General features: G+C 38.0%; 1 protein-coding gene across 1 annotated transcript; it reads left to right on the top strand.

Moving 5' to 3' along the window:
* Positions 1–969: 969 nt before the first annotated feature.
* DICER1 (dicer 1, ribonuclease III) lies at positions 970–42,126 on the top strand. The gene is made up of 27 exons (XM_054161887.1): positions 970–1,070; positions 7,582–7,774; positions 8,713–8,875; positions 9,299–9,429; positions 10,186–10,320; positions 11,383–11,543; positions 12,172–12,340; positions 14,219–14,691; positions 17,935–18,067; positions 18,851–19,093; positions 19,191–19,345; positions 20,635–20,767; positions 21,240–21,315; positions 23,062–23,201; positions 25,520–25,699; positions 26,542–26,755; positions 27,121–27,274; positions 28,742–28,924; positions 29,230–29,335; positions 29,431–29,606; positions 29,886–30,669; positions 32,120–32,275; positions 35,166–36,048; positions 37,634–37,902; positions 40,800–40,962; positions 41,076–41,151; positions 41,456–42,126. The coding sequence occupies exons 2-27, from the start codon at positions 7,631–7,633 to the stop codon at positions 41,619–41,621; spliced, it is 5,766 nt and encodes a 1,921-aa protein (XP_054017862.1). The 5' UTR covers positions 970–1,070; positions 7,582–7,630; the 3' UTR covers positions 41,622–42,126.
* The last annotated feature ends 29,963 nt before the right edge of the window (positions 42,127–72,089 follow it).

Consider the following 72,089-nt stretch of genomic DNA (forward strand, 5'->3'; position numbering starts at 1 on the left):
TACATGTTAAAATGCTCTCTTTTTATATTGCCTTTTAGGTTACCTAGGGTGAAACAAAATTACAGTCTTGGAGACTCTGGAAAAGCTCAGCATCAGCATTTGAGGTAAAAATGAACATACTGAAGTAATCTTGAGAGTGTCCATCTCGTTAACTTTATGGAACTCATTGGAGTAGAAATTTTCATCGAGATCCATTTTGCATTTAAGTTTTCAGTATTGATTTAAGAAAATTTACTTTAGAATCACTCTTTGGGTCTGGGAAAACTCATACTTTAGGTCGATATCGCATGTATTTTATTTTAGGGTTTTGAGAACATGGTAGATCTGCTTAGATACGGTGTTTTTAAGTTGTAGTTTTATAGAATGGTTAATAGGGAGTTCTTTTGTCTTTCCTAATTTTACTTGTATAGCTCAATATATTTCTATGCAAATCATCTTAAGTGCACAATATTGTTACATCTATTAACAAATGTGTTGATATACTTAGGAAGTAATGGTTGCTGCTTTTTCATGAGTTTACTGTATTAATTGCAGCTGCAAGTGGAAATACTTTGAAGGAGTTTTCAACTCCTATTTTAGGTGTTTTAATGTGAAATGAAAATCCCATATTCATGATAAAAGCAGTACAATTATACGGAACATAGTAAAATTATGTGGAATGTATTAGTACTGTATTTCTCACATAAACCAATCATTAATCATAGTTACCTGTAAATAGGATTAAGGAAAAATGCTTTACTTGCACCCTTAAACTACCAAAAATTAGCCTCTAAATCACTTCTAAATTTTCATTCTTAATTCTAAACTAAAATAATTCTTGTTCAGGATGGGCTATAGTTTTCTGTCAGCAAGTTAGTGTAAGGTTGACACAAATGTTTAAAAGCAACTGAAATGTCACATTTAACTCTGTCATTGTAGTTCCCTTTTCAAACAATCTTTTAGTTCATAGGTTTTGTTGTTGTTTTTAAGAGCCGAAGCTTGCAAATTATGTGATTAATCTACAAGCTGATATCATGATGTCAAAATGCAGTTCGGGAAGCATAAACACAGAGACTGCAAAAATTAAAACGGTAAGACTATGCTTTGTAGTATGGGCAAAGCAGATTTTAATGTATGACTTCACTGTATTCTTCTATTTTGTTTAAAACTTTTTCAAGACCTTAAACTAGAGTATCTTCAGATGTGTGAGGTTATAGAAACTTGCTATGAATTCTTTTGGAAGAATAATGGAAGTAGCTATTTTATCTATAAATGGTTAAATACAGCAGTAGCATAGATAAAAAATGACGTTTGTCATGAAACATATGCCTTTATTTCTTATGAATTGATATTAGAAATGTATTCTGTTTTTAAAAAGGCTGTGTGTGTATTCTTATATTCAGATGTGGTTGTGTTGGTGGAATACAATCAATTAAAAAAAAAAAAAAAGGGAAAAACAAAAACAAGAAACAAACCGAACAAAAATCCCATAACAAACCAGTGGGGAGAGGGGAGATACAAAGGGCTGGAATTAGAGTTGAGTTTATATGTTGATCCAGATAGGACATACAAAGTAAATACTGAGGAAAGTAAATTGCAGATAATGAAGTTCTTAGTTTCAATAGTACATTTCAATTTGAATGAGCTCAGTCAAAACAGGGAAAGACACTATCTGATTAAAGCTGTGTAAAAGAAAAATTGGTATGTGATTTTATAATATAGGGAGGACACAAATGTTTCTTGTTTCATTGGTCCTCGCCTTGCCTTCCATCTTAGGTACTATACACTTCAGGGTTTGTCTGTTGTACTCTTTTAAGTAGGTAAAAGGAGAGGAATCTGCATAGCACTGGTTCTGCACCGCTGATTAAGCAACTGTATAGTTAGGATGCCTTGTATGTTACATGGTTTGTTCCAGAATCTGGCTTCATGTCTGTATGTGTGAAAGGAAAAACGTAGCTTTTCTAGATTTTATTCTGAATGTCTCTTATACTGGTGTCACTATAGATATGCTGAAAATTTGATGTTTATTTTCACATTTTATTTTTGCACTGGTAAATGCCCTACAACCCATATATATTACTCTGACATATAGGGCTGTAGAGACTGTACAGCACCATAATTTTGTTTGCTCTGTTGATAGAGCTAGACTAATTGCAACAGAAAGTGTTTATTAGGCTTTTGTCTCAAATTCAGGTTTAGTCATACTCGTAACTGAACACTAGATGAAGGACTTAAGAGTTGTGCATTTTTCTGAGTCTGCTAAGTGTCATGTTGTACTCCATTTCTCTCCAATAATACAGGCAATTAGGAGTAGTCTGCCAGGAATTCCAGCTGTTAACTATACTGTATTGCTTGTAGAAAAGCTTCAGAAAGCAGCTCATTCAAATATAGAACCTCACTGTAATCTAATTTTAATATAATGAAGCTTTTCTGAACAACAGAAAGTGACTTTTGCTGCTGACCAACATCCTACTTGTGCTTTTAGACTGGTTCTGTATTGGAAAAGTAGAACAAATACAATTCTCCTAGTTAAGCTGAATTCACATTGAATATTGATGATTGTGCTAGGGGAACTATAGAAGCTGGTTCCTATAGGAATACTTGAGCTTTGTAAACATTTATGAATTCTGTTTGCCCTTTGTGAAATGGAACAGATCTGAAATACTGGGGTTTGGTGGTTGTTTTAGTTTGGGGTGGTTGTGGGTTGTTTTTTTGTGGGTTTTGGGGGTTTTCTTGAGGGTGTCTTGAGTTTGGTGGTTTGGGGTTTTGTGGTGGTGGTTTGTTGTTTTGGTTTTGTGTGTGTGTTTTTTTTTCTCCCTTTATGAATATTGTGAGACCAATTATAAAAACTGCTGTTAGGCAGTGCATATTTGGAAGATACTTGAAGGATAGCAGTAAGGAGTGCCTCATGCAGATGTGTTGCATGTTAAAGACAGAATAGTATAGAAGAGATTTCTTATTTGTATTATTGAGTAATAGTTTGACAGCATTTCCTTGTGTTGCAAATTCTGGGTGGAATGATGCTCTTTAGAAACATTGAATTTTGAATTGGGAGCAGAAATGGAAATGCTTTATTTTCAAATTATGCTGCAGATGAAAGTCTAAAAAGCTTTTTCCATGAAAATGAAACTCTTTGTTTGAATTTGGGATGCTTCCCCCTCCCTTCCCAAAAATGAAGAATGCATGTGTTGGTTCTGTGTTTTTTAAAAAATTTTCTTAAGAGAACTGAAGCTAGAGGAGCAATATTCACAAAGCATGCTTTTCCAGTGATTTCAGGAAAGTAAAATCCTTTTAAGAAGTATATTTTTAAAAGTAACTTTAGAAGCCAGATGGTATAGGAATCTTGTAGTTTGATCTTCACTTGAGCAAACTCAATTCTTGTCACCGAATGCTTATGATGTGAGTTGAAATTACTTTACTGAAAACTTCTGCAGTAGTTGATATGGAGCATCCTGAGTGAATGTTTTTTATATTTTGTAATTTAAAGTTTATTTTCCGCACTATAATTTACATTTGCAATATTTTACAGTATTCTTTTTATTTGTACCTCCTCCGTTACCCAAATACTCCGTTATTTGTACCTACTCCGTTATCCGTTCTGTGTTAGATCTTTCAGCAAGTTGATGTTTCATGTAGCTTTTGGACATAAAGCTTCCTACCAAGAATGTGATATCCCAACCCTTTCATGCTTTGTGTGAGAGAATGTTCAGGCAGTCTATTTGTATACGTTGTGGTTTATTTACCTTACAGTAAGTGGACTTCCACACACCCCCCTGGCCCTTGACACTAACTGTAGAATTTTTTTGGCCAATGCAGTTTGTTTTTAGAGAGTAAATTAGGCATTCCTGGGCAAAGATGAAAACCTACAGCATTAGAAAGAATGTTTGTATTGCAAGGATTAAATGGGCTACAAATTTACAGATCAGCATTATTAAAGAAAGCAAATTTCAGCATGTGGCAAAAATAAATTTTTATTATTACATGAGATATTGCATGTTAATGCAAAACTAGAACTGAGTATAACAAATACTGTGTGCACAACTGGTGGTTATAACTCAAAAGATGTCTCCCTAGGGCTCTAGCCTTTTCTCTGTTTACTTCAGAGTTTCATTCCACAAATGTTTTAAACAGTCCTTGGAGCAGGACTAGATCCAGGATGTCTTATTCCAGCTGAGTGCCCTGCTTGGTTTGGCTTACATTCCTTTGTTTCCTTGAAAAATTTTGTGCTGCAAGGGACTGCTTCAACTTGAACATAGTCCTGTGACTAAAAACCCTATACCACTGTTGCGGAATCACTGTAGACTGGAGTAACAGCTATTAGATGTCACTGGTTGTTCATTAGCAACCTTGTGCCCTTCCAAAATAGTTAATTCAATGGTAAAACAAGGGATTAGTTTTAGTCCTACACTTCAGTGTTCACCTAAGCGTGGATCAAAGTAAGGATATCAGGTTGTGGATTTTACTCTTAAAAGTATCAAGATTGGTGGCAATAAAACTGGACCTTTCAGGAGTAATTTAGTTGAACAGATAAGTTCAGCAAGTTCTTACAGTTTTCTTCTTGTGTCCATTTTCAAAATAGTGCAGTGGATAAGGATGGAACACTTCAGCAGGTATCTTCGTTACTCACAATGGCTGAACAGACTAGTTTAAGTTTTTTTCCTTCTTCCTTATTTAGTTAGGTTCAGTTAGCTAGGTTCAGTTGACTTCTGTCCATGAATTCTGAACTCATGTACTTGCATCTCAAATGTTTTCAATTTAAAAGTGTTCTTCAGATAGATGTATTTTTTCCCTTTCTTATTTCTAGTTGGTACTGCTTTTCCTTTATCAAAGAACTGGATTTTTTTTTTCCTTGCTATTGAAATAGAGACTTGGAATTATATAATTACTTAATTATTCTAGTTTACTCCTGTAATAACATTGACCTTGATCTTGTCAGATCTTCCTCATGTGAGCTGAGGTTTGATATTTTCTTGATTAATTGTGTGGTTTATCATAGCTACATTCTCTGTTTTTTCTTTTTATGTGTGTCAGACTTCAGGGTAATAATGGTCGTGTTTTGCTTGTGCTTATTCTTCCAAGTTGCAAGTGCACAGGTATTTTTCCTTTGCACTTCAAATGTAGAGTTTTTTGAGAATGTTTTTATCTCAGTGCCATTATTGTGTTTTAGGTAAGTCTTTCACAAAGATACACAGAAACCAAAATTGTTACTTAGATACACGTTGTTTCACTGCTTTTCCAGATGAAGCGGGAACATACATAAGTATACATTCCCCTTGCTTCTTGCAATGGGGTATCAAACCTAGCATCACTGTCAAGTGTGTATAAAAGGAGATAGGCTTATTTGTGACTATTAGATTGTATGCCTTTGTTTTTATTAGCAGCCTTCTCAAAGTTGGTTTTCTTCCTTTAATTCCCTCAGGGTGATGTGATAAAGCTATTTAATATGTTGTATTTATGATTTGTAAAAGAAACACAGAGTAGGTAGAATAATGAAAAAAGGAGAGGAACTGCTAATCTGAAGTGATTGTAAAACTGAAGTTGTTTGGCTTAAATACAAGAATGATTGGGGAATTTGCATTAGCTTTTATGGGGAAGGTTTGTGGTTTCTTTCCTGGTCTCTTCCAGCCATCAGCAATTATGATGGCTGTGACAAGGTCTCATTTTAAACAAAGCAAACGCTAATTGTGTTTCCGCATGACATGCTATACGTAAGTGGAGAAACATGCCTGACTATTTCAACAGAATATTTTAGTCATCATAAAGACATGTTCTTCAGAGGATTTTTTTGGCATGTTACCAATGAGCATGATACTGTTTGGAACAGAAAGAGAAGCTGGATGTATTAAAGAGGCGTGTCATTTGTTAGCTTGGAGGGGTGGATGACATGCCTTTCACTACATTTGCTCCCTTCTCTTTCACTAAGTGGCATTTACTACTGAGTATTTGTCATCAAAGGAGAAATAATTCTTTATAATAGAACAGAACAATGTTACTTGAACCTAACCATACGCTCCCTTAAGACTTCCCTTATCCCTTTGGAAAAATTGAGACACAGCTTTATCTCTGATTACTTTATAGAAAGTGACATTATTCCTGCATGGGCCAGCAAGAAGAGTGATCACATAATTCAATGTATTGCCCTCTCTTTATTTCACAAAATATACCTGAGATGGAACACTAGAGAGATTCAGTTTGATTTTTGTCTGAGCATCTTACAGTTATTTAATATTAGTTAAGCTACAATACAGTTTGAGCCATGTATTTATATTCATGTTAAAAATGTGAATATATGTCAAAGTGCTACAGTGTTTTATTAGTCAAATTATGTTAAATAGTCTATATTAAATAAAACAGTAAAATTTTCACTTTGGTACAAAAATAAATGTATTTTCTATTAAGTACTGTAACTTTTATCCCCCCCCCCCATCTCCAGCTTCATATTTGCAAAACTTAATCAACTTTCCTATTACTTGGTAAAGCAAGGACACTTCCATGCCTTAGGATGATAATTAGCTTTTTCTCATATATTTCTAATGAATATTAAATTTTAAAACAGTGTCAATTTTACACATTTCTCATGGTGAGATTGATGCAAAAATGCATAGCAGAGCATCTAGGAATTCTGAGGACAACTGTGAAAGTACTGTTTTGTTGAATAGGATGTGTCTGATCTGAACAGGATGGGAAATGCTCAGAATCTTCTAGCTTTCATGCTTTGTCTTACACTTCAGCAGTATTTTTCTTTTTCACCAGGCCTTAATCAGGTTCCTTAGGCAAGGTACAATGGATTTATTTTTTTTTTTTTTTTTAGGCAATCTTTTTTATCTTGCTTATTCTTGACCACAAACTTTTTTTTTTTTAATACCCAGTGATGAGGACCTCATAACCCTAGTAGGAGAGTGCTTTCCAGTGTGTCGTTGTCATCAAGATGTAAATTTTATTTATCAATTAGAATATCTTTATGGAAATTTGTGGCTAACCTGATAATGGGACCTTTCTCCATTAGTCCATGTCAGTCATCAACATTTATTGATAATACTTCTGCTAGTTCCTTAAACAGACAACTTTATCAGAAACTGATGATTTGTGGCTGTTATGTAGTTCCTGTTCATTTCCCACAGACTAGAATAAAATTCCTGTTTCATGTGTGTAGTTAAAGCTCCAGCTACTCAGAGAGACTTTCTGGTTGGAAAATAAAATTGAGAATGTGGTACTTACTTACACCTGTGCTCTAGAAAAGTACTTATTTTTCTATCTTGAAGTTAAGCTGAAACAGTGTTATTTTTAAAAGAATTGTTCTTAAAATTAATTTAAATGAGATGCAAAATATAAGTGGATGTTCTGATCATAAATAGAACTTTATTCAGAAATGTATGCATGTGATTCCAAATGTCCAGTTTACTACAGCTCTTCTGAATGTCTGTGATACTTTGATAAACAAACATCTTTAAGTGGAAAAGTGCATGTAAATTTAAAATTAATGTTTTCTGCTGAAAATAGAATGAGATTTTGGCACTTGGTGGAAATAATGTCTTTTTCATAGAATAAATTTTCTCGCTTTATGTTGTGACTATCTAATACTATTTCTTTTTCTTCTCATAGTAGGCTGTGCTGGAACAAAAATGCAATGAAAGAAACACTGGATGAATGAATGAAAAGCCCTGCTTTGCAATCCCTCAGCATGGCGGGACTGCAGCTCATGACCCCTGCTTCCTCCCCAATGGGTCCATTTTTTGGACTACCATGGCAACAAGAAGCAATTCATGATAACATTTATACGCCGAGAAAATATCAGGTACTAGCAATAATATTAATACAGTACTGTCAGATTAAAAAAAAAAAGTACAATTAAATCTATGAATCTACTTGAGAAAAAAAATAGAGTAGCTGAAAGATGTGCAGTGTTGCACAGATTAGGCACGTTTCTCTCACAGCTTCTCCTGTTGGGAGTTAATTGTGTCGTTTAGCATGGCTGTGTTTTACATTCATAATGTCCCATTCTCTCTCTTCAGTTTGGTTTAACGAGCAGGACTACTTCTAAGCTGAATATTCTCTTGCTGGTCTCTGCAAAATTATGTTAGAGACATAGAATAATCATTACACTGTGCATCATGATTGTATGCATACAATAGTGTCTCCTTTACCCTCTGACCTTCTGACTTCTCTATGCTAAATATCAATGATTTCTTTTTGATTTCCATGCTGGTCAGAGCAGCTCAGTAATGTCAAAAACCCCCATCAAGGCACTGTGATTTTCATTTTGTAAGGAAAACCTGTTTTTGAGTTTTAGAATTGCAGTTCTCTTTGGACTGCAGAGGTGTCTGAAAGCTGACATTTGGTTAGCATTACTGGAAAGCTTAGGTAACCTTGAGCTAACATACTTGCTTACTTGGCTGACTTGATGTATACAGTTAGACTTATAAGCTCTAACTTCATTCTTAACACAGTGTATCTAGCAACAGCAGCATCCATTAAAAAAAAAGTTAGAAAGCTACTTAAAATAGCATAAATTGTGACACTAGAAGATTTTAGATTTTGAAGATAGACTGTATGGTGTGCATCAACATTTTTTTGAAAGACTGTGACTACAAATTGGTGTGAAAGGGATGTTTTATGGCACTAAAATAGCTCTAGAGGTACTACTGACTTGTCCTTATCTTACATTTGGGGTTTTTTTTGGTCATTTTTTTCCACTGCATTGCTGCAAATCCATATGCTATTCTTTAAACCTAGGTTGAACTGCTTGAAGCAGCTTTGGATCATAATACAATAGTCTGCTTAAACACTGGCTCAGGGAAGACTTTTATTGCAGTACTACTCACTAAAGAGCTGTCCTATCAGATCAGGGGAGATTTCAACAAAAATGGGAAAAGAACTGTATTCTTGGTCAACTCAGGTAAGAGAAATATACTGAGTTCCTTAACATGCTCTGAATGTGTTCATGGAATATTCCTTAATAAAAGCTGCATAAAAGCAGGGTTGGGAGAAACTTGCATAAAACCTTTAACAGAAAGGATGCTAAACTAATGTTACTTATCAAACCAGATTGTATTAAATGGATTATAATTTTAAACTAGAAATCAGGAGACAAGAGGTTGAATCTAAAGTGCAATTTAGTTACCAGTCTGTTTCCTTGCTGTTGTTTTATATGAAGGTAGTTGCTGTGTACACCTGATTCAACATTGGTCTGAGCTAAAGATCATGTTATGAAGTACAGTACTACATAATATGCCGTACACCTAGAAAATTAATGAATGAAAACAGTTTTATGTGACTGAGATTTCTGTGTTTCTTGTTTGTTTGGGGTTTTTTTCTTAAGCAAATCAAGTTGCTCAGCAAGTGTCAGCTGTCAGGACACATTCAGATCTTAAAGTTGGAGAGTATTCAAGTTTAGAGATGACTGAATCATGGACAAAAGAGAAGTGGAGTCAGGAATTCTCTAAGCATCAGGTAATGTATTAAGAATAAAGTCTCTAAATATTAAGGAGAATCTACAGTGAGTTAGCCTTGATCAGAAGTTATGCTTTCTTTTAGTTATACACTAACTGATTTTCTAACAAATTCAGACTGTTTTTATTATTTATAGATGTATTTTGAGGAAAAACATGTACAGGGCTTCTCAGGTTGTTTTTAAAAAAGCTGTCCCGTTAATCCTTTGTTTTCAGTCTCTTTGTCTTATGGTTCATGATGATGATGGCAGAAGACATTTTGTGTGCATAGTGTTCTTTAAATACCATTAAAAGATGTTTAAACATTAGATAGTAAAACAAGCTGGTAAAATGGAATGTTCTCCAGGGATGCAGCACGTTCTCTTCAGCATGCATTGTATTTCTGGCTTTTTGGAAACATTTTTTCTGTATGGTTCTCTTTTTAGATGGAAAATAATTAGCTTCAATGGTAACATTTTCCTTGGTGTTTCTTGGACCACTTCTGTTATAATCTTCTTTCCATGCTGAGCTAAGTATCTTGCAGTAATGCAAATATTTGTGTATTCCAGGTTTTTCTCTCTAGCATGCAGTTTATGAAATACATCTGAGGAATTCCCATAGGTGAAAGTGTTACTATACTTAATGTAGTTCAGAGTGAAAAATAATTCATAATTACCTGTCAAGTAAGACTTGCAGAAGGATTTTCTACTTCACCTTGACCTAAGGCAGCTTGTACTGTTCTTACACTGACACTTCTATTTTTTTCTCTTAATTCTAGGTTCTGGTTATGACATGTCATGTTGCTTTGACTGTTTTGAGAAATGAGTATTTATCCCTGTCAAATATTAATCTTCTGGTATTTGATGAGTGCCATCTTGCAATCCAGGATCACCCATACCGTGAAATTATGAAGGTGGGTTCCGTTGCATGAATGTTCTAATACTTGGTTGAAGAGGAGGAATTGGGTGGGAGTTGTTGAAGAAAGCTTTTGAAACAGTGAAAAATACAGCAGTGGAACTGTATTTTTAGCATGTCCTAGGACTCTGAAATTAGTGTAGTGAATGAAGACATTGGTGATATATTGAAGTAGAAAAATAGTGTGTATGGTATGCGCTGTGGGGATTAAAGTCTGGCATTAACAGAGAAAAGAAGCTAAGTTTATTGAATTAGCGAGATTTTTTTTTTCACAATCATTAATAAAATATGTGAGTTTGGGAATGGGAAGCATCTGTCAGTTTTTGTTACTTTGAAAATACTGATTTCTAAAGATGTTTGTAGGGCTCTTTTGGGATGTTCTTGGCTCCATGTGATATTTGGCATATACCATACAAGAAACCCATATAATAGATACCTGTCCAAATCTCTCTTCAAGTTTTACCAGAGCATGCATATTTTATGTTTTTAGGTGTTGTGTTAGTTTTTACACATTGTTGAAGTAGTATGATACAACAAGTAACAAGCAACAGGATGAGGAAATGACCTCAGGTTGTGCCAGGGGAGGTTTAGTTTGGCTATTAGGTAAAAATTTCTTCAGCTAAAGAGTTGTAAAGCATTGGAACAGGCTGCCCAGGGAAGTGGTGAACACACCATCCTTGGAGGTATCTAAAAGATGTAACTATTGGTGTTGAGGGATCATGGTTTAGTGGTGACCTGGCAGTGCTGGGTTAACAGTTGGACTTGATCTTAAAAGTCTCAACCAAAATGATTCAGTGATTCTATGTGTTGTAAACATGGCAAGGTTATTCTGTGTATTTCTTTGTATTTTTCTCTGTATTTGCTGTTAAAAGATAAGTATTAATCATCTTTATTCAGCTTCTAGTTTAACTTCCAAGTCGGTAGAATAGAAAATACTCATTTAATACCTGATTCTTTTTCCAACACCTCTAGTTTTCAACTAAGCATTGAAATTAGCAGTTTGGTAGCTTGATGGTAGATTTGCAGAAAGTAAGGTATTTCATTCTCTTGTCCTTCACAGATATGTGAGGATTATCCATCATGTCCTCGAATCTTGGGATTAACAGCTTCCATTTTAAATGGGAAATGCGATCCTGCTGAGTTAGAGGAGAAGATCCAGAAACTGGAGAAAATGTTGAAGAGCAATGCTGAAACTGCAACTGATTTGGTGGTCTTAGACAGGTATATTGTAGAGCTACAACTGTCAAATTGATGCTTGTGTTTTCATTTTGGATAGAAGAATAAGCCAGTAGCAATACATTCTCTTTTAAACTTCAGAAAAGTTTGGGGGTGTGTGATGCTATTACTTAACTCTATTTGGGATGGAGAGGGAACATTAAATTGCCTTTTGAACAACTGGTGTTGAAGTACATCTTTCCTTGAAGTTAGGTCAAAGGCTGATTTGCCTTGATCTTCAGAGATTTATCTGTAGTTGAGAGGAAAAAAAAAACAAAAACAAACAAATGAACAAAACAAACCAAAACCCAAATAAACCCAGAGCAAAAATGTCTTGGTAAAACAACTGAAAATAACTAAACAACACTAAAACACAATCAATCAAAATTATATTAACCTCCTTTTTTAGGCAAAGTATTAGAACTGTTTTTTCGAATGGAGTGTTTGGGGTGGTGGAGGCTTTTTCACTTTAAAGTCTTTAACTGGATAATTATTCATTATTAATAATTCATTATGGGGGGAAAGTGTGCTCGAATACACTTAATGTTGCTGTTACTTGCTATATAAACTGACCAGGCTGAAATAGCCTGACATTCAAAAGCTGTGTTTAACTTGATTTTTACCCTCTATTAAGATATACTTCTCAGCCATGTGAGATTGTTGTAGACTGTGGACCATATACTGATAAAAGTGGCTTGTATGGAAGATTATTGAAGGAATTGGATGAAGCGCTTACCTTCCTGAATGACTGCAACATATCTGTACAATCGAAAGAAAGAGATTCTACCTTAATTTCTAAGCAGGTAAGGACATTAAGGTTTGAAAAACCTGGGAAATAGAAATCTTTCTGGTGTGGTTTGTTTGTTGTTTTTTTTTTTGGCTATGTATGTTGCATTACTTAAATGTTCTAAGCTAACTGTTCTAGACTATCTGAGCAAAAAGACTTCTGTTTTTTCTAATAATGCATGTCTTTTCATAAATGAGTGGAGCTTGAATGTCAACCATTGGTTAGAACTTCATCTAGTTTGTGATTCAGATTTGCCTAAGGCAGTAAAATAGTTCTGCACCCTGATGTTCTGGGTCCTTATTTCTGAAGTTAAGAATTTGATGTCTTTGCGATCTCCCATCACATTTGAATAATTCAGTACAGCAGAGGAAGTAATGCCTCAAGAAATACTTGGAAAAACTGTCCTCGGATGTGTTAAAAGATGATAAAGAAGAATTCAGACAAAAACTGCAGCCATAGATCTGCGTTTTCTACAACTTATCTTAGAACAATTTTGGACTAGTGGCATACCTTGTTGGAATGGAGTTTGAACTGCAAGCCTGTCCCTTACTTTGTGTTTGCCCCTGTGTTGCCATGTTAGATGGCGGAGTTCAGACGGCCTGATGCAGGGACCTGTCACACATGGGGGCCAGGCAGGTGTGGTTTTTTGGTTCTTTCTCCCTCTAGAGCTTTGTGGTTTGGAATTGCATCCTGAGGTACGTTCTGCCTTTTGTTTAAGTAGTCAGTTACATTTCTACAATAGTCCATGAGGAAGTTGGGGAACATCTTCAGCCCAAAGTGTTCCAGTTTCCTTTAACATTCTTGGAAGCCTAGCATTCTGACACTGTCTAGAAAACAATTATTTGGGCCAGAGTGAAAGATGATACATAAGGCAGCCTATCACAGCTGTGTAGGAGAAGGAACGAACTCCTGTATACTTCTGTGATTACCTTAATGTAGTAGACTAAAATATACCAGGAACACTGGCAGCTGGGGGCAGTCCCAAGGATTTGTATAGTATGAAAGAGTGGATTAACTGCTATGCTTCTAATGCATGTAGCACACTGCTTGTGTTCTCATCCACTACCTCTTTAAGAAGATGGAGGCACCAATATTAAGAAAAAGTCAGTTTTCAGCCTGAGATGCCTTCTTTCTTGGTAGTGGAAAGCATCAAGCCTCCATGTACAGTTACAATTAGTATAGATAAATTTTGCCTATAATTAAGTCTTAGCGCTTATAGGCTTAATGGAGGATAGTGTAAAGAGAATTATAACCCTCTCTTCCTCACAGAGGGAAGAGGAGAAATTAAAGCAGCAACTGGAAACTGTATCAGCCTGACTTGCTATAGTTCTGCTGTTGTACTAGTACATCCAAATCCTGATTCTTCCTAAGAATATTTGGTGTACCCCACTTCTGGGTAGTTTGTTTCACCAGGAGGCAACCACTTGTCATCAGACAACAGTACTCAAGTGCCTATACTGTGCAATCCAAGCAGGGCATAATTCTCTCCTGGTTTGGTCTTTGTTAAATATAAAAAAGTAATAACTTCTGCTTTGTCTATCTACCTGCCTTAAGAAGTATTCTCCTTTTTAGCATAATTATCTTCAGGTAAATTTCAGTTTCCAGTTCCACAAAATTGTGAAAATATTCTTTGAATTTGTTTCTGAGGTTTTTACTGAGATTTGGAAATGTACAAATTTCAAAGTTTCATTGTAGTAATTTAAGGGAGGTGGGTGCAACTTGCTCCATTAGAAAACAACGAAGTTCCCAAGGTCACCTAAATAACAAAAGCAAACTTCTAAACATTTTTATAAGGGAGTAGTTGTAATCCTTATAAGAGAAACAAGATCCCAGTGTTAAATGAATAGTTCATGACTATACTCTTTGAACTGATATTTGAATTCATGTGTTGTAGATACTGTCAGACTGTCGAGCTGTGTTGGTTGTTCTGGGACCCTGGTGTGCAGATAAGGTAGCTGGGATGATGGTGAGAGAGCTACAGAAGTATATCAAACATGAACAAGAGGAGCTGCACAGGAAATTTTTATTGTTTACAGACACTTTCCTAAGGAAAATACATGCACTCTGTGAAGAGCACTTCTCGCCTGCCTCACTTGACCTGAAATTTGTGACCCCAAAAGTGATAAAGCTGCTTGAAATCTTGCGCAAATATAAACCGTATGAGCGGCAGCAGTTTGAAAGTGTGGAATGGTATAACAATAGGAATCAGGATAATTATGTGTCTTGGAGTGATTCTGAAGATGATGATGAGGATGAAGAAATTGAGGAGAAAGAGAAGCCAGAGACTAATTTTCCATCGCCCTTTACTAATATTTTATGCGGAATTATTTTTGTGGAAAGAAGATACACAGCAGTTGTTCTAAATAGGTAAAGCTTTTTTTTAAAATCTTTTGTTTGTTTCTTTGGGGTTTTTGTTTGTTTTTTCAAAGGCAGTCTTAGCTGCTGGTACATGGATGTTAATATCATGATGTCTTGTATTTTCAGAATGCTATTTGAAAGTTAGTGTACTGGATCTGCATAAAGAATGACAAAAAAAAAATTAGTTCAGGCTATATTTACATGAGGTGTATGGGAAGAGTGTGTCTTTGAAAGTTGTACTGTGGGCTTATTTTGAACCCGAGTTTGTAATTTGATTACTTCAAGTAAAATGTTAAATATTGTACTTAGGAGCCATAGACTGATTCGTCTTAATTGGTCTTTATATTTGCAATGGATGCTGGAAACCTCTCCAACCTAGTGTGTGCAATATCTCTGGAAATTTTACCATTACCTTACTAAATCATACTATCACATGATCCAAGTCTACAGAAAATCAAATTTGTCCTCTCACAAATATCTCTTAAGATTTGGTGTTTATAAAATGCTTATTCCAACACAGCATTTTCTTAGTTCCTACCAAGAAAAATAGGACCCCTGTAATATTTGTCAAGATACACTATGCCATACTTGAGTTCCTTATCAGCTCTTACTCCTGAATGTGATCTGTTATACATCAAGCTTAATTGTTAAATGCTATTTGCCACAAATTTATGAACAGCACCTGATTTATTCACTGATCTTGATTTGGGGTTCTGATATTGGGGCTGCCATTCTTAAGCTTTAGGTGCATTTGGTGCATGTTACTGGCAGAAAAAAATAAAGCTCTGTGTAACTTGACACATTTCTGAAAATGCTCCTTTATCTCATGTGTGACAGCTTAGGTCTGTCTGACCAGGTGTCTTAATTAAGCCTTCAGTGGAGAACTTCACTATAGGCTCACTTCAGTTGAGTGCATTTAGTTCAAGGGCCTCTGCTGATTTGTAGATATATGTAATGTCATGTGTACAAGTGGAAAGACTGTCTCCTGAATAAGGAAGTCCTGAGTCTTTTAATTAGTATGTGAAAGCCTCTGGAGGTATGGATCATTACACAGAGTTAAGTTAAAGCAGAATTACATTTTTTCCTAGAATGTACTTTTTATGGCAGTATTTGGAGCTGAGTCATATTTTACGAAGTCCAGCATGGCTAAGGCAGGCATATGTTATACTTTCTACTAGAATAGGCTGCCCAGAGAGCTTGTGGAGTCCCCTACTCTGGAGACTTTCAAAACCTGCCTGGGTGCATTCCCGTGCAGCTTGCCCTAAGCTGATCCTGCTTTGGCAGGGTGGTTGCATTTGATTTCTGGAGGTCCTTTCCAACCCCTAACATTCTGTGATACTGCTTTTTAGCCATTGCATATATTGTAAATACTACAAAATAAACAAACAAAACCAACCAACAACAACCTCCCCTCCAAACAAAAACAAACTGCGGATGATGACAACAACAACAAAAATGAACAAAACAAAGCAAATCACACCACAAAACCCACTGAACAACCCTGGACCAAAAAAACACAAAATGCAACCTGTTCCTTGATCATTACTACACACAACTGATGATGTAGCTTGCTTACTGATTTATTTGGTGTATACAGTTGAGTTCTGATGCCTAGAAGCTTTTTGAAGGGAAAATATTTTCCAAAACCCAGTTACCTTCCATTTTCATTGCAGTGCCTCTCAGCTCCCTCAGAGAGGTGTCTGAAAGCAGAAGTTTTTGTATCTACTTGAAAAACACTTGTTACCTACCACTAAGGCATTTTTAACCATAAGGCTGAAATCTTAAATGTTTCTCAGGAACTCCCTAAAGATGTGCACAGTGAAATGTTTTTAGTTGCCTATTTCTGTAATTGAGATACAGTAAGAATGTTTGAGATGCTCAGTAGATACTCAGACTGCAGCCAAACGGCTGAATAGAAATGATGTAAAAATAAATTACAAGTTTTGTCCAGTTAAGGCATACTTTGCATTTTAGTACAGGAGCATCATAAGGATCACAAACTTTGTTGTCTGTATGCCTTGTTTGTTCTGGTTTTGAGTGTGAAGGAAGTCTTTGAAGTATTTTCTATTCATACAAATCTTGTTTAAACCAGCAACCAGGTAAAGGGGAGAGATTTCAGTAGTTTTACAAGTGTAGAAAGGGCAGAGAGAACTGCCATCTTCTATCTTGTTTGGCAGTAGTGGTAGGTGTGTAGCTGGAAATCTGCACAACACTCGTTATATGTGGGGCACAACTGCTAGAGATTTAAGTTTGAAGTACTTACGGAGGTATACAGATGCACACTATGCTTTGCATCTGAGGAGCGTCTGGTAATGGACGTAATGCATGTGCTATGAGTAAAGTGGTACTGGGATGGCTATAGTGAGACATGCAAAGGTGGTAATTTTTCACCTACAACAGCTTGGGTTTTTTAATTTTATTGGTTCTGCTGCTCAGGTACTTTTTACAATTGACAAATCCCAGGTTCTGTCCATGCTGAAAACAGATTAACTAAGGATGCTACAGTGTAACTACTAATTCTAGATTCAATGCATTGTTTATATGAGCAACCTTCTGCCTTGTCAGTGAAATCAAAACACTGCATAATAAGATAGCCTTTTCTGCTTCTGTAACCTACAGAAGGATGTAGGGCAATAAACTGAGAGTATGGATGATTCTCACTGCTCTGTTCAGTGTTTCCTTTAAAGAATTTGATTAATGCCTCTAATTGCAGATACAGTTTGGGCTAATTTCAGAAGTAATGCACATCTCACTGGGTAAGCACTGCTCTTTAGGAAAACAAGTCAACACTGTGTCATTAGTATACCTGAACAGAATACATATTTTAACGCAAAGGAGAACTATCTATGTTTTAACAAAAAAATTACCACCTCATATTGAGAAAACATAATTTGTTGAGAAAGCAGTTATGTCTTTTTGCTAAGATCAGTCATAATTTACAGAAAGTGAGAATAACTAAAGTGGTTATGAGTAGAGTGCCTTAGAGTAATAGGCTGGTTTAAAAATACCTGGGTTTACCATGATAGGTCTAAAATGTGTGTGATGTTGTGTATGGATGCACTGTATTATCCTTAGAGGTTTTTACTAGAACTAGAGCTTTTAGTGAAGACTAAGGTTGGCTGGTTTGTTGCCATAGCTTAATTAGCATGCTTCCACTTTTTTTTTTTCCTTCTAATGTAGGTATTGCAAACAAAAAATCATCTTCTGTTTCCTGGGTTGTGTGACTTCTAAAAATGCGTGTAATATTTTTAGGTTGATTAAAGAAGCTGGCAAGCAAGATCCAGAACTGTCTTACATCAGTAGCAATTTTATAACTGGACATGGCATTGGCAAGAACCAACCTCGGAACAAGCAGATGGAAGTAGAGTTCAGAAAACAGGAAGAGGTAACTTGAAAAAAGTAATTTAAACTAGTAGTACCTTAACCTTTGTGTCTGTGTGTGTCTTATAAAACAAAAAACCAATGGAGTCGCTGGAAGCTCAGGGAATATCCTGAGCCACCTATTGTTTTCTGCACTGGGTTGGTAGTAATACTGTAAAAATTTCTGATCTTTTCCACAGGTAAGCTTGTTTTAATATTTATCTTTGGTGAAAGTGAATTTGGTAAATAATTAAATTATATAAATCCTCATGATTTTGACTTACAGCATGTCAAGTATTTTGAAAGCAAATGTATTCATCTCTGGTGGGTTGCCTTCCTGGCTTTCTCTCTTGCCCCAGTCTTAGTGGTAGTATAAATATCAGAAGTACCAGCTCTCGACTGTGCTCCACCTCTTGAGGAGCTTTCAAGTTCAGACACTGTTGGAAAATACGCTGTCCTGAAAGCAACCTTTTGTTGTTTTTTTTTTTAAATATACTACAGCTGGAAGACTGTAAATAAATAGGTGGGATCCTCTCCATTGCTTCTGACTGTGCTGACCTTCTGGATTCTTCTAATACCATGTACTATATCAGATATATAATCTGATTCTTAATAGTCTACCTTTTCTCATGAAATAGTTTTGCTGTGGTTTTGAAAAGGGTTTTTTTGTAATAGATTTATCTGCATATTTAGACAAACTTTTTGGAATGTCTGATCCACTTCCCTTTTTTACTGGCTTTTGGTGAATCTGATAATGGATTGTAATCTCAAAATAATCTGTTATATTTTTCTTCATTACTTTTGGCAGGTTCTTAGAAAATTTCGAGCACATGAGACCAACCTACTTATTGCTACTAGTATTGTAGAAGAGGGTGTTGACATCCCAAAATGCAACTTGGTGGTGCGTTTTGATTTGCCCACAGAATACCGTTCCTATGTGCAGTCGAAAGGAAGAGCTAGAGCACCAATCTCCAATTACATTATGTTAGCAGATACAGACAAAATCAAAACTTTTGAAGAAGATCTTAAGACGTACAAAGCAATTGAGAAGGTATGCGGTCAAAGCAAAGTACCTGGTTTTGTTAAATGTATCATAATATTTTTTAAGGGAAAAATCTCTCATCACATTCTGTTCTTGAAATGTTAAGATCCTCAGAAACAAATGCTCAAAATCTGTTGACACCAATGAAACCGAAACTGAACCCATTGTTGATGATGATGATGTGTTTCCACCCTATGTGTTGAGGCCAGACGAGAACAGTCCAAGAGTCACAATTAACACTGCTATTGGACACATAAATAGGTAAGAGGCATGTTCATGTCAAAAAGTAAATCTCTTTGAATAAAAAGTTTTATAGTATGTCTTACAACATGGATGCATAGGCTGAGGTATTGTACACTTTCTCTCTTGGGAATCCTGACAGGATCTTATCTCCTAAAGTGATCATAGTAATTTGAAGGGGTAATTTACTTTTTTGTCTCTTTATCCTACAGAGGTTCTAGCTTTGATAATGAACGTAGTGATACTGATCCCTCTTTAATTAAAAGCTGACTAGCTCTTGACAGGCTAGTTTTAAAAATAAGCAACAGTGGCTGTCGCGACATCTTCCAGTCCTAGTATTCTCATTTGTAGTTGCAATCTGTTGTCATGTTTAAAAATATAGTAAGCAAGCTGAATATAATGCAAATCCACAAGACAGGATAGTGTGTCTCCTAGGGAGCTAGCCAAATATCATCTTTGTAAGGTCATGGCAATTAGCAGGTTTTCCCCTGACAGGAAAAGGTAGATGTTACAACACTGAAAATGGCAAGGAGGAAGATCCAGGGAGCTAAGAGACTGGTCAATTTTACCTTAGTCATGTGGAGTATTACAGACCAAGTTCTTACAGAAGCAGTTTGCAGGTACAAAAAGGAAAAAGGGATTGGCAGTAGCCACTGGTTTTATTGATGTCACCTGTGTGATGAAGTAATTGACTGTGAACAGGGGAAAAGCAGTGAATGTCATTACTTAAGTAAAGCATTAGATGAAACTGCTATAGTACCCAAGTAGCCAGATTCTTCAGTTGCAGACCATTTCAGTGGACTGTCTGGTGAATAAACCCTGGCAAAGCAGTCAGATTGGAAGGATGTAATGGTAGATGGTTCAAAAGGTTTATTCATGGGTCATTAGGAGGTCCACTATGGTTTAACATCAGCATATTTGTAAATGTCACTTAAGTTTCTGGAGAAGGGAAGTGGGTGCAGTGGAAGAAAGTCTACTATTCAGTTGAGTAGCCATGACACATAGAACGAATGGGACAGTAGTAAGCTCAGGAAGATAAACAAAGACATGCAAACACTGGGACCTGAAATTGAATGGTTTTGTGGATCATTGCAAACTTGGAAAAAGCTTGCTGGAGAAAAGTTTTATAATAGAGGACTTGCAGGTCTTCTTGCTAGTTGAATGAAAGTCAGCAATGTAACCTTGCAGTGCTCAATATGGTCTCTCTCATCTGCTGTGGTGTTGATACCAGTAAGGCAAGATTCCACTGAAATGTATTTAAGTTTCAGTTTTCAGGTTTTGATAATTTGTAAAATGTTTTGTCAACTTAGGTACTGCGCTAGATTACCAAGTGATCCATTCACACACCTAGCTCCCAAGTGTAAAACCCGAGAACTACCTGATCATACGTTTTACTCTACTCTCTACCTGCCAATCAACTCACCTCTCCGAGCTTCAATTGTTGTAGGTATTTGGGGGAGGAAAAGCATGGAAATTGTTTGTATAGATGTCTGTGCTGTTTCTAGAATTAGTTTCATTGTTCTTAATGAAAGTCACTTCTTCTTTTCCTGTACTGTGCTCTGTAACTGTATTTAGGTCACTGTTCACAGAATAGTTTATGTTGGTTTCTGTTATAATCTATTTTCCAGCAATTACTGTTTATTCCAAAGGTAAAAATACTGAAATTTTTTCCCCACAGCCTTTTTCCCCCCCACCCCCCCCCCCCTTTATGTTTTAGGAAAACATCCTTTATTGCTTTTGATCCATAGTATGTTGAGTTCCTGTAATTTTGGCTTCTGTGGAAAAAACATTATCAGCCTGAACATATTCACAAGTTTTGTTTGCCTCATATGTTTGTGTTAAATTAATTAAACATGTATAAGTAATAATGTACTCATCAACAAGAGTTTCTAAAGAAATATTTAAATGTTTGTAGGGTCCTCCAATGAGTTGTGCAAGACTGGCTGAGAGAGTTGTAGCTCTTATTTGCTGTGAAAAACTACACAAAATTGGTAAGAACCAGAAAAGCAACATCTCTTTGTTGAAGGTTATTCTGTAATTGCGAAATTGATTGTGGTATACAGATGTCACGCATAGCCATGCATTTCTACTGTAACCATCTATTATAACATCCTTTCTTCTGCCCTGTTTTCTGATATAATCATGTGCTTACTAATTTAGCTTAAACTTTGGAAGCTAAAGTTAGGTTTTCCAAGAGAATCGTGTTATTCAACATTTTTTTTTTTTCTTAAACAGTAAATTAGCATTAATACAAGACACAGATTTTAACATCAAATATACTTAATAAAGGGGAAAAGAGTCTTGTGTTCTAGAAAATGTTGATTATAGGTCAAGGATAACATCCTGAAGCCAAAAGATAACTCCTTTTTAAGTGATTTGTAATAAATTACAATATAAAATACACAGCCCTAATTCATTGTTCTCTAATGTGTCATAAGCTATTTTCCAGTAATAAAACATTGCAGAATTTCTTCTGCTCTCTTGTTTCTAGTAAGTGTAATGGAGCATATTCTTCACTGCAAAAAGTTTTAAAGAGAATTCCATGTTATGTGCTTTGAAATACATTCATTTCTGTATCTTTTAAGGAAAAAAAATAATGTAGGTCTGGGTTTTGTTTTGCATTGGTGTTTTTTCTTCTGAGTTAAACCTTTTGGTCATTGAATTCATACAAAGAAATGTATCAAACAATAACATGTTGATAGCTCAATTCAATATTGAGAGTACACATTCAGCAGCAGTAATTCCATTTTTAGAATGATACAGGAATAGAACTGTTTCTTCTTCCTTAGCATAACTCAATGTGAGTGATACTTAAATGAGTATTTCACAGAACCACACAATCACAGAATGGTAGGGTGTGGAAGGGGCATCTGAAGACTGTCTAGTCTAGCTCCCCAGCTAGAGCAGGATCACATAGAGTAAATCACACAGAAACATGTCCGGGGGGTTTTGAATGCCTCCAGGGACAGAGATGACTCCATCTCTCTGGGCAGCCTGTTCCAGTGCTGTTCCAAAGTGAAAACTGGTTTCTTCATGGTTATATGGAACTTCCTGTGTTCCAGTTTTTGTCCATTGCCCCTTGTCCTGTGGCTGGACTGAGAAGAGTCTAAACAGACCTGGCTCTTCAGCTTTTCATAAGGCACGTGTTCAGTGCCTTTAATCATCTTAGTGGCTCTCTGCTGGACTCTTTCCCAGTAGTTCCTTTTCCCTCTTGAATTGAGGAGCCAAGAACTGGATGCAGTATTCTACATCTCCAGGGCAATGTAGAGGGGAAGAACCTCCCTCAACCTTGCTGGACACTCCTCTTAGTGCATCCCTGGATACCGCTGGCCACCTTGGCTGCAAGGGCACGTTGTTGGCTCGTGGTCAGCCTGTGACCCGGAGTCGCAGGTCCTGTTTTCCCAGGGCTGCTTTCCAGCAGGTCAGCCCTCAACCTATATTTCAGTCACAGGTCATGTTTTACGGGCAAAAGAGTTTTCCTTTAATATTCTCATTATAGATTTTTTTTTTTCCCAGAGGCTTTTAATGTAAGTTTGATTGTTTTTTTTTTTGCCAAAAAATTAGCTTTTATCAATCCTTCCTCAAAGTTGCATTTTTAGAACCTTGCAGTAGTAAGTATATTTTTAAAATGTAGGTGATGTGTTTTCATGAGCAGTCACATCTGCTGTGTTAGTATCTGAAGGAACCAAGATTTGATTTTTGATAATGTTTTGTTTGCACCCTTTCATAATATTCAGGTGAACTGGATGATCATTTGATGCCAGTTGGTAAAGAAACGGTTAAATATGAGGAAGAGCTTGATTTACATGATGAAGAAGAAACCAGTGTTCCAGGAAGGCCAGGCTCTACAAAACGAAGACAGTGCTATCCTAAAGCTGTTAGTATCATTCACTGCCATCCACATATTTGTTCAAATGTTTTATGTACTGATAAAACAAAACTGCCAATGTGTAATTTTCTCAGGTAAAGAGTTTTTTACATGTCTGGCATTTGTAGTGGGAATATTTTGCACTTTTAACTGTATGAAAACTTGCACTATCACCTGAATGAGCTTTAAGGGACTGCATTCTGTGGAAGTGTGCCTGTAGTTCACAGACCATAACTTTCTGTAAAGCTTAATGATTTTTATTTGCCTAGTATAGGAAAAGTATGGGAGGAAAAAGTTGTCCTGCATTAGTTATCTGTAAAATCTTTAAGCTGTTTTATATACTTTGGCAAAGGAAGAATTACTGACTTTCTAGACAAATAATTTAAGATTGAAGGGGATACTCAGGGAATCAACTTATTAGTTTCAGGTTAAATCTTAGAATATCAAATAAGTGTATTTTTAATTACATATATTTTTTTTTTCTTTTAACTTTAAAAGTAACTCTAAGTATTAATATGCTAAAAAGATCATAGAAGATACCCTACTATAGCTTGGCAATATTGCATAACTTATCTGTAGATCTGTTAAAATAGATTTCAGCCTCATTAGTTTGTAGAATTGGACTTCTTAGGCAGTATTTGTGGGGGAATGTCAAATGTTTTAAGAGAAAGGGGAGGAAAAAAGCTCTAGCAGAATATTTTGCTACTCTGCAACCTCCCTTCTTCCCCAGCAGTTGTTACAGGTTCTGTGTATAATCCATTCAATAGGACAGGTAATGTGTTCAGAATGGATTGCATAGCAGCTTTTGGTAGTCTTTGCATTTCATGGGGAAACTAGTAGCATTTGGTAACGTAGGAGTATCAGCATGTATGCACACAGTAGTAGGTTATGGAGCTGTGTTGTGCATTCATATGCAGCCTCATCTGTGGTGATAGTCCTTAAGTAATTACAGTCTTGGCATCCTCCACATGTCTCAGTTTTATGAGTGCTTTAAATAGGTGGTTATTATGAAAGTTTAGGAAAGGATACTGTGGCATCACAGCGTACATTAGAGGGAATGACAGATGAGGAAAGTTGTTTTGTTGTTTGTTGGTGTGTGTGTGTTGTGTTGTCTTTTTTTTTTCTTGCAAGTCTTGACAGTGAATCTTTCACATTGTTTTCTGGTTCTTTTTGTTAAGAGTGTCTTTCTCAGCCCTCTTACCTCACTCTAGGGACTGTTGGAATAGAAGTGACTTGTAAAACGCAATTATGACATCTCATTCAAAGGAGTTGATTTGTCAAGTGATACATCGTTCTTTCTCAATTATTTTTTAATACAAAATGCAAGAATAGTTTTCCTTGCTTTCATACTAACTTTTCACATCTGGAAAGAAGCTTTGGCAAATGTTGAAGGTCTAAAAGATCCTCTTGGGCTTAATATAGTTATTGAATAGATGAGTAATTTTCCATTAAGCCAAGGCCATAGTTTTGCTACAGTGTAACTTTAAAATCCAGGACTACATGTATTGAAGTTTAATTTTAGATAAGCAGGAGGATCATTTTTGAGACCTGCAAAGTAATGAACTCCTAGCAAACACAAAGCATGGTTCCTTAAAGTCTGTGACAAATGCAACAGAGCTAAAAGTGCTTGTGACTGTTGCAAGTATTCACATCTGAAGCTAGAATTGCTGTTAGAAAGCAGCAGCAGTTAGAAGACTTTTGGTAGTGTCTGGGCAATGGGGCACAACTTTTGGTTGTCCATCCTGAGTGTCTAGAAAAAAAAACCAAAACATTTTTGACAATCTAATGCAATTCTCTTGGGGTAGAGAATCCCTATTAATGAAGCTGTAAGTTCAGCCAAGCTTATATAAAAACTGAATTACTGGGATGTAGGTTTTTTTCCTGTGCAGATACACTTTTGTTTTGCTTTGCAAAGACCTGGGACATAAAATATTCTCCAGTGTTGCTGGCTAAACGTGGAAATAGGTATCAAAATTTCAGTTGTGGTTATGGTCAAGTGCTGTCTGTGTTTTACAGTTAGACTTGCATTTCTAACATAGGGTAGATACGTAGGACATTTACAGATGTAATGGAGGTTGCCTCTTGGCAGTTCAGAAAATCTGCTCCCTTGATGAAACTGTTTGGCCAGATTTCATAGCTGCCAGGCCAGGCTGCTGACAAAATGTTTCTGCAAAAAGACCTGATTGATTTCCCACCCTGCCCCTTCTTTTTAGCAGTATCTTTCCAAATAAACAAGTGAAGCTTTGTTCAAAGGATAGTCTCTATGTGAATTTTGCTGATTTTAATGGTATTGATGTTATGGATTTTATTTTTTTATTTATTTTTAGATTCCAGAATGTTTGAGGGATAGCTATCCCAAACCTGATCAGCCCTGTTACCTGTATGTAATAGGAATGGTGTTAACAACTCCTCTACCTGATGAGCTCAACTTCAGGAGAAGAAAGTTATATCCTCCTGAGGATACAACAAGGTGTTTTGGCATATTGACGGCCAAACCTATACCTCAGGTAATTAATCTAGCTCATTTCCTTATTCTCCATACCTTAAAACCTGCCTTTTTCCACTTACTTCCCACCCCAGACTGAAAGAGTTGGAAATTGCCCTAAGTGCTGATTCCATCAAGTAATCTCCAGAAAATCAGCAATAATATCCACCCGCTCTGGTCACTCCTTCTTTTTCTGTCTTCAGTGATGGAACAATCTGTTTTCTTTTCTTAAGCTGTTGGCTTAAAATGTCATTTTTTGGATTTTGCAGTGTCAAATTCAAAGTTTGCCCTTTTTTTTAAGGTATGATAGGAGTGGCATATTAGCTACAGAGATGACCTTCACTGGTGCCTTATCTGTATGAAAGCTATGGTCACAAGTCCTCTCAGCATTCCTAGTCTGAAGCAGCAGAAAAAGTATGCCATGTTAATTGAAATCAGCACTTCTTGCTTTGGAAAAAAAATTAATAGACATTTACTATGGATGAGACCCTGTTGAGGAAGACTTCTAAAAATTGTTTTGTTGTCCACAGAAGAAAATATTTCAGGAATATTCCTGACTTACACATTTCTTCCTGCATGAAGGAAGATATGTACCCTTGTTTTTGTATGAAGAGAAGAGATGTAAAATACAGGGAGATCTGTTTAAGAAAAGAAGAATAATCAGTCATTTAAGCTTTCAAAATATTTTGTCTATAAAATATAATTAATTAAAAGTTATAAGTGGTCAGAATTTTAATCTAGTTTGGTGTGGGGTCAAGCTAGCGCTACTTCAGCATCTGTACTAATCAGCTGATACTCTGTAAAGTACTCCCGCTCTAGATTTTCTCTGGATTTCTTTTATTGTTTTATTTTTCTCTTAATTAGATTCCTCACTTTCCTGTGTATACTCGCTCTGGAGAGGTAACGATATCTATTGAGCTTAAGAAATCTGGTTTCACTCTGTCTCTGCAAATGCTTGAGCTGATAACGCGACTGCATCAGTACATTTTTTCGCATATTCTTCGTCTTGAGAAACCTGCACTAGAGTTCAAACCTACAGAAGCTGACTCAGCCTATTGTGTTCTACCTCTTAATGTTGGTAAGAGCAGAGCTCTTGTTTTTTGAATAATCTCTTTGAATTCTTTTAGCAGCATATTTGTTAATTTTATGTTACATTTCAAGCATTAGCTGTGGAAACAATGCCATCTATGGTAGCATGAAAAGTCATTATTTCTATTGCTACTTCACAATTCAAGTTAGTTTTAAGTTGATGTGAGTTGTATAGTAGGTTTCAGCTGACTCCTTATGTCATCTTTGAATTTTTTTTTTAATTTTTAAATTTTTAATAATCAAATGTGTGATAGAATAAGGAAAACAATGTTGTTATTTCCAACTTCCCAGAGGAGTTCAGCCTGGAAAACTCTCCCCTAAATAACTGAGTTGAGCATTTTCTTTTTTTTTCAGTTGATGACTCCAGCACTTTGGACATTGACTTTAAGTTTATGGAAGACATTGAGAAATCTGAGGCACGTACAGGCATTCCCAGTACCCAATATACGAAAGAAATGCCTTTTATTTTCAAGTTAGAAGATTACCAGGATGCAGTTATCATTCCACGGTGAGTGCCTTCTGCATACTTTAAGTATGTACTTACCACTATATTTATATGAGCATTTGTAAAAAGTGTTTGAACATGGCTTGTCAGAACAATGCTATTAATCTAAATGTGTCTCATGCTGTATCAAATAGTTTAAAGATATTCTTCAGTCCGTAGTTAATCTTGTATAGTAGGGTTTAAAGTGTTTTGGTCTCCAAAAATTCATTACCTTCTAATTAGGAATGGTAGTTCCTGACAAAATTATGTAGTACTAAGAATAAAGCATTGTGATTACATCAAGAACTGGCCTACTGAAAGCAACTTTACTTTGGTAGATTGAGTGGAAGTTCTATTTTCTGTTTACTACTTACTCACAGGAAAGGCCTGCTAAAGGAAGGTATGTTGGTAGATGGCAAAAATGAACAAGTGAAAAAGATCAGTTTCTATTTAGTGGCATTTAGAGGAGAAATTTACATAATTTTATGTACTGGATATGCAAAGATTCTCCTGAAGTGGTAGGTTTTGTGAAGACTTAATTATTTTCTATGTCATGTTTGGCATGATGTGAAAAAAGGAAATGGACTGACTGGCTTGTGCTTGTACCTAGTAAATTGTAAACTGCTAGTGGGAAAACATGTACAGAAGTTAAATAGGTCTTCCTTCCATTGATGATAGTACTCTGGTAAAAATGCTACTGGTGTACTGTGGTAAAGTATTACTTCATGTAGTCAGAGTTAACACTGTAGAACTAGCTTATAGTGGTATGAATTAGCACAATTGATGGACTTCATTGGAGCTGTGGTGTTTTACCTGTCCCTGAAGATCTGACCACAGATCCCCCTTTGCTTTGAAAATTAGTAGTTGCTATCTGGTAGGGTTCAGGCTTGGGAGAAGCCCAAAAAGTCTTTTATCTTCTTCCATACATTAAGAAATCTCAAAATTTCAAGTACTTTTGAGTACTTAGTTTCCTGTGCATGTTTATCACCCTGGTATCCAGTGTGCATAGTAGCCACAATAAAACTTTTCCAGCCTTGTGGCTTTAAGTCTGCATTGCAAAAACTGTGTTGTCTTTGGATGGCTTGTGAATTTACTCTATGTATTTAGGGTTTTGCATTTTAACTTCATTTGGAGAGTGACTTAAAGTGCTAGTTTAGATGTGAGGTAGTCCAGTCTTTGTATGCAGTAGAACTTCAGCACATAGGAGCCTAGAAATTATCTCGGTAGCATTACTGTTGAGGATTTCATAGAGTATAGATTGACTTTATTCTTCCTTGTAGCACACTTTCCATTTAGTATTTGAGTTAGCTAAAGAAATAGTTTCTACAAAATAAACCAAACAAAAAAACCCAAACAAACCAAAACCAACTGAAGTGGGTTATTTTACAGTTTATCACATGACCCCATTAGATTCTGAAGAACTTAGCATTAAGAATAAAGCTTGAGCTATAGCATATGCCCACATATTTAATTTTGGTGTTTTTTTTTTAGGTATCGAAATTTTGATCAGCCTCATCGATTCTATGTAGCTGATGTATACACTGATCTTACTCCACTCAGTAAATTCCCATCCCCTGAATATGAAACTTTTGCTGAGTATTATAAAACAAAGTATAACCTTGACCTTACAAATCTCAACCAGCCACTACTGGATGTGGACCACACATCTTCAAGGTAAAAACAGTCAGATGTCTGATGTTCATAAGTTGACAATATTGTCTGTTTTTAAATTATGACATAAAGCTGAGGGCTCACATTTTCCATAATTATTACTGATTGATTTTTTTTTTTGAGGGGTGCTTAATTTAGGTTCCAATAACTGTAACTTGAGTCCATTTTTTCAGAGGTAACTGCTGTTGCTTCACAGCCTGTTAGCATTAAATACAAAGAATAAGTCGTCATATCAAAAAATGTAGGCTAGTAAGTTCTATTCATTAATTAGGTACTTACTTACTTAGTATTTTCATATGAATTTTTAGACTTAATCTTTTGACTCCTCGCCATTTGAATCAGAAGGGAAAGGCACTTCCACTAAGCAGTGCTGAGAAGAGAAAAGCAAAGTGGGAAAGCTTGCAGAATAAGCAGGTAAAACAGAATATAATTCAAGTTACATCTCTCAGGTGATCTGATGACTACCTTTCCAGGTAAAATTCTTTTCTTTTCCCACTTCATCTCCCCAGATACTGGTTCCAGAGCTCTGTGCTATCCATCCTATTCCAGCATCATTGTGGAGAAAAGCAGTTTGCCTCCCCAGCATACTTTATCGCCTGCACTGCCTGTTGACAGCAGAGGAACTAAGAGCTCAGACAGCCACTGATGCTGGTGTAGGGGTTAAATCACTTCCTGCAGATTTCAGGCATGTATTTTTCCAGCATACATATTTTTAGTATGATACCTGACTTCACTGGAAAACAAGGTGGAAACTGAACCACTACTGCATATATTTAAAACTGATACTCTTTAACTCAAGACAGTTTTCAGTGAAACACAGTTTAAAAAGACTTGATTGTGAATGGTGAAGTTGGATGCTACAGTCACCATTCTTTTCAGAATGATGTGGGGGTTATGTGCATGTAGGGTCATCTTGTCTTGTGACAGTATTTTTTGCTAACAAAATCTGCATGTATCTTTACAGATATCCTAACTTGGACTTTGGATGGAAAAAGTCTATTGACAGCAAATCCTTCATCTCTATTCCTAACTCCTCTTTAGTAGAGAATGAAAATTACTGTAAGCACAGCACAATTGTAGTCCCTGAAAATGCTGCACATCAAGGTGCTAATAGAGCCTCTTCTGCAGAAAACCATGACCAAATGTCTGTGAGTTACAGAACATTGCTCAATGAGTCACCCAGTAAACTCCAAATTGATGTCTCAGCAGAACTTGCAGCAATTAATGGTGTTACTTATAATAAAAATCTTGCCAATGGCAATTGTGATTTAGTTAACAGAGACTTTTGCCAAGGAAATCAGCTGAATTATTGCAGGCAGGAAATACCTGTACAACCAACTACCTCATATCCCATTCAGAATTTATACAACATTGAGAACCAGCCCAAGCCCAGCAATGAATGTACTCTACTGAGTAATAAATACCTTGATGGAAATGCTAACAGATCTACCTCAGATGGATGCCCCATAATGGCAGTGACCACCAGTACTTCAAAAGCTATTAATCTTTCAAAAGACACAACAGATTTTGAAAAGAACCCTTCCAATGGGTACTCCTCAAAAACTCTTGGTCCTAATCCTGGTCTCATTCTTCAAGCTTTGACTCTATCGAATGCTAGTGATGGATTTAATCTGGAGCGGCTAGAAATGCTTGGTGATTCATTTTTAAAGCATGCCATCACTACATACTTGTTTTGCACTTACCCTGATGCTCATGAGGGACGGCTGTCATATATGAGAAGCAAAAAAGTAAGTAGTAATAATCCAATGATATTATGCAGAAGGCATATTGTAACAAGCTAAAAGATGGAATGGCAATAGGTTGATCTAATTTCACAGATTTAGTGATTATGGGTTGGCTAGCATGATATTAGGAATAAAGATACATGACTAAGGATTAATACTGCCGTAACTGTTTTGCTGAAATTGTTTTCTATAGTTCATTTTGAAGTTTAAATCAGCTGATTACCAGACTAAAAAAGGACAGGAATGAACAGAGATAAAAGTTCTGACTTGGTGCAGACTTTTGGTGAACTGAAGGCTAGACAGGTATTGAGTAGAAACTCTATTAAAAGAGGTACTTGAATAAAGGATTGAGTTAGCAGCACACAGCCTTAGGTTGTTGCTTTTCCTTTGTTTCCTCAATAAATTATTTTCATTAAAATATTTTAGTGTGATCTTACAGGAACACTAAAAATGAAGCAATGAAACAATTCCTACAGAACCATTTTCTTATGTTTTCTAGATTTAATTTTTTGACTCCCCAGCATTTGAATCAGAAGGGAAAAGTATTTTTTACATCAAAACTTTTGAAAGTGTTTTAAAGTAAATGTAAACAGTGGGGAACTGAGCTTTCAGTTCTGCTGCCGTTTTAAATTCTGGGATAATCCATTATGTGGAAGTTTGGTTTGTTTTTTTTCCCCTTCACACATAATGTGGTAACTTGAATTAAATGTTAAGGATTTGATTGTCTACCTCCTAATAAAATCCATTACTCTGAGAATTAAATGAGTAGCTTAATCTTGGAAAATAAGAAGAGATAAATAAATTGTGCAGGTCAAATAAAGGAAGTGATTGACTATTCAAGTTCAAATTTCAGGGCTTTAGAAACAGAGAAAGTGTGTTTAAAGTGAGAAATGGAAGATCAAGAGTTAATAGTTTAAAAAGCAAAAGGACATATGTTTTGGTATGTGAGACCTGTTTTTTCCCCTTCCCATTAAAATATTTAAAAGAATTGTAGACTCTATCAAAATAACATCTGGATTATGACTTAATAAGATTTGTAATATGGAACTGCTTAACACTTTCTACTGTGAAGGCTTAGGTCAATCTACGCATCATAGCGATAATTTTTCATTCCAAAGCCAAGTCTGAATGTTGATTATTAATACTGGCAGTTAATGACATTTGTTCAGATTAGATTTACTAGTGTTCTAAAAGTAGCAGTGATTTTGCTTTGCAAAGACAATTTAACTTATGGGATTTCCTTAACTGAAGTTGTCTTCTGGCCTTAACAAAACCTGTACCTTGCTGTGACTTGGTTGTACTATCCAAAGAATGCTGAACTCCCTTTTGGGAATTAAAGAAAATGCATAATGGTACATGGCTTGACATGTAAAACTGTTTTGCTCCTTTTGCATTTTAACCTGCTTTTATGTAAATGTATATCTGGAGGCTTATTGGGATATTTTTCTTGAAGGTCAGCAACTGTAACTTGTATCGCCTTGGAAAAAAGAAAGGACTGCCCAGTCGTATGGTGGTATCGATTTTTGATCCCCCCGTCAATTGGCTTCCTCCTGGCTACATAGTAAACCAGGACAAGAGCAACACTGACAAGTGGGAGAAAGATGAAATGGTAAGATTTTATTTAAATAAACTATGCTGAGGAATAATTATTCATGTATTCTTGTCCTTAACGTCCTCCCATCCCCCACATATTTTGGTATGTTTTCAGGGGAAAAAAAAAAAGTGAGTATGTTTCCTTCCTAAAACTTCACTATAACTAATGCAATATAAGAGGAGAACTGATCCTGAATAGAACATAAAGTAAGCTAATACACTAAATATCATCCATAATGAGTGTCTGTATCAATGGAAAAGCAGAGGAGAACAACTTTTTGGCTTGCAGTTAGCATGTTCTTGGGATCTCTTATGAAAATTTCTCTTGTAAATTTGAAATAGAATTACCGTTGCTGGTTTTACTGCAGTATGCATAGGAAGAGAACCAACTGGTTCTTGATAAATGAGTTTGCCTTTATAGAATATATGAAAAGGAGTTGCTGGGTTTCATAGGGCTGAGGCAAAGTGAAGATTAGAACTGTCTTGAGAAAATGTTCAATATTAATTGCTGTTACATAAACTGTGGATATGACAGAAAGCTACTTCTCATCCAGAGTACAGTGCTGGCTTAGACACCCTCAGTGTCTGTTACCAAAAGCTTCAGCATGAAAAATCTTAAGTGAGGAATGATTCAAATTAGTTTTTGATCGAATTCATTATACATCAAGAGTAGAAGTGCCTGTATAAGGAATGTTGATCACAACAGTCAGCCACGTAATCTGTTTTCCAGACTGATTCGGAGGTCAGGGGGAAGAGATGGAGCGGTGATTTTCTTTCCCTTTTTTTTTTTTCTTCCATCTCCAGAGACCTCACTTAGATTGTAGAACCACCAGAGGGCACACGAGAGGACTGTTAGATACACTGTGCAAATAAATGTTTATTGCAGAATAAACCAACCTGATTATTGTGGTTCTGTATTGTGCCAAGATTTCATTTCAAAGAGAATTACTGCTATACCCTTCTAAAAATAATATGGCACGTGGGACAGAAGCTAATCATTGGTTTTAAAATGCTTTCAGTTCCATGTAACTTTTCAGCTGCTTCTTCCTCTTTATTAGTCACTGTTGAAATAAAACACAATTTCAGACCAAAATGCAGACAGTAATTCAATAAGAGGTGGAGGTTTTGTACCAAGTAGATATTTTGCTTTCTTGAATGCAAATTTCATTTGCATCCATGGGCTGATGGTATGTAGCTGGGTCTAGAGATCTCATGTAATAATGACAAACAGCTGATTTCTCAAAAAAACATGAAGAAAGTACCTTGGTATTTATCTGTAGCTTTTAAGAGGCCACAACTCAATCAAAATCATTCAGTTACTCTTTCTGATTAGTTAGCTGTGACTGTGTGAGATGGCTAATTTCAGGAGCAGAAACTCTGTTGGAAAAATGTCTAACCTATGAATTTCTATAGCCATCTTTTCTACATCTCCTCTCAAGCTAAACCAAACTAAGCTTGCTTTGTCCTAATGAGGAATGTTGTGATATGTTTGATCCAGAGATTGTTGCAGGTGCTGCCTAGTGCACCTGACAGCTGCCACTCCTCTACAGCTCTAGAGAATTGCACGTTTTGCCTCAAAGGGAGAGGTCCCCAGTGCAGCTGTTTCACAGATTTGCAAGATTCAGTGGTTGAGACCTACAATATGGCATACATAGATTGAGGGCAGATATAGACTGATTCATTTGATTCAAAATAGAGTTGACTTTCAGGATCCAATCCAGAAAAGCACTTGGAATCTGATCTTGCTCCTATCAAATTCAGTGGCAGAATGCCTGCTGACATCAATGATGCAAGGTTGAGTCTGAGAGTAGTAGTTCTTTTGATGTTAGGTAGACTACTTGTGCCTTTGGCTAATACGTTTAAGTGCTTTCCTGGACTGGGGCCATGGCAAATCATACAGCATCATGTAGCTTGGGCATATCTCTGTTCGGTTCATAATTTACATTAGTCCACACCAATTTGGTTAATATGAGCAATGGAAAGACAGGAAGCATCATTAGTTTAGCTGATTTGGATATATATCTAGCTATTATAAAATTGGTGACAATTTTAACTTTTAATTAGCTAAGGCTATAAATACAGCCTCAAAAAAAACCCCACAAGACTTTATACCTTTTGTTTAAAGGATAAGATTAATACTAGTTGAATTACCCTATTTCATGATTTAATTCATATGTTAATATTCAATTTAAAATCCAACCAAAACCTATACTACAGAAGCATACTATTTTTTTCTGCTTTTCCATTTTTAGACCTGCTACATATAAATCCTGGTGATATTAAATGTATGATTTACTGGAGAGATTTCATGTTTATTAAAGCTGAGAATTATTAACTTACCCTGTGGTCCTTACAGAGGCAGAAGTTGGCCTATATCTAATGCCTTATAAGCAGCAAGATCACTTTGTGAATCCCCAACACATGCAGTGAAGACTGTCAGCTGCATAAGCAGTATTAGACTCTGTTTCAATCTGTAGTGTAAGAACCATGTACACTGATTCACTAAACTTACTTTCTACTGGTTTGCCAAGTAGACTGGATTAATTTGCAGTTAACTGTGTTTGAGAGCATAGATAAATCTATTTTGCTTCTTCAAGTGGTCATTATGAAAAATTAGGTCAAATAAGCTCTTTCAGTTGTTTCATTTAATATTTCTTGTTTGTGTGTTCTATAGCTGATATTTTTTGACTATAGTAAACCCTGCAATACTCACAGAATTTGCAATTGAGATCTGTAGAATCTTAGAAATTGCTATCATTTAGCAGTTATAATAGCCCTATTAGCTAGAGAGAAGGATGCACCTTCTGAAACTGTTGTTTGTACTTCTCTAAATTAACAATTGCAGCTGTGGAATAAAAGTTTTTCATTTCCCTCTTCAGTTCTCTCTTTTTTGGTTCCTTCCATAGACAAAGGAAAACTTGTTGTCTAATGGTAAAGTTGATGATTATGATGACGATGAAGAGGATGAAAACCTAATGTGGAGATTACCCAAGGAAGAAACAGATTTTGAAGATGATTTTCTGGAGTATGATCAGGAGCATATCAAATTCATTGATAATATGTTAATGGGATCTGGGGCTTTTGTGAAGAAAATTTCTCTTTCTCACTTTTCAACCACTGATTCAAACTATGAATGGAAAGCACCCAAAAAGTCATCTCTGGGTAATGTTCAGTTTTCAGCAGATTTTGATGATTTTGACTATAGCTCCTGGGATGCTATGTGCTATCTGGATCCCAGCAAGGCTGTGGAAGAGGATGATTTTGTAGTGGGCTTCTGGAATCCATCAGAAGAAAACTGTGGTGTTGATGCAGGAAAACAGTCTATCTCATACGACTTGCATACAGAGCAGTGTATTGCTGACAAAAGCATTGCAGACTGTGTGGAAGCCCTGTTGGGCTGCTATCTGACCAGCTGTGGTGAAAGAGCTGCTCAGCTCTTCCTGTGTTCACTGGGGCTCAAGGTGCTCCCTGTAATTAAAAAGACTGATTGGGAGGGCACTTTGTGTGCTACCGGAGAGAATTGCAACAGTGAGCAGAAAAATCTTTCACCAAACTCTGTTTCTGCTTCTGTAGCTAATTCAGAGCCTTCTCTGTATAAAGACCTGGAGTACGGCTGTTTGAAGATTCCACCAAGGTGTATGTTTGATCACCCAGATGCTGAAAAAACCCTAAATCACCTTATTTCTGGTTTTGAGAACTTTGAGAAGAAAATAAACTACAGTTTTAAGAACAAGGCTTACCTTCTACAGGCATTTACTCATGCCTCATACCATTATAATACTATTACTGGTAAGTTATCTCACATTTAGGTCTTCATTTAGGTGAAATAAGTTCTTGTAGAATGCTGAAAACACTCTGTACTTCTAGAAGTGATCATGATCTGCAAATACTTTTAGCAAATTTAGACTGTATTTCTGAAGATTAAACATACAACTTTTAGTAGTTGAATAGTCTGCAGGATAGCAAAATATGACAACTTCCATTTCAAGTTGTGAATTGGAAGGCTTAGTTAAAGTCTAGGTGTTTTATTGAGTAAATATTTAAAGTCAGTTTGAAGCAATTAACTAAGACAAAATATTAACTGCTTCATGTTTCTGTACATGATCACATAAAAGGTTTTACAGCAGTATAAATTCATATTTGGCTAATACTAATAAACTTAGTATTTATTAATTCTAAAACTTTAAATGCTTTCTTATGATAATTGAAGCCATGGTAAAATTCTAACCCTATTTGAAGTGAGTGGCAAATTACTGTGCAGTGGGCATTCAGGATTCTTCCCCATAGTGGAAATTCCTGGGAGTAAAAGTCCTGTTTTAATTAAGAAATAAGTCATTGTGAAATGGTAGTACAGTGAGAAGCAGTGCTCACCAAATACTGAATAGCTCTTTTGCCTTTTCACTCATTCTAGGTAATAGTACCTACAGAAATACTTCCTTTTTACAAATATTTTACAGAGCATGGAGAAGGTAGATAACATGTATGTATACTAACAAATAGAAATCTTGAGGCATAGTATCTACGTGATATCATGTTCTTGGTAGCAAAAACTTAATTCCATTTCTGTTTATCAGGAAAGACAAATATGACTTGCTGTTACCAGTAACTTTTTCTCTTAAAGAGTAGCAAACAGTTAAGGTACAGCAGCGTCTTTTAGGTTCAGTTCCTACAAAAGAAAGTTAGTACTAACCATTTCACTCTCAGGTTACTTTTGTAGTAATTTTATCTTCCTTCTCTACCCACCTATCCTTGTTTGCTTTCAAGAGGGTTTTTTGCATTAGCTTATATTCTAAAAATAGACCTCCAGAGTTCTCCATTCTCACATTCCCAGTCGATTTTCCAAACAGCAGAGGCTTGGCAATTTTATTTTCCAGTTTAAAAGACCCATTCTGAATAGGAATCTTTGTTCGCGGCTTTTTGAGAAAACTGTGACAAATGAGATGAAAAATCTCAGATTGTTATGTTCCCCCTGCTTTGAATACATTGACTTTTGTATTATTTTTCTGGAGGTTTAATTGTTTTCAGATCAGTGTGCTGGTGGACTCTCTTGAATTTACTTTTTGGCTATTTCCCAGCACAATGTGAAAATCTTGAGTAAAAGCATCATTTGGTTATAATCACAAGCATTTTGCTAGCCTGACATTAACTTTTGGTTCAAAAGTGTCAAATATAACATAGTGGGTTTTCTGATTTATTTATAATTCAATAGTAAGCTCTTCAAACATTAAGATACCTGTTTTAGAAAGCATATTGTCTTCTCTGAGCATTGGTCTGTTTGTGGAAGATACCCACCTCTTCCTCAGAAAGGCCTGGAGAGAATGTGTGTTCAACTTAATTGTGCTGTTCTGCGTTCTTCTATTTCCAATACTTTAAGATTGTTACCAGCGTTTAGAATTCCTGGGAGATGCAATTTTGGACTACCTCATAACCAAGCACCTTTATGAAGACCCAAGGCAACATTCTCCAGGAGTTCTTACTGACCTGCGATCTGCTTTAGTCAATAATACCATTTTTGCATCATTAGCTGTAAAGTATGACTACCACAAGTACTTCAAAGCTGTCTCTCCTGAACTGTTTCATGTTATTGACGACTTTGTGCAGTTTCAAATGGAAAAGAATGAAATGCAAGGAATGGATTCTGAGGTTAGTGGCACCAAAAGAAATGTGTTCAAAGTCTGTTTTGAAGCATGTTCCCTGGATTTCTTAGCATGATGTGCATTTTTGTGTTTTAGTTTTATACACATGGCAGCCAAAGAAGTAGCCTTCCAGTAATAAAGCATGCAAAGTAAAATACAGTCCTCAAATTATAAAGTCAGTAAGAACATTCAGAAAATAATTAAATTGAAACCAGTTTGCCTCTAGGTTTTTCTGGCACTTGATTTCAGTCATTTTGCTGTGTGGTGATGGTACAACGTGGCGGGGAGCAGAGGACCACTTAGCTTGTTTTCTGCACTGACTGGAAGCACTGCTATACTGTAAAATTGTGATGAGTTACTTAGGTATCCATGCAACACCATAAACAGTATTACCTTTGCACAATGTTGGGATTATTTAATGTAGCACACTGACAGATACTTCCACTGTTTTTCTTCTGATCATTTCTGCTGGAGCAGGTGTTACTGCACTGCACTCAGGTGTGTTTGACGTGCTTTTAAAGGCTTTATATATGCAAGCCCAGGAAATATGATACACATCTTTCAAATAAGCCCCTTGAAAAATAGTTGAACTGATGACACAGATCGTATTTGTGCTATGCAGGAAAGCTAATTATAATGAATGTCTTTTCTGGAGAATGGACTAAAATTAACTCGCTTAGATAAGCTGAATCAAATTCTAATCAGGGTCTTGGAAGAGATGGGACTTTCTCATTATCAAATATCAAATAGATATCCCTAATAGTTTGTCATGTGAAAAATTGTGACAACTCTCTTAGAAAATAATCTGTTGGAGAATCCTCCAACACTAAATATGCGTGTTATCTTTGTCTTCAGTAACTCCTTCTTCCTGATAGACAATTTAAAAGCTTGGGAATCAAAATAATTGTTACATGTATTTGTAGCCCTTGCAATGTTGCAGTGATTAAGGGAGTGGAGCAGCTCCCTTATGAGGAAGAGCTGAGGGAGCTGGGTCTCTGTAGCTTGGATAAGAGAAGACTGAGAGGTGACCTCATTAATATTTCTAAATACATGAGGTGTGAGCATTGAGAGGACTGAGCCAGGATGTCTGATAGGACAAGGGGCAGCAGATGCAAGCTGGAGTATAGGATATTCCACATAAACATCAGGAAAAACTTTTTCACTGTGAGGGTGACAGAACATTGGAATGCGCTGCCCAGAGAGGTGTGGAGTCTCTTTCTCTGAAAACACTCAAAACCGACTTGGATGTGTTCCTGTGTGACCTACTCTTAGTGATCCTGCTCTGGCAGGAGAGTTGCACTTGGATGATCTTTTGAGGTCACTCAGCCCCTAACATTTTGTGAAATCCATAGTTTTAAGGGGAGATTCAGAAAACATTGACAAATTTGTCACTGAAATTTCAGTAAGTTTCACCCTCTAATATAATTTATATTATCTGTCTTGTTTTCTTCACAAGTGAAAAGGCTAAAAATTTATTTTAAGAGCTCATAGTTGGGATTTTTAGCTTTGTGTAGTTTTTACTAGTATGCAAAAAAATTTGCCTGGAAACTTCCACCAAAGTTACAACCAAGTTGTGTGATAGCTGTTTCAAATAAAATTCTTGTTTCACTCTCCCTACGCCTGCTCCCTATCTTGGTCTGGCACTGAAGTACTGAAACTCTTATTTCATCAGAATTAATGCAAGAGTCTGTTTCTGCAGTTCATGCCAGCTAGACTGGTTTCCATGTGTCTCCACATCATCTGCTTTTCTTCTTTTTAAATCTCACTCCTGAAACATCTGTTGTCCCTTGCCTTATAGCTCTTAGTTTTTCTCTTCTGTTATTTCAGTATAGCTCAGAAGCACTTCAATTTGCAGTTAGTATGAAATACGCTGTTTGAAACAGTTGAATTTGGTTTTTAACATCACAGTTCCCAAAACTTCGTGTTTGATTTACTTTAGGTAGAAATGTTGTTTGGGGCTAGTTTATGAAGTATTATGGTGGCTCTGAAGAGGACTGAATCAGATTTTAAACTCCATGTAGGGGCCAAATGGAGTGAGAGGGCAGCTGCTAGGGGAAAAGACCTACAGTACCTGAATACTTCTCTTTAGACAGAGGGGACTAATGGTTAAAACTTTTATTTTTAGGTTCCTTTGTTTGGACTTAAGTTAATGTATATTGTATGTATTTGGAGTATTTTTTAATAGGATTAGATTAACTCAAGACCTTCAGGCATGTACTGAAAGTTTAATTTTAATGAGGATAGAATAGGCTCTTGTCTTACATCCATTGCATAAATGAAAACTGCCTGCTAAATGTGCCTGTTAGCCAGTAAGGTCACAGTGACCTATCAATTGTTAAGGGTTTAGTTTTACTAATGCTTATTCTGTGCTTGCCTTGTGGGGTAAGTAAGGAAAGGACTTCTATCCAGAGATTGAAGTTACAAACTTTTAAGTCTGCTTTTGGAAGGTGTTTAATGTATGAACCCTTCCTTTGTTAGGAGTTGCTTTCTAGTATTAACTGGTAGAGCCAAGTCTGTTTCATATTGGGGAAAAACAGACTCATGGTGCAATTCTACAGAACTACTGCAGGAGAATTCACAAAGCATGTAAGGTCTTGGTACAAAAAGGTGTTTGGGATCTTTATTTTTTTCTTTTCACCTTTCAAAACTGATATATCCAGCAACTTGTTCTTCTATTCCCCAATGAAGCCAATTTCACTGCACAAAAGGTCAACGAAAACTTACAGAAAGCAACTGTGGATAGGATGTGAGAGAGCTTACGTTTCTGAAGATCTTTGTTTTATTTCAAAAGCAGCAATCATTTTTCTCTCTTTTTTTTCTCTTTTTTTTTTGTTGTTTTTTTCTCCCCTTCTTTCTCCTGTCTGCCCTCACCACCCCCTTCCTGGTTTTTTTAAATTCAAACAGCTCCGAAGATCTGAAGAAGATGAAGAAAAAGAGGAAGACATTGAAGTACCAAAGGCCATGGGGGATATATTTGAGTCCCTTGCTGGTGCCATTTATATGGATAGTGGAATGTCTTTGGAAATGGTTTGGCAAGTGTACTATCCAATGATGCGGCCATTAATAGGTATTGTAAGCTTTCAGAAAAGGAATTAATTATAATTAAGTGTAATCTGCTACAAAGAGAATGCAGCTAATTTTTGTTTGTTCGGTGTTTTGTGGTTTTTTTCCTTCAAATAGAAAAATTTTCTGCTAATGTGCCCCGTTCCCCAGTGCGAGAGTTGCTGGAAATGGAGCCAGAAACAGCCAAATTTAGGTAAGAGTGCTCTTCCTTAACTGCACACTGCAATAAAATGGTTTGAAGTTGTGTTTCATGAACAGCTGAGGATTTTTAAGTGTCAGAAATTATTTTTAATTTCTTTTGCACTAAGCAGCCAGCATGGTTGTTATGTTCACTGGTTTTAACTGTGCATGGGTGGGTTTTTTTTCTTTCTCACATAATTTACTGAGAAAAGTAATGACTGCTGTCCTAACTATATACTGCTTAAACTTCTGTAGAAGTTTCTTATTTCACATTAACTTGCCTAGGTAGTAAGTAATTCTTGTGTATATTTTTGCAGTCCTGCAGAAAGAACTTATGATGGAAAGGTCAGAGTAACAGTGGAAGTTGTAGGAAAGGGAAAGTTCAAAGGTGTTGGCAGAAGCTACAGGATTGCCAAATCTGCAGCTGCAAGAAGAGCACTACGAAGCCTCAAAGCAAATCAACCTCAGGTCCCAAACAGCTGAGACTCCTCTTAAAAATGAATGAAATGGAGGAAACAAACACATAAAAACAAATCAGATTTTTAAAAATGTTGATGTTGAGAGGAACAAATCGGAAGACAGAATTCAAAGTTCGTTTGATAGCAGAATAGATAAGAAAACATTTAACATGTATAAAATTTTGGAACTAATTGTAGTTATAGTTTTTTGCGCAAACACAATCTTGTCTTCTTTCCTCACTTCTGCTTTGTTTAATCACAAGAGTGCTTTAATGATGACATTTAGCAAGTGTTCAGAATAATTGTTGTCAGGTCTTTTTGGTTTACTTTTATTGTCAGTACAGCTTTGCTTAGCGTTAGAAGGCCAGGGAGCTTTTGCCTAATGCAGTTGCTAGATTTATATATAGTAATCTTGAAATTCTTCAATCTGTGCACTAGTGCCAGTCATAAAGCAGTTGATAAACTGTACTGGATGATTGGGTATAAGAAAGAATAAGTGTGCCAGTATTCTTATTCTTCTTCTTATTTTTTTTTTTTTAAATCCTCCTTCTTTCTCTCCATGTCATCTTTTGACATTAAGATGGCATTCCCAATCATTATTGCACTTATTTGTTAGGGACAGATTTTAACTGAAATGGCTGGCATACTGGTAGAATGAAACTTCAGTTTCCTTATGCCACACAGTCTCGCATGAAAAAAAGGTTCTTGCCTTAAAAATAAATAAACCCTCATTAATAATCTTTAATTTCTGGTATTTTTTGGAACAAACTGTTTTACATTCCCTTCATTTTGTTACGCATTTTACAATGATACAGCTCTATATTTACAGTACAACTCATGACTATAGCTGTGACTTATTACAGGACTATAATAGAAATTGTATTCATATATATGTAATTAGGTTATTTTTAACAATTCTGAGGAGGTGGTTAATCTACAGGTTTTTTTATACCATAAACAAAATACTGTCTTTGGCTAAAATTCCAATTTTTCACAAACCTGCAAGCTCAGTAGTTCTAATACTGGAAGTAATTGCACAGTGCAAACTGTCACTCTAACAAAATAACCTTAGACATATCACACCTAAAATATGCTGCAGATTTTATAGTCAATTGGTTACGTATTTGACAAACAGAGCACCTTTACACTTAGAGATATTTCCACATAAATTTCTTACTGTACTTTTCAGAGTTGCATGCATATTTCACCTACCAAAGCTGTGCTGTTTAATAACACGAAAGTTGATGTTTGAGATATAACTGCCGTACTTTTGATACATCTGTGATTTAGGTCCTTAATTTAGAGAAACTAGCTCATTGGTGTTTTGGTCTACTGGGGGCGGGGGGAAATCATACTTTTATTTTTTTAGGCTTTGCCTATACTTCTTTAAATAGAGTTTTGTTTTGTTTTGTTTTTCTGGTAGGCACTCTTCACTTAAATACCTCAGTTCTTTTTTTCTTTTTCCCTTTTTTGGTTTTGTTTTGGTTTTTTTTTTTTGCATGCATTGTTTTTTTCTGTTTTGGTGCTATGTTTATATATTATGCTTGAAATTTTAATTTTTTGCACTGTAACTATAATACCTCTTAATTTACCTTTTAAAAAAAAAAAAAAAAAGCTGTGGGTTCTCGTTTTCCCACCAATATCAGTAGAGGTTTGCTGCAATTTTGCCCTGTTAATTATGCTTGAAGTTTGAGAAAGCAGAGCAAGGTGTTTTAACGTTTTCCAGCACAATAGTTTGAACTTGATGCTGTGTCTTATGTATTAAATTACAAATAAATACTGTATTTCCTGCTTTTAAACCTTATCCCCTCCCTCACAAATGCACACTAAAACAAAACAAAACCTGTCGGCTCTGGCTTTCTTAACAAAAACATGAATTAAATGCCTTAGTGACAAGGGATAGACGTTAAGCTTTTCTGAAATACAGTTTTCAAAAGTTCATGTATTTTTTATCTCAGTCATTTTTCATCCTGCAAATAGGACCATTCTTGTGTTTGAAAGCAGTATTGTTAGAGCAGTCAGACCGAGAATTAAAATACTAGCTAGCATTTGTTTGGTACATCAGTCATGGAAATGTAAGGGAGAAGTACAAGACCTGTAGGTCTTGATGTGTATAAAACAAATGTAAAGGAGACAGTAAAAACATGCAGTCAGATTTTTCAGAAGGAAATTGCTTTGAGTTAGCTGGTTTGGGTTTGGTTTGTTTTTAAAAAAAAAAAATTGCTGATTCAAATTTTCCTCTTGGTAGAAGTGAAGTTTCTTAGAGAAAAGACAGGATCACTAATGTTAACGATTCTGTATTTCTGGCCAGACTTCAATCAGGAGATAAAATCAGACCATCTACAAAGTCTTAAGTAGTTTTAACTGCATTATGAAAAACTGTAAGTTAATCTTTGAACACCTAAAATTTCTTACTGATTGTTACAAGGTTATAGATTCTCAGGGTTTTCAGGTAATTGTTAGCAGAAAAGGCTTACAGAGTGTTTTGATGCAAAGAAAATTCACTGAACTTGCTGTGTTTCAGAATAGTTTAATGATCACTTTGTTACTAGATAAAGCCTATGAATTCAGAAATCTGAAATGTGTAGTGGCTGACTATAGTTTCTGCTGCTGATGCGTTTTAAAATGTGTTTTAAATGCCGTAATTTTTTCCAGTGTGACCTCATTGAAATATTTTTATCCTTTGAGATAGAAAATTCTTATTAGTTTCCATGTTGTACATCTGTATGTTTTACCCTACAGTTGACATAATTTTGATATTGGACAGTGTATGATACTAAGACCTAAATCTGATTATTTGAAGGTTGGGATAGAAGTCACTTGACATGCTATAAGCACAAGTGTAAGTGGACTGTTGCAACCCATCTTCAAAAGCAACCACACAGGCTCATTATAAACAGTGTGGGGGTTATTTGGCATGAACCTTGTTTGTTTTGGTTTGTTTTTTTTTTTAATCTAATTCCTGTTATACTGTACTTTAAACAGTCCTCCTAACTATGCTGCGTTTTTATTTTTATGGCTTTTTTTTTTTGCGCTGTTCTGTTCATGTAGCACAAATAAGCATTGCACTTGGTACCATGCTTTACCTCATTTCAAGAAAAAAAAAATTGCTTAACAGAGAGGAAAAATGTGGTTTGGCCTTGCTGCTGTCCTGATTTACTGAATTTGAAAAAGATAATTATAATGCCTGCAATGTGTCATTTACTTGCACAACTTAAATAGGTCATTTGTAATGTCTGTGGCATTTTTTACTGTATGTGGAAAAATACAACTAAGCTGTGTCACAACTCTTGATTGTATTTTAAATGTATTTTTTTTTTCTACTACATCGTTTTGCTGTGATGTGAAGCAATTAAAATTAGAATGACCTCTGACACTCCAGTAATTATCTCTGAGCAAACCAACATGTATGTATAATGTAATTTTTTGTGAGAAGACAGTCCCTAGTAATTTTCAACTTCAATGAAATCTCTGCTCAGTCTGAATCTTGAGTATCCAGTAGTGACTTCTGAAGTGTTTGTTCAGCTTGATACTGCTGAAGTCTGTACAGGAAAAGAAGCTTACTATTTTTAAGGCTTACTACACAATAGTATGTTGTGACTGCAGAGTACAGAACTTGGACGAGAACCAATTTCCATGCTGGGGAGGAGTATAGTGGTTGCCCAGGGATGAGGTGCCAGATTCTAAGCTAGTGCAGATTTATGTGGTATCATTTTAATCAATGGAACTGCATTCTTTTACATCCCTGAAGACCTTGTGCTTATATCTATGTTGCAGAGTTTGGGGCTTCCTCCTTTGTAAGCAAATATAAAACTATAAACTGGAAAATGGGGGTTTTCTGTTACTGCATATGACATAACTATGCTACATGCATTTATCTGTATAAAAAGTGATAACTTTGTATCCCGGTTACAGCAGCACACATAATTCCAAAAAGACAAACAGCATTGTGGTCTGCTGTGATACTACACTTGCCTGACAGTATTCTGGGTTTGTATGGTTTGGGTGGGGTTCCCTACGAAAATGTTCTCATGGACATCTCTGTATTTATTACATGAGTAAAGCAAGAAGGATTTTGATTTTTGGTACTTAATTACTGACATTGATCTTCTCCAATTGCTCTAATTAGCAAGGAGTTATTTTCTTTACTTTCATGTTACGTTTAAAACTTAAAACACTACAGTTCATGACCATGAAATGTAATCTAAAGATCAACTGTAACTCAGATCTGAATTTTGCTAGCAAATATCTAGAGGTCATTGTAGTATACTCCACTAGCAGTTAAAATTCTGACAGATCGAACGAAGTTTCTTAAAAATAAATTTTATCCAACCAAGTCCTTGGGTTTTTTACCTTTTTTAATTTCAATGGCAACCACAGACAACTTTAATTGCTTTGTAGATGCACTCAGAATTTACTGCAGCAGCAAGTTGGAGAGAAAAATGTTTGTGAACATGAATTGGAAATTGCAGGCATTTTTATTGTAAATAGTTTGACTGAAAAGATGGGTTAAAATCAAGTAGAATGAATAACATATAATTTGATGGACAATAAAATATTTACCATCACATGCTGCAGCTGTCTTTAAGGGACATAAAATGTAATTCATTCATACTGTAATCATGCTGCAGAAGTTTGCAATCTGCACCTTATGGATCACAATTACCTTTAATAGTTTTTTGTAATAATTGTAGCTGAGTATATCTCCAATAAAGTTATGGTCTGTTCACCTTGTATTGTCTTTGTGCTGTTGGTTTTAGTTCCTCTTAATTTTTCTAGAGTTCACAAAAGAATTACTTTTCAGTATAAAAAGAAAATAAACACTTGTAGAAACATTATTTCTTGACCTTGTTTAAAGACAAGTATGCTTGTCTCTTTTCCTCTGATGAATGAACTGTCTTTGTAGCTATGTGAAGACTCTTAAGGGACACTCAAGTTAAAAATAATGGTGTACATGCTACAATTGATCTCTTGTGTTGACCACTATACCTGCAAAATTTCTGTTGGAGCTGGGAGACCCCAGACCACAAGAGTTCAGTAACAGGCTTGGATATTCCAGCATGTTTTAAGATTAGCATGGTAGTCTTGGCATTAACAACGCCAATAGTCTCAGCATTAACAACGTCATTTTGTAAGTATTTTTACCATTTGTTTTCCATTAATATTTTGCTTATGCTGAATATTTGAGCTCATGTTTGTGGAGTGGTTTGACTGGCACAGCATCATCATGTCTGCATTTTACAGACAGACATGCCAGTCAAAGATGAGAAGTCCTCCTTTTTGAAAACTTCCCAATGCAGCAGTTTCTTAGCATCTGCAATGGGCAACTTAGGCTACATGTTTTGACTTAACATTACAGTGAAAAGCCTGCTGAACTGCTGTGGTGTGGTGGCACCTTTTCCTGGGTCTTGGAGAAAGGCCAAGTCACCTAAGTCTTGCAAAGGTGTCAGTTTGTTCCTTGTCTCAATTGTAATGAAGTGAGAACTCTCAGCAATTCTCTGCTGAGAATCCTGAGGAAACCTGTGGATCTTCTGTGGCTTTCCAGCTATTTTTGCCCTGCTTGGTTCCATCCCAACACTGATGGCACTGATAGGTAAGCTCCAACATGTAGCTTACTCAGCTGTGACTGGAGGTCACAACACAGCCCCCACCTCCCAGGTTCTAGCAAGTGGGTCAAACCAGAAAACTTTCCCCAAATTTACTACAGAAAAATAGGCCTGCAGGTAATGGTCTCTTCAACTTTTTTTTTTTTTAATTATTATAATAATAATCTCATTCATTGTAAAGGAATGAGATGAGAGATGGCCATTTAAACTTGAGTCTCCAAGAAACTGGGCCACCCATTCTTGGGCAGTAATGTGAAGCAAAATTAATGAAAGTTCTGTTTGACAGGTTTTTGCAGGTAGGTAATGCTCCCATACTTTCTGTAGATTTTGTGTACAGTTTATCAGCAACTGTCTATACCAACTCTTAATTTTCTTGTTAACTCAAAAATTTCCTGTAGTCTTGGGTTCCTGTTAGATCTTGCTGAAGTCCTTGGGAAGACATCCACTCAGGTTCTGCATTTTTTGTGCTTTTGAACTTACCACAAAAGACCTTCAGATACAAGTTCAAGTTCCGGACATTAAGTAAAAGTTCAGAAATGCAGTGATGTGCAACTACAGCCTCTTCTGGTTTGCTTCTATTTTGAAGCTCTTAAGAAGGGTTGCATATTTGGCAGCTATCTATTTATTAGATAGCCCACCTGTGAGTTGCTAATAGCTTGATCCATTTTCTTCTGGGTGGGCAAGATTTAGGAGTGAGGAATGAAGGCAGTCTTCCTCACAGCTTTTATTAACATTTCAGCTAACTTCAGGTGTGCCCTTTAGAGAGTGCTTTCAGTGGAACTGCATCAGCAGCAGGGCACCAGTTTCCCTGCCCTTAGTCACCTTTTCAACATGAGGTGAGTTGAAAGAGGCCACCCTATCCAGTGCTGACACTCAGCTGATGAAATGTATCCCACACTGTAGTCTGAGGCTGCAAATGTTCATTGAGAGAAAATGATGGGGTAGAGAACCGGGGATTTCATCTAGCTGCAGTGCAGTTAGGGAGGCTCTAGTTAAAGGGTCAAACTCCTCTCTTGCTGATGTGAGGATGATGCCCTTTACTGCCACTTGGCCTGAAGCATGGGAGTATGAACTTTTGCAGCTGTTCCAGCATTTGTAACAAAATGAAGTTATGTTTGTTGGCTTCACTTACCTAATTCTGAGGCACTGAGCTGCAAGCAGGGCTGTGGGATCACCAGTCTGTCTTTATTCCTGTAAGGAAGCAGTTTTCACTGAAGTGCCTGAGTAGCACTTTGCCATCAATTTTAGGGTAAGGTTTGGAACTTTGAAAATTTAAGTGACATAGTGGAGCAGCACTATGATTGTACAAATCACCTAATTCACAACTACCCGCATTAGCACAAGAATCAGTAAACACAGATAACGCATTAAACCCATCTCCTACCACATTTCTTACACCACAGCTCTATACATCAGCCATTTTTGCTTTTGTCTGTTCACACTTTAGTCACCTGAATATAGGCAAGACCCCAGTGTCAGAAAAAAACCTTCCTGCATTCAGTCGCGCCTCAGTGTCTTGACAGCTGAGATCTGCCCTATTCTCACACATCTATAGCAATTAATAGTATTTTGCAGCTCCAATTTTAAGTTAAGAAATTATTGCTTTCAGGGTGATTCTAGCTGGAATAGCAGGGAATTCTGTTCCTGCCAGCAACACTCATCACCTTCTTCCTAGCTTGACATAGTACATGTGCTCCAGGCAAAAGAGATCTCATTATACAAACAAGCATGGCACAGGCAGCTGTACTCCCTGTCTCGCCAACTGGCTGCTGTGCAGGGCCATGCCAGCAAAAAGCATGTTTAAAAGGGCAAAAGTTCCCAGCCTTAGCAGTGTTGAAGTTGCTCATGGTGGAGTTGGGAAGGGAACTGGGGAAGATGTAGTAACCATTTTTCCGGGTCCAAATAACTTTGGTGTTCTTCATTGCCCCTTCTGTGAAATCCATCAGCTAGAAAGTTTCCTGCAGTGAACACTGAACACTGCCTGTTGCGGAGGGCTGAATTTGCAGAGAACATAGCTGTCTCTGGCAGGTGCAGTGAGGAAGAGAAGCAGGACAGTTCAGGTCTTCCCGACCCCCTTTGCATAGCTGAATGGGTGCTTGCACCCACCATGTGCATTGCAAGGGTACTACTTATTTTCTTTAATGTTTGGTTGAAAGCCACCAAATTAGTGTGAAATAACCATACAATAGCCTCTCTGAAAGGTTCCTTGGAAAGTAAAGTAGGTATATTGGCATTTTAGCAGAGGTGAAGGATTACTCAATGCAGCAGCTAATGGCAACAGAGTCTATGGCAAATGACATGCAGGAACTAAACCAATGTGAATCCATAATCTGTGTTGGATGGTATAGCAGCTGGTTTTTTGTATAGGATATTGTGTGTTGATGTGTGTCAAAAAGTCCCAGAATCTGCAATGACTGAGGCAAGGAGTGATGGAAGACCTTTATAAATGCCTGAGATGTATTGACACATGCAGGGTGGCAATATCTCAGAAGAAATTCAGAGATGCCTTAAGTACAGAGAGGAAAGGGAACTGACCTGGGCAACTTGCCTCCTAGGTCAGCTCCCCGGGAAGGAATGAGCATCAGAAAGGAGGCTGGGCAATGGTGGATGTGGGCAGAGCTAGTTTGCTAATAACAGCCCAGGTTTTAAGGTGACAGTGGGACATGTGGGAGGGACTGAGAAGAAACCAAATGAAGCAGAGACTTAAAAGAAGCAGAGGCTGAGCTTGGCCACCTGGTATTGCAGAAGTCGCTCACCAGCTTTTGCCGCTTCCTAAAAAGTCCTGTGGTGCAGGGGCCGTCTTGCCATGAGTGTTTCCTCCTCCTGCAAGAGTTTAGAGCCTGTGATTCTGCATGGCACCCCTGTGAGGACACCATGTCTTAACTGCAACAGTGAAAACTGCCTTGTATCAAAACCAGGCTTGTGGTAAGAAGAGCTCTGGCCTGCCCCATGTGGCAGTAATACAGGTACAGTTTCTGTGCCAGCCTCACCACAGACAGCAGACATGGTAGGGTTGTGTTTGATAGGTGGGAAACTGGTTTTGCTGTAATAGGTAAGACTGTAGTTGTGGCCTTGTGGCATTGCTCAGCTCAAAATCTCTTGCTGTTTTTCACCTTGTGATTCCTCATATTGAGAACTACATTTGCTCACGCCCCACACTGGCACAATCTATCTTTTTTGAAAATGCATCTGTCTTGAGTGCTCTCCAAGATAGCACATGATAGAGAGAAGTAATTTTAGCTTAGTGTTTCAGTCATCTGGTTAAAGCCTGATAGACAAGAGTAAGCCCATCAGTGATTTTCAGGGGACACTTTTAAGGTTCAGCTGATTTTCTTGCAACCTGATGTTTGGGAGTTGATTCCTTACTGTGATCAAAGAAGCTCTGAGAGATGAATGAGACCAGGCTGGAGAGATTTAGGGCTGACATGAAGCTACTTTGGCAGTTATGGCAAATATGAAGAACCAGATGAAGCTGCAGGCAGCTGAGGAACACAAACATTTTTCAGTGGTGTAGGTAAAGCAGTCCTTGACGGTCAAGTTCTAACTGCATCAATGGCCCAGCTATAAATCCATGCAGCTGCTTGATATTTCTGTAATGTTGCATTATTTTTGAACAATTTCACCCAGCTGCCCACCACGAAAGTCTGTGGTCAATGGGCTCCCTGTGTCTTGTGGTTTTCTGGAAGCACAGCTGGCATTACCTTTGAGGAATGCAGTATGATGATACTGGAGATGGAATCTTTGGCTTGACTCCCTTGGCAGCCAGGGCCTGCACCACAGAGAGGCACATCCCATTCCCTCACCCACTGCCTGGGGGTTGGAGTCACAGGCTGTTGCTTGGACCCACAGTTGGGACTGCTTACCAGTGATAGCTACTACTAGGATACCCTGAATCAGTGCATGTCCTGCCATGGCTGCCTATGTACCTCCCTCACCTGCAACTGGGCTTATGCCTTTTATATTATGCTCCTGAGACTTGAGTATAATATTCTCCACTTCCTGTCCCACACCACCTCTCTCAACTGGCAGTGTTTATAACCACTGTACACAGGTACTCTCCTCCCCTAACCCCTGTTCCACTCCAGAGGCAGCTGTATTTCCACAACAAATGAAGCAATTCCTGTATGTATGAGTTTAAAGTGCTTCAAGAACCTTAGGGAGAGAAGGTGCTATTGTACAAGTACAATATATGATTAAAACAGGACTCTCTGTAATGGGTGATAAATTTTGATACTGTACATTTAATATAATATGACGGTTGTAAATCCGGAGAATTACCATAGGCATTTGCTGTGCAGTGTGTTTATGAATTGTTTGGGCAGGTGTTTTTCAAGTCCCAGTTTTTCACACGAAATGTGAATTATAGGGCAATTTAATAATATTCCTTACTAGACTCCAATATGCCACAATTAGCTGCAGAAATGTTATCACCTGATGGCTGAGCTTGGTTGCTGATTAAGTTCGTGTATAAGAAGGTAAATCAAGAAGGCAGCACAGAGGAAAAAAAAGATCTGCAGAAGTAGACTTTTAGATCTGTCTTTGATCTCTTACAAGCAAATATCTCTCAGAACTGCAGCAATCGAGTCTTTCAGTATTGTGCAAGTGTATTTTATATGTGCTTCCATATAGGTTAGAAGCAGTTTGTTTTGACTGCAGTAATGAAATAGTTCTCTAAAAGTTTATATTCAATAGTTATACTGTTGATATTTATTGATGTGAGGGGATATCTGTACTGCACATGTTATTTGAATCAAATTTTGCTGGATAGTTTTAAAACCCGTTCCAAAATACATAATTAAAGATTACATAGGGTCAGAAGTTCTTACTTTTATTTTTTACTGACTTCCACATTAAAAAAAACAAAACACTTATAAGACCTTGAAAAAACTTATCCCTTTTCTGAAGAGAGAAGTGCTCCATTTCGCTTTTCCATCTGCTTTTGTACTATGAGCTGAATTTCATCGTGAGCTGACATTCCACCAAACAGCACGGCAGTGAACTAACTGGAGGTAAGGCTGTGTAGGGGTTTTAAAAGTTAGTGACTGAAGAACTCATCTTCTCCAACACTATAGGATTTTGTGAGTATAAACTAGGCTGTCGTTAGTTTTAACAAAGCCTGTATCCAGTGTTCTTTGGAGTGTAGAGCCCTTTGATTTTCACATAGGTGTTTGCAGCGCCAAGGGATCTGGTGGGAGATTTGCTGTGACTTACACACTTCTGTAGCTATTGATGGCACCTTCCAGGTGAGCTAGACTCAGCTGGGTTTTGGAGGTGCTGTTTTCCATCCACTCCAGCTGCTGTCCAGGATGGCTGAAGTATACTGTGATACTGTGAAGGTGCTGGGCATCAGTACCCACCTCTCCAAGTCCCTTGTCACCATGGCTTTTGCTCCTCTGAGCACCTGGGAGCTCAGCACCACTGGGATCAAGCCCATCATTTAGCATAGCTAGATCTCACTAATGTGGTGCTGCAAGCTGGTAGTTCATATAAAGGTTTATTTAAACATTTTCTTTCCCCTTGACTGGCTTAAGGAAGGCGTCTGCAGCCCACCCCCCTCCCTGTGCTGTGCCTTGTGTATGTGTAAAAGCTGCCCATGGCCCCAGATGATATGTTTGCATTTCATAATTAATGCTGAACTTGACTTGAGGCAGATACCCAAGGACGATTTTTTAAACAGATGTTGCAGGTCACTTGTAAGTTATTTGTCAAATAAGTTTCAGAGCACAAGCCGCTGCTTTTGCCATTGTAACCAAAGGCGTATGCTGTTCAGCAGCAGTAATTACAAAGCCAGGGCAACGCAGGGAAAATTCATCTTATTTAAAAGTGTTTTAGTGTCACCAAACAGCTTGCTATGCCATTAGGCAAGTTTTGCTAGACACGTTCATGTTGAGGGTTTTAATTTGTTTGAAGTATTCTCTAAAACAGAATTATGTTGGAGTTTACATTAAATGAGAGAATGACATGAAAAGTTTTAACTTAAGCAGCAAAATATAAAGGCTAATCTTATTTAAAAGTAATATGTGTGTCTTGATTGAGTGCCCAGATACACTCAACTGGGACATTTTAGTGGAATCGGTTCTAAGCTGTTACACTGAGTTATACAGAGTAGGTTTTCCTGAGCTCACATTGCCAGACCTGAAATACTCTTGTGGCTGCATTTAATAAAGAAACGAAAGTCTTGGGTAAGGGGATATGATTTTTTATGACAGAAGGAATGCAAATAACTTTTAGTCTCATTGCCTAGACCGGGTTTGGTCTGATTTGATGGAGTTTAATAATGACTTATAACCTGTGCTGACAATGTGCAGACCCGCACAACGTCATTTAACTCATTTATTCTGCTTGCTGTAAAAACAAAGAGATGGCAAATAAATATATGGAAAGTTCATTGTTTGTCAGAGGGCCCAAGCCAAAAGTTTTCAGTGACCTTTTAAAATATGGTCCCAGGCTAGTACTAAAATGTCTGTCACTCAGCGCACACACTTGCACAATTTGGCCTTTTAACCCGTGCATCTTGTTTTTCTCTCTTTCAACTGGTTGTATGAATTTCAAATCAGCTGCAGCTATTTAAGTTTTTGCATTGGAGGATTACTGTAAATTGCAGTCTGACAATTACAATGTACAGCGCACAGGAGAGTTATTAATGGATAGGCCTACTGATGGCCTTTCAGCGCTGACGAGGGCCTGGTGTTCCTCACCCGTAATTAGATCCAGTGGTTGGGGTCTGCGTGGATGAGGCAGGGGAGGGGGTCGGCTGTGGAGCACTACTTTATCAGAGGAAGATATCAATTGATCAGAGATAGTTACTATCGGCAACGTCTAAATCTCTAATTCACCTTCTTCTTAATGACTTGTATTGGCTTAAGAAGCTAAGTTACTTGACAGCACGGAGCTCGGCTGACAAAGTCGAACAGGTGGTTTTAATAGAGGATTTCTGTTGCTTGAGATTTCACTAAAGACGGAGCAACAGTTCAACAGACACAACAGAGGCCAGTAAAAACCCTGGTCTGCTGCTTTGCTCGCTGAAGATACCAGCGGGGCTTGGGCTGCAGCGATTCACTGCATCCATTTATGCAGCACTTTTTTCCTTTCCAAACTCTGCACAAGAGTTTTCTCTGAGCTTTCACCATATATTTTAAGGGATGAATCTTATGTGGGCATAAATTGTATTTGACAAATTAAAACCCTTGGGTGAGTGGGATTTTTTTTTTTTTCTTCACTGTCCTATTAAAAAATTTCCAGAACAGAATGTTCCTGAAAAATCAAATATGCTTTTTAGGATGAAGGCAGAGTCCAATGCCCAGGAAGAACCAGTAAATAGTAGAAGACAATGGTAATTTGCCATTGAGAAACCCAGAAACTAAACAGACTGCAAGTACTTATATTAGGCATGGCATTATGAACCAAAATTTCAGCTTTTTAATGAAGTTATCCAAGGAGCAACAGTTTTGTGTTTAGATTATCAGTGTAAATCCAATAAGAGATGGGCACCTAACGCCTCAACTCACTGCTGATCTAGCCCACGTCCTTTCCAGAAGGATTGCAACCACCTGCCAGGAAGTTTTCCATGCAGTAAAGCTTGTTGCCAATCTGATGTTCACAGTATGTCCCAGAGGTTTTTTGTTATTATTATTTTGTTTTATTATGTATTCTCAAAGCAAAGATAGGTTTGAGTCTGTTGAGGCTTTTTTTCGAGGTAAACATTTGTTTAAAATCTTGTTCCAATCTCTTAACACGTATTGAAGTAAAATCTAATTGAGTATATCACTGACATAGGCAGAACTTTCTGTTGTTGCTCTTGAGGGACAGCTCAATGGAAAAGTGGGTCTGTAAGACTTTGCATTTTTAGCATTGAGTGGAAACATATTTGTCAGTACAACGTGTGGTCTTTTAAGCCATTCTGAAACTGGCAAAACTGATGGACCTGTCATCTGGTTTCACTACCACATTGATGACCTCGCTTCCAATACTACTTCTGGGTTAGTGTCACTGTTTCTTGTAGGCACTTATTGGTGCCATTTGTACTTCCACTCAACTTTCAACCCATCTCTGTAAGCTATGGCTTTGCAGCAACTAGGTCAAGATCCACTGGCCTGAAGTGTTACGAATAAATACACTGTGCACCTGTAGTGTGTTCTTACCTCAAGATTTCAAAGCACCCTTGGAACTTGCTAATTATGGTCCATAAAGTTCTGAGTGCTGTCCCTGCCAAAGGTGAAAGCAAAGGCAGAGGGAAATAAGTAACTTTCCCTAAAGCAATGAATTGTTACATAGTTCATTAGGTAATTCACCAAGAACGGAATACAGATTGAGCTGACTGAAATCCTGATCTTTTTGTGATGAGAGACTCATTGACTTCAGTCTTGTCAGAAGCTCACCAGCACATTTTTTTTCTGTACATGAGGAAAGTATCCAGGAGCCCAAGTCACCAATGAGTTACCACAGAATTATAAACTTTCCTCATTAAAATGTGATCTGTCATTTTGCAGCTGACTGAGCTAGCTTGCTGGTGTGTCGGTGTCATCCAGAATTTAATGTAAATGTATTAATGAGAATGGTGCTGAGTTGGAGGGCTCTGTCTCTGTACTATGGTGATTGAATGCTTATTTATTCATCACAAATGACTACTCATTGAAGGGACATTAAGATATGTGGCTCTACAAGATCTCTGTGTATCTCTGCAAGGTGTTGTCCTCCTAATGTCTTATTTGAGCTGCCAGATGTTGGTGTTTAGGCAGACCTGGGTCTCTGCCACACTGTCTACAGCTATGTGCCAAATAAGCAAAAGTTAAACTTCTCACTGAGAAACCTTTTGGTACCAAGAAATAAGCACAATCCTACCTCTTGTTCTATGTCTGTCTTTTTTTATTATTTTTCTTCTAAGTATGAGTTGGAATGTTTCAATTATTTTACCTTACCTGTGTTCAAGGACTTGCCAAAAGAATCGTTTTGGATGCAAAGTGCAAACCTTGATCATTTAGCCCTCAAAGGTGACAGTTTTGGCAAGTTTGGAGTGTTCAAAGGGGAGCCACATTCTTTGCTCTTGTAAAAAGAGCAACCTCTGCAGACTCAGTCAAGCTCTGTTCATTTATACAGCAAAGACACAGCCTAAAAGTTTGCTCTATAATGGTTTCCATAAGAGGCATCTCAGCTCACTCCTGATAGTCTGCGTGGTGTGAATAATCACCAAGCTGTTAGCAATTTTGAGCAAGCCTGTTAACACCATGATCTGATCATCTGAGTTTTGCTGTGAGAAGCCACTGAACCATTCTGTTGCTCACAAACACATTGCTTTTACAGCTTATGTCTTCCTACAGGCAGCACAACACAGGAGCTGCTGGTATCAGTTAACTCCTCCTGCTCTGGCTGGCCAGTGATGACAGTAGTTCACCATGCAATGTTTCAATTAAAACATGCTTAGTCAGTTCAGTGACTTTGAAGGCGGTTGCTTTGCTGCTTAATGCACATTTGCTAATGACATTGGGACAAGCTGGTCCAAAGAGGGTATATGGTAGGTGATACTATTGTTCCAGTGTGACCATGAACCAAGATAAAAATACAATTCCTCTTGTGCATTGGAATGTGCATCTCTACCTCATGCTTCTTCCCCAAGTGAAAAAAAGAGTTTACTAATACAAGCTTTATTGTATATTTGCCTGTGTAGGTGTAATACACACTCTCTATGTGTGTGTATATGACTTGCTAATATGTATCTTGCAGGTCATCTAACAACAAGGCAAGGAAAACAACCATCTCCACAGCTTCTGAAGTGAAACACTGTTGCAAAAAATATTATGACTGACTGACTTCTGTCTTAGTGATACCTTCATCTTTTTATTCCTTTTAAAAACAAAGTCTGGTTTGACTGCTTTGCTATACTGTTAACAGACAGATAGACTCAAAAAGTTGGCAGTTAGTTTCAAGACTGGATTAATATGGGTTTGTTATTTTACTAGCATATCCAAAAGCAAATATTCCTACTGGACTCCACCCTTCAGCTGTGAAGCACATTGTAAATCAGTCCCTTTTTTGTTGTTTTTAAAGTAGTTTAGGGGCTTTAAAGTGGTATTTAACATTATTACAGTCTGCTCAAATATTGTACAATTTCTAACTATTTCTTCTTGTTTTTATCCCCTTTTCTGCCGCTCAGAAGCTTCTAAAGAAAGCAATGCAGTCACTACTAATGCTAAAGCGTAGAAGAAGCGCTTGTAATATTCTTAATGACTGTTCTCTCCCAAGTATTTAGGTGCCATAATATTCAACTTGCCAAAAAAAACCCCAGCATTTACAGAGTGAAAGAATGAAGGCTAGGTTTTTAAAGTTCATCCCTTTGTCTTTGTGGCTGAAATGGTTACATTAGCCCTTGTTTCTTTCCTTAGGAAAGCTCCAGAATGTGCACAGGCAACTGTCCTTATCCTCATGCTGCCCTCCTCAATATAGCACTAAGAGTTAGGAAAAAAATACAGTCTGGAAATATGGAAGGAAATGACCACTGGATCAGAAGCCAGAAGTTTTGAAGGTAGCACATGTTCAGCCACATCCATTAAGCACTCTGTGACCTGTGAAAATTCTGTTTTAAAATATCACTCTTCATTTGTTTTAATTTTCAAATTGTGGTCTCTGAGTTGTTTCTTTTTTGTCAGGGTCAGAGCAATGTGATCTGAACATTGAAGGAAACTGTTGTTTGAGCTGATCTTCTTAGATTCTTGACTAATTCTAAAAATAGGGCCCTCCTATCCATTAAGATAAGACTGAAACACTGGTGACATTAAGCATGGCTAATAGCTTTGGTGTTCTGGTCTGCAAAAAAATGTCTGTCCTGTCTAGCAGGGACATTGTGTCTGTCTGCTCTCTCAGACCTGGGTGAGAGGCTCCAGTCCATCAAGTGTCACCTCCCACCATGTCTTAGCAGCTACTGTCCAGAGGGAGTGACCCAGAGAACATACATTTCTTGTGATAAAATTTGTGCACCCTAGAAGACAAATGTGCTTCTTCCCCACCTTGCCCTCTTCTGATTTCATGTTCCTGAAACCCCTTGTGCTGTTTGTGTTCTTTTGGGTTTGGTTTTTGTTTGTTTGCTTGTTTGTTGGGGTTTTGTTGTTGTTGGGGTTTCGTGGGTCTTGTTTGTTTGTTTGTTTGGGGTTCCCTTTACGTGGACTTTTCCTGTATCACAGTGTGTGCTGGGGAGCGATCAGTTGCACTGAAGAACTGGCATCTGTGAGCAGACTGCTGTGCAAACTCAAGGCTGCTTGGCCATGTCAGAAGCATCTTTAGAGCTTCCCAAACGTAAGGACTAAGTAGTGAAACAAATATGATTTTTTTCATAGACTGACACTTCATAGACCACTTCATAGACTGACAACCTTGCTCCCCTGCCCTCCCAGTGCTGTGTTCCTTTCTCTCCCCCAGCACCAGCAGCGGTGTTTGCAGACTGCATGCTGAGCTGGGTGAAGGAACTATCTCTGTCACAGTGTATCTTCAGGTATTTTTCTGGTTTATGGTCATATTAGCTTTCAGCAGGATCAGATTTCTCATCTGACCTACTGTATAGCTTCAGGAGCACCAATATCAACATAAAGGAAAAGGCAGGGCTGCAGAAGGTAGAGAAGTACAAGTCCCTGCTTACCCTGGTTGTGAGCTACAACCACCAGCCATATGTTCCTAACCTATGTTTTCTGTCACACCAAGCACAGGGGTGTAATGAGGACGAGTTCCTGACATGGTACTCGGGTTACTCAATGAGCCAATGTAGCCACATGCAGATGTGTGGTGTCAGAAGTGGGTGGTGATGGGCAGGAGAGGGAGAACTGGGCCACTACTCTTTGGAGCAGTTGGCAGCTGGGTTGTACTAGGCATCAGGTGAAATCAAGCCTGCTCAGCATCATGGATCAAAGTGTGTTCAAGTCAGACACACAGCAAGCAGTTAGCAATTTACCTTGGTGATGAGACATAGACATAGGAAGTTTACTTCATACTTCTGGAAGATATCAATCTGTGTGCTGTGGCTCACTCCCTCTCACCTTCTTTCCTATCAACTCTGTGCACACACAGACACAATGGCTTCTTTGTTGCTGTGGGAAAGTGTTCCACAGAGAGCAGCACATCCCAGAGTGCAGATCTGTTTCTGTGGATGGATCGCTGTGAGGAACCTTAAATCCCTGCAGCTCTCAGATCTCTATCAAAAATGGGGGCAGCTGGAGTATGCTCCATTTAATGCAAACTACATGCATAGCTGGATTGCTCACCACCTTGTCAATGCCACCCCCAACTGCCAAGGTCTGAGAGCCCCTGAGTCTACTGAAACCAAAGGGAGGTGAGGATTTTCTTTGACGTGGATACAGGTATTTTAAAGGGAACTTGGGAAATAATTAACACATAATTAACCTGTGGAACTTTCTGCCAGGAAGTATTACTGAGGCCAACCACTCTGCAGGGTTAGGAATTTATATGAATAATAAGAGGCCCAAAGTGGAAAAGGTATCAGCCTTCAAAGTAGGGAGGACATCATTAACCAAAATGAATTAAGGAGATGGTTTTCTTACGGATAAATTATTTCCTAGTGGTCTATTATGGGATGTCTTGCACCTTCCTGTGAAGCCTTTGGGAATAGCTACTGATGAAGACAGTAGAGCATTGGTCTCATTCACTCTGGCAAGTGTGTTTCCTATTAAATATGCAGTATTGCAGATGTTATGCTCTTGAGCTAGCAGAGCGGCACTCACCCTGTTTCCTACTGTGCTCCAGGAAATAATTGCTTGTTCAACCACTTCAAAAAATATATCTTGTTTACTCCCAGATCTTTCACTCTTGTAGACTGCTGTTATATTAATGATTCATCATCACTTTGTCTTACTGGCAAGTTGTTCTTTAGAAATGAAAAGATACCTATGAAGGAAGCTATTCTGTTGAGGGAGTGAACTACATAACAGTGTGACATAAAACTGTCAGAGCAGGTCAGACTGAAAGGCCACCCTATATGTGTCTGAGGGAAAAATATAAGCAGTGGAGTCAGCATAGAGTTATTCTGTCTGGTAGACCATCTGATTGTGGCACTTCTCCTGTGCATTCTTGGAGCTTGAAGTTGCATCCTCATCACAGGGCTTAATAGCCACTGGAGTTTATCATGCCGCCTTAGCCTGTTTTTGTATTTTGGCCCGTACTACATGCCGTGACAGTGACATCCAACACATACCCTGGGTGAGAAGGTGCCTCCTTTAGGGAGCTTTCTTGGCCTGCTTCCATGGGGTACACAAAAATTAAAAATTCCCACAAGTGTTTATGGCCTCAGGGTCATCTTCTATACTTTCTCCCTTCTCCTAGCTTATCATCGAGTAGATCCTAAGACATCTCAGAACCTCTGGTTGCTCTCATATTCCCCTTTTCCAAGGAAGAGCCGAAATGCCTCTTAGATGATCTCAGCAAGAGATAGTGAAGCTTGGAGATATTTATCTTTGTTTTGCACCCTGTCCCAAACCCAGTAGATCTCAATTCATTTTCTGCTTTTCCTTGCAACAGATTTAAGCTTTTGCTATCTACTTTTCCTGTAGCATCTGTGATTTTACGCAGCTCTTGCCCTTATCCTTGAAGGTCTGAGGAAAATCGAGTAAGATCTTTTGGTCTCAACCCATTTTAGAACCTCCAGACTCATTCATCTGAAAGCCATAATAGCCATTGCCATAATTTGTTTGAAAAGCTTATTTTTCTAACATATTCTTCTTGGCCATTTGTCATCCGTGCCAGAAACCCAAGGGGACTGCAGCTCAGGAAAGCCATCCAGCCTAGATTGAAACTAGCAGCCTCAGAGTGTTTGGAGACCACAGTGTGCACATGGCTCTCAATGGGTTATTCTGCCTTCTGCTGCCATGACTGTACCATTATCAGTACTCAGTAAGGCAGATGAAAGCTAGCTCTGCTGTCTGCTCAAGTTGCAGTCACACCTCCAGGTTGTAGTACAGACACTCCCTCTGTCTGAGAGTGTTACACTACATGAGTTCTTCAGTCATAACAAATTTACAGTGAAATATTAAACACTGGCATTTTATTTATTTTTTTGGCAAAAAGAAGCTAAAGTTGGCATCTGAATTTAAAACTGTAATGCAACAAGTGAACATACAGATTTATGGGCTTAACAAACACATACAACTTTTGAGACATGCCCAGCAGACATCATGCTTTTAAAATGTCACAGTCATGTAGCTGTCACCTCAAATACTAAGGAAACTGGCACTCCCAATGTGCTAGAAAGCTCTGGCTGAACAATAACAAGACTCAGAGGCCTAAAATTAAAAACTTTCCAAGAGAATGTACAACTTCTTAAAGACTTCCTTCTGAATATTATATACCACAGTAGTTTGTAAAAGAAACAGTTGCCTGATCAGCCAAATAGAAATGAGATGTTTCTACTACAACTTCAGTAGAGAAAGAAGAACTGTTTGTAATGGAGCAGCTTCCACAAGGAGCATTGCAAGCCCTGCTGATTGAAGAATGTCTTCTCCTGTGAGGTTTGTTCATAGAATCATAGAATCAATAAGGTTGGAAAAGACCTCAGAGATCATCAAGTCCAACCTATCACCCAACACCTCATGATTAACTAAACCATGGCTTCAAGTGACACGTTCAATCCTGCTTTGAACACCTCCAGGGATGGCAACTCCACCACCTCATGTGCAGCCCATTCCAAAGGCCAATTAGTCTTTCTGGGAAGAACTCACCTCAAGCCTAAACTTCCCCTGGCACGGCTTGAGACTGTGTCCTATTGTTCTGGCGCTGGTTGCCTGGGACAAGAGACCAACCCCCACCTGTCTACAACCTCCTTTCAGGTAGTTGTAAAGAGCAAAAAGGTCTCTCCTGAGCCTCCTCTTCTCCAGGCTAAACAACCCCAGCTCCCTCATGGTACTGTGTTGAATAATCATAGATCAGATATACTAAATGTCATTTTCTATATACCTGTGTTTAGTTTTACAACCAGTCACTCCCTCCTCATCATCCCAGAGATGTGCTGCTTGTATTGGATTTTCCTGTCCTTTCCCTTAGGGTTAGTTGTCAGCCAGATCAACTCCCTCACCCAACTGACCTCACCCCCTCAAGCCTTGCTGTGACAACAACAAGGGACAGGTACCTGTGGCTGAGTGTGAAGGAAAGAACATCTCATATCCTTTCTGCTTAGTGTGATCTTTTTCAAACCTCTGATGCAGCTGCTGGACATTTATTAGTGCACTGACTAACTTAATTCCTCATGTTCCTTGATGGCTCCAGTCACATTTCTAAGCCAAAGGTTTTTATTGGGCAGGTTGGGACTTTGCATTTTGACTTAATCAAAATCCATAACAGAAGTCTCACCTGTAAACATGGAGCCATGCTTTTGTTGTAGTCTCCTCTTTCTTCTAAGAGGTCCTTTTGCTATACAAATGCAAATAAAGTGGAAAGGAAAAGAAGTACTCTTCCCTATAGGATTAAAGAAGAAAACCAGAAAAGACCATTTAAATCACTGAACTAAGAAAAACCAAGAAAAGAAACATTCCTGTGCTGACAGCAAGGGACACAGCGACAAAAATTAGTATTGTCTTTCACCATTGTTCAAGTTTCTTTTCTCATCGCCCCTTAAAGAACTGAAGACAGCAGTAAAAGCCATGATGCCATTTCACTTCTCAGGTTGTCTGATCTCCATTCTTTCCTCTACCAAACTACCAGGCTTCTCCAAAAAAATGCCTTTTTAATTCATGGAAAGTTCAAGGATTGCTACCTTGTATATAGAAGGACCGAAATAGGAGATTTTAGTTAAACTGCAGTCTCGTTATGGAGCTGGACTATTGTCATTGTCATAAGAGAATATTTTGTTTGGGAGGTTTAGTTTTTTTTAACATGTAGCATTCCCAAGAAAATTAGGAAAAGAGGAATCTCTGGGGTCTGTGGTTTTGCACTCGTTTGCTAAGAGTTTGTAACAGGCACGTGATGGCATACAATGCAGCACAGTACTTTTTGAACAACACTAGACAAATGCTTGCAAAAAAGTAGTCCTTCCTTTCTCCTCATTTGGGTGAGCAAGGCTCCTCTCTCATCACTGCAGCTCGAGGGTTATTGTCCAAAACACAGCAGCAATTTTATCAACTACTGACAAAACGTACAAAATCTCAGTGGAACTCAAGGATTTGCCTTTCCTGAAGCACTTATCAGGAGAGTCAATCACAGACCTTTTCAATGTCTTTCCAGTATTTAGGGCCACTTTTCTCAAACTGTCTCATGGCTGGATTCTTGGGAACATAGCTACCAAACCCTTGAATTCTCCATGAGCAACCACATGTCCTGCATGTCATTTCTCTTCCAGTACATGTGCATCACAAGCCTCCTGCTTCCAGCTGGGTTGATGAGGTGTGTAGCTAGAGATGACCAGCAAGTTGAGATTATTTCTTTAATTACTCCTCTGGGAAGATTAAACTATTTCCCTTGCTGTGCCAATGAGCTGGCCAGGTATTTTACACTCTCTGTTTACAAGGAGATGACAAGACGAAACATTTGGTGTGGAGTGCAATGGATGCATGGATGGATTATGCAGAAATTTGGAGGCAGACTGAGCAACATGTCTGAGGTATCAATGTGTGGATTGAAACACTTAGAAGATTAAAAGCCTATGAAATATTTGAGTCCTCCTATTCTTATACTTCCTTGGATAGCCACACAAGATAGAGGTGATAGAGTGGCTCATCAAGAGTGCTCTGGTTTTCTGGAGTATCTTCCCACAGACCAAAGGGTCTTCAAAGCTGGCCTGAATCAAGAAAACAGACTTGTGAGGGGCAGGAGGTCTCTCACATGCCAGTGGCCGTTGCAGGGTTGTGAGCAGTTTCTGGAGGATCTGAAGTCTCTTCTGACAGACCGGTGGGGATCTGTAGTGGCTTGGGTACTGTTGGGTAGGTCAGGGTAGATGTTTACACCGATACCTCCTGGCATTGAATGCTGTGCTCACTTCAACCCTCACAGAGCTTTTGTTTTTCACTAAGGGAATTGGTAAGAAAGATGCAGAGAAGGCAGGCCAAATGCCTGAGACAGCTTGATGTGAGCAGACCATGTGGTGACAGCATCTCTCCTGGGATGCCACAAGTGCCTGGGCAGATCTAGCAGGGCACATGGCCCATGTTACCCTCCACTTGGCAATGTGTACTTGTCACCACAAGGTGTAACATATTGTCCCACTTCCAAGGATCGCCAAGGTTGGAAGAGACCTCAAGGATCATCGAGTCCAACCTGTCACCACAAACCTCATGACTAGACCATGGCACCAAGTGCCACGTCTGATCTCCTCTTGAAGACCTCGACAGTCATATGTCATGAATGAGAAGAAATATTTTTCAAAGGGTAAAAGAAAAATCTTCTTATTCCCGGGAACAGCAGCCCTGAGTTTTTAGATTGCTTCTGTTATATGTGTCTTCTGAGCCCAGAGTAAGTCTGTGGTCTCCCTGGTTTGTCCAGTAAGCTCTTTTATGACACTTCTAGTGGGCCACAGGCTGACTAGCAACGCTTGATCATGCTTCAGCAGGCGAAGAGCCTGCAGGTCTTGCTGGATGTGCCTACTGAAATTAATGTTGAAAGCTGCCCACACTGTCTTGAGTTGTAAAGGTCTCCTATAATAATAGCAATAAAAAAAAGATCTGTGGGTGAGAGGTGCTTGTGTGATGTACTGGCAATAGCTTTCTCCTTGTAAAAATAGCAATAGCTTTCTCCTTGTAAAAATACGTATTCAAAAAGATAAAGAAATGCTGAGCTGACAGAAAAGTGATTGAAGCAGCTACTTATTATCTTTCAGGGAAAAAATTGCTCATTAGTCACTTGAACATCTCTTGAAGAGTGCCAGAATTACAAGATAGTGTCTGCCAATTTAGCTTTACAATTATAGAGCAGGAAAATACTATGTCTGGAAGGGTGTTAGCTGAATAGCAAGGGGCCATGTAAATAAACCTGACAATGGTATAGAAAGGCGAGAAAAAGACACTTCTGGATAATAGTGTTATGGTGTACAGGACTTATTTACATGCAACCAGAGCTTGTCACAAATAATGAGAATTAGAGGAAAGCCTCTGCCCTTGCATGCCGTGCTTGCTATGGAACCTCTTTGCCTCAAAAATGCATGCATGGTAGCTTAATCTCTTTTCTGTGCTACATGATGCAGAAAATTGACACTGTCTTATGACTGGGCCTAAAACATGGTCACAGTGTCAGCTTCCACATACCAGCTCTCCGTGCAAGTTCCTCTTCAGAGGGCAATCAGTTCCAGACAAAAGTGGGAATGTGGAATTTTTGGTAGAAACTATGGGTTTTAAGTGATGAGGGAACTAAGAAGTGCTGTAAGACCCATGGTAAAATCCACAAGAGTTTGTGACACTAGAGACCACTCCAGCCTTCCTTTCATCATCTAATAATGTTTACAGAGAGGTTAGACAAAACTTCCATTGATTTATACCGATTTCATCAGAGACCTTTATGGCTTCAGAAGGTTGTCAGCCTCTTTTATGTGTAAAGAATAGTAAATTGCAGCACAAAATTCTGGATCTTTTGCCTGTTTAAACTAGTAGCTTCTGCAAGCCACTGCTAGAGATTTTTGTTATGTGAGGTTATAACCACAAGTTAGGGTAAGTGCAGCTCTACCAATTAATAGAAAAGTAGATTAGCACAGGTGTAACACTGTGCTAACATGACCTCCTTGATTTTACCCTGCTCTGAGCATATGCAGAGTGAGTTGATGTGTGATTGGAGGACACTATGCAAATGTTCTTTTCCCTGTATCAAAAGCAAGGCTTATAGTGCACCCACCAGAAGGTTGCTCTATGACAAGGTCTTTTAGTTGCACTGAAAATTAAACAAGAATCTTATTCATAGCTAATAAATGTCTTTGGGATTTTGCCCATAGAAATGATAAATGGGAGAGTTCTGTCAGGTTATAAGGTGTACATATTATTTCTCTCTTTATTTTTCCTAACTGTGTCTGTTTAATGGAGACACTATGCCAAAACTTACCCAGTACTGTGATATTGGTAGGAAAAATGGGAAAAAAAGCAAGCAAACAAAGAAACAGAGAAACAAATAAACAAACTAACAACCAACCAAAAAAAACTCTACCCCACAACCAAAATAAACCAAAAACCCCCAACCAACCTACCAACCAAAACCACTACACCCAAAACCCCCAAAACACAACAAAGAACCCAACCCTGAACGAATGATATCCTTCCTCCCCTAAATGAAGAAATGTAAATTTTTAGATGTCATGGTAACACAGAAAGCTTGAAAAAACTGGAAGCAAGCTCACTCTTCAGGATTGAAGAGCATGAGAACAGGCAGCATTTGACCTGCATTTCTAAGTAAATCAATCCTATAGATTTGTTTTAAGTCACTGTCCTGGTTTTGTGGAGCTTCACTGATGTTCTTGCACAGAAAGGCTGCATCCCACTGCCTGTCGCCCCTCTCTGTAGTCATATTACCTCCTTGTGGTTTTCCAGCAAACATGCTGACATGGGGGAAGTAATGTTGCACATGGTTTCATATTTTATTTCTTTTTAATGCAATGTAACATCTGGGAACAGGAGGGGAAGGCAGCCTGTGTCAGAAGCCAGTGGATGCCCCCTGGATTGCCAGTAGGCAGTGCAATACGTTCTGGTTGAGTTCTCACCTACTGATGCTTCAGTAAAGTCCCATGTAGCATCCTATGGTGTTAAACATCATGTGTGAGAAAAGCTATACCAGCCTCTTTAAGAGCCATTTCCTTGCTGAGTAAGTCTCATAATGACAGTTTTCAGGAAAATAGCAGTTTTCTAGTTCACCCCACTAAGAACTGTTTTCCTTCAAAACAATCAATACTCAGCTGTAATCAAGACTGCTACTTCCACTGCTGGGGAGCTGGGGAAACACTGTCTGCAAGTGTATGCAAGTGAAATGTCTAGCTCTATTTCTGAAGTTCATCCTAGCAAATGTTTTCACTGCCCTACCTGCTCCACTATTCATCTTCACACTTTATACAATTCCTGCCCTCAACTATGGTGCCAAGGCTGCCCATAATGCTGCTTTGGGCTTGAACACAGAGTTAAGTGATGCAGACAAGGGCAAAGTTTGGACATTAGTTTTCATCTGTACGAATACAGCCTACCACAGCTGTGCAACATTGAATGTCTTCCAAGCTTCATCTCTAGTCAAGTTTCACATCACTGTCTAGGGATATGTAAATATTTCTGAATCTGACCTTAAGTGATCAAGGTGCCTCAATACCATCCATTTGCTCTGAAACTGGTCACATTCTTCCAGACTTCTTCATGATGAGGTAATGCAGTTGAACATCCTGGTCCCATGCTGTCCCACAAAGCCATCTCTCCAGTATCTCACAAGGTTCACAAGCTCTTTTCTTCTGTGCTCTCTCCTGGTGCTGCTGTGTTTCTCTGTGCATCAAGCCCAACAGCATGCACAGGACAGCATTGCAAGGGACTACAACCCTCCAGTCCCGCACAAGGCATTCCTCTGGGTAGATGCCTAAAACTCACACATAGCAGGACCTCCCCATAAGGGGGGGCCATCTCCTCCCACCTTAATTTGCTGTTGTCCCTCTGTCTCTCACCTACCTCTGTCTGGGGCTGAAGCCACCTGCCTGCCTCCTGTGCAGCCTTGCATTTGTGGGGCACCTCTAGCAATGCTTTTGTTCACAGGAGACTGAACCACGTACATTGACTCATTACATTCCTAGTAGTTCCATGCAATTGCAAACTGTGTAACAACAGAGGGCTCAGAAATATCATTGAAGCTAACTGCAGGCTTGAAACAAGCCAAGATCTCAGAGATGTCAAGGTTTCACATTAATATCTCCTGGTGATGCACCCAGCAAATGAGTTCTTTTCAAGTCCTGTGCTTTAAGAAAAGCTTGCCTTACTTTATGCCCTTCAAAATCTGGCTATATTATGCATTAAAATGGAAAAACCACTTAGCTAGAACTGTTAAATCTTCTGGCCTGGCATCTTACTCAAGTCTTTGAGCTTTTCCTTCCCTCCAAACTTGCACTCTCATGACTTTGGGGGGTCAGGCATAGGGGCACTTAAAAAAAGTCCCCTTAGGAATCTGTCTGCTTCTCCAGGTATTTAAATACTTGCAAAACTCTGGCTTGTTGGCCCATTAACAAGTTTTATCTCTAAGTATTTGATCTATTTCCAGGGGCACTGAGAATTTGGGAGCACAGAAATCGGTGGTGTTCCTGCAAATTCTCTAACAAAGAAATCTGGCTACAAAACAAAATGAAAAGCTAAGACAATTAACAGCCTAATTGTGAGGCTACTTTACATCCTTTTAATATCTTCCTTTAATTTCCATTCACTTGGAAAGAACCTGACTAAATGGCAAAAATAAATACATATAGAGTTACTGGGCCAAACGCATTCCAACGTAAAGCCAAGGAAGTTACACTTGGGACAAGTTTAGCTCAGTGGTTTTAGGTATGCCTCTGTTTTCCATGTCAAAGGACTCACAGCTGATAGAAAGCACATTCAACGCCATCCATGAAATGAACCCATGTTTCATGTTGCTTAAATCTGAAGACATGCTATTTGTTTCATATTTCACATCAAATAGCCCTCAGAAGACTATTAGCCTACTTCTGCTCTTTTTGAGGCAATCACCCATTAAAGTTAATGTAGCTGGTATTCTAGAGATTTCTGCCTCTTTAGGCATGTCCCACTGAATGGAGAAAAGCCAGGTCAGGGATATAAATGCCCCTTCCTTTCCCAAAACAGAGAGATATAACACAGAGAGTTGTGAAAAAGGATTCAAGATCAAAGCATCTGAGTATCCATCCTGTCCTTCCTTGCTCAGGGGGGTGTGGGAGCCATAGATAATGGTGAACATGCTAGAGCAGGACCGGTGCAGTTTCCCTTTGGGCCAAGCACGTTGCACAAAAGCAGACTGCAGTAATTTTTCTGTCCCTCCCCCCGCACCCCGCCCTTATCACATCCTTCTCTGCTGTTGTGAGCCTAGTGTGTCAGAGCCCAAGGTTCTATCCCAAAATATTTAGCTCATTTTGTACATATTACCTTCTAGTAATCATACACCACTGAGTCATACATCATGGGATTAACAATCCTACACATGGTATAAACAGAACCTAAATAAAATCCCAGAAAAAGGATATTGCCTTTTAAATAAGTCCTGACAGCTGTGGAAAATATTATGCCCCAATACAACCCTCCCATACGACATACATTAATATGAAGAGAACCCCAAACCGTTCCTCTGGATATTTTGTAAGGTTTTATTTTATTATGGATTGGACATATTGAAGTAAGACTATAATCTTATTGTGCTCTGACCTGTGTTTTTACTGCGCTGTATAAACAGCAGTTACTATGTTAGATGGAGAAATGTTTACAGAAAGAAGAAATAAAAACAAACGGATTTATTGTGTTGCAGAAATTTGAAACAGATCTGAAAGGCTGCCCATGTGTTTTGTGCTCATAAGACCTTTCTCTGATGGAAACAGACAGCTTAGACATGACAGCAGCACAGAGAGGTCCCCGGCTATCAAAAGTAAAATGTAATATCCGCACAACACTGACTCTCTCCAGCCAGTCTCGCCTACAATCAAAGCCCTTGATATGGTTCTTGTTGTTGTCCATTCATATACAGCAGGTTTGGGATCTAATTTTTTTAATAGATTTTGAAGTTGTTTTTAAGTGCTAGTGAAAAGTGCCAGACTGACAACTCTGGAGCCTCTTTTTAACTGAGGAAAGAGTACAGTATGGGAAACATCGAAAGAAACTTCCTTCTCCAGCCCCATCACAGCCGGGGAGGTGGGAAGCACAGTGGGTTATCCTTCCCTGCTGGCTTCTCTGACGTGTTAAAATACCCAAAGTGGGCAGCCTTCATGGGCTTCAGCATGAGAAATCACTTGAGACACCCATAAAACCAGTCCAGGTATGCAAAACACTGGGAAAAAAAGCATTGTTTGGGGGGAAGTGTTTCTCACCTCCTCTCTTTGAAAAGTTGAGTTTTTCTCAAGACGAAGATCATTAGAGAAAACTGGATTTTTTCACATGTCATGATTTGGCTTCTCTCTTTCTATTGACCTTTTTGTTGACAAGCATTATCAAGATCAATGCCAGCATGATCTTCCTTTAGATGTTTCGTTTTTCCAAATCCTGTGTTTCTGGCAGTGAAGTGTGCTAAGCAGCATGTCAGTGAGATCCTTGATAAGAACATTATTAAATACATCATACACAAAATCTTCAGCCACAAAACACAGAAGTGAAAGACTGGCCTGCTTTCAACTCCACAAAATGGCAACAATTTTGAAATTTTTTAGGATTTTTCTGGTTTGTATTTCAAGCAGCCTTGTGATACTCTCAGCCAATTCTCCATAGGCTGCTCAAAAGAAAAAAAAAAGGTCTCTTAAAATGAAATCATTGAAGTCATCTGCAAAGCTCCAGTTGAATTCTGCCCAGCTAGAATTTCACCCCTTATTTGTATATCGAGCAAATCTGATCTGGAGTCAGTAACACATAATAAACATGGGACCCTAGCATGCCATTTTTAGTCACTTTTCAGGGGAGAGCTCTGCTTTAATTTATTTTGTCAACTGTTTCCACTTAGGTTTTTCCTATTAATGCTTCTGTTACCCACTGCACAGTAAGGTTATACCTCATATAAGTTCTTCTCCCTTAATAGTTGTGGTACTTTTGCAAATGTTACTCTCTTTAATATGTGATTTCAGAATAATGAATGCTTGTCAAGCTGATTTTTTTTTCCCCCCTGTCTTAAAATGGGTGGGTGTGTTCAGCAATCTGTGCTAAGAAATAGACATAATAGGACTTAAAAATGGCAGTGGCTCCACAAAATGGGCTGAATTATCTAGAATATCTTTCCAATAATAGATGTCAGATATTTCTTTGTTAAAAGGACGTTTCACAGTTCAGGACATTCCGGATGAATTCTGTCCCTTTCAAACCTTCACGGTACAACATCTGTGCATACACAGCAAATAAATTTGTAAGACTAATTGTATATCAGATAAACCCCTGAAAAATTCTGACAGCCAGCAAATAGGAGAAGGAAGGTGACACACATCCTTTCACCTTCGTACAAGAGGAAATCATAATCCAGGTGCTAGCCTTAGTAATATCATCACATTAAATAAACCAAAGATGAAATAAGAATTAGTCAGAAAATGGGGGGGCAAGAAGTGGGGGGGCAGAGAAAAAAAGTGATGAAGAAGTTTTCTGATTTTTTTTTCCTCCTTTGGCAGTGAACAATACAAATCTTTCCTTATGAAGAACTCCAACAGCTCACTGCTGCTAAAAGGAATGGCCCAGATACACGCCTTCTGGTGTGGGGGCCACCCACCCATGCAAAATCATTTATGGGGAGGAGACTTTGTCTTGATTTTATCAGTGCAAAGAGAGTAAAAATCAGGGGCTGAAAAGGGAAACTTTACAAGGCTGTGATGTTTTCTTCACAAAAAGAAACTACTTACCTCTAACTGCTGGAACAACTTCTCCAAGGCTGTAGTGAACTGCCCAAACTGAAGAACTCTTAATTTTCTCCAGCTCAACCAGAAGGTATTGGTTATATTCAGGAATTGCTTCTTGGTCTTTGCTACTTTATGGCTTTTGTTATATGAAAAGTCAGACTAGATGATCATAACAGCTCCTTTCAGACATCAAATCTTTGGATCTATTATACAATTTTAGGAAAAAACCCTACCCTGGCTCCAATGAGTTACATGTGGTATCAGTGAAAGTCAAGAGAATATTGCCTGTTGAGGTTGTCTGCTCTCAATGTATTATTGTACAAATAAATACTGTGTATAAAGAGAAAGACAGGTGAGCAATTGTGTGAGTCTGTGAATGAGAGCTTGATAAAATGAATCTCTT

This window comes from Dryobates pubescens, chromosome 5 (genome assembly GCF_014839835.1).
Source record: "Dryobates pubescens isolate bDryPub1 chromosome 5, bDryPub1.pri, whole genome shotgun sequence".
NCBI classification, from domain to species: domain Eukaryota; kingdom Metazoa; phylum Chordata; class Aves; order Piciformes; family Picidae; genus Dryobates; species Dryobates pubescens.

Coding starts and splice junctions, on each gene's coding strand:
- DICER1 (XM_054161887.1), top strand. CDS start 7,631: ATGAAAAGCCCTGCTTTGCAATCCCTCAGCATGGCGGGACTGCAGCTC. Junction 19,094..19,190: donor CGTACAAAGCAATTGAGAAG/GTATGCGGTCAA, acceptor TGAAATGTTAAG/ATCCTCAGAAACAAATGCTC. Junction 36,049..37,633: donor CCATTATAATACTATTACTG/GTAAGTTATCTC, acceptor CAATACTTTAAG/ATTGTTACCAGCGTTTAGAA.